General features: G+C 34.6%; 2 protein-coding genes and 1 long non-coding RNA gene across 3 annotated transcripts; 1 reads left to right on the top strand and 2 right to left on the bottom strand.

The window, feature by feature from the left end:
• Window positions 1-2,831: 2,831 nt before the first annotated feature.
• Window positions 2,832-10,102, bottom strand: LOC132034543 (uncharacterized). Its single transcript, XM_059424947.1, has 6 exons — window positions 9,674-10,102; window positions 8,729-8,943; window positions 5,548-5,761; window positions 4,498-4,583; window positions 4,273-4,364; window positions 2,832-3,685 (listed from the first exon to the last, which is right to left on the bottom strand). The coding sequence occupies exons 1-6, from the start codon at window positions 9,779-9,781 to the stop codon at window positions 3,426-3,428; spliced, it is 975 nt and encodes a 324-aa protein (XP_059280930.1). The 5' UTR covers window positions 9,782-10,102; the 3' UTR covers window positions 2,832-3,425.
• Window positions 10,103-29,853: 19,751 nt separating this feature from the next.
• Window positions 29,854-31,666, top strand: LOC132035425 (large ribosomal subunit protein P1-like). The gene is made up of 4 exons (XM_059425701.1): window positions 29,854-29,922; window positions 30,706-30,779; window positions 30,971-31,098; window positions 31,608-31,666. Exons 1-4 carry the CDS (start codon window positions 29,854-29,856, stop codon window positions 31,664-31,666), a joined length of 330 nt encoding a protein of 109 aa, XP_059281684.1.
• Window positions 31,667-54,678: 23,012 nt separating this feature from the next.
• Window positions 54,679-56,765, bottom strand: LOC132035120 (uncharacterized). Its single transcript, XR_009409170.1, has 2 exons — window positions 56,514-56,765; window positions 54,679-55,945 (listed from the first exon to the last, which is right to left on the bottom strand). It is a non-coding gene; the product is annotated as an uncharacterized LOC132035120 (long non-coding RNA).
• Between the last annotated feature and the right edge of the window lie 15,324 nt (window positions 56,766-72,089).

The raw sequence follows: 72,089 nt of genomic DNA, 5'->3' as shown, positions 1-72,089 counted from the left end.
TATGGACCTTGTAACTTCTTTGTTACTTTCTCTTAGTTGAAAATGTGAAAACCTTTGCTCATCTTCAACATTCTAGCAACTGTATTCCAAGGATTTTAAAGCTTTATATGTATACTTACCTCCTTCACAGCTTCAACGAGAATGAGTCCATACTATTTTCGAGTTTATGTTATTATCAGAGAGAATCCAAAACCTCAAACAGCTTTTATGAATGTATCGTTGAATATGGTTAAAGATAACATCAGTTCTCTTCCACATATTTTCTTGTTGGAGGTCTAATACAGTTTCCAACTTTATTAACATGATTTCTTGATAATCTGAAGTTTTTTGCATTTCCAGTCTGCTCTGATATACAAATCATTTATGCCCTTAAATGCATCACATTGTCGTTAATTTTTTTTTTTTTTTTTTTTTTTTTTTTGGTGATTTCGTAAACCAATATGACAGTTTTACTGCCCAGAGATGCAATTTTTGCTTTCCTTTTTTGATAATGGCCAGATTTGCAGTTCGTTCTCTATAAAGAACAGTGTATTCTATTTCTGGTCAAATGGGTCCTCTAATAACTATTTGACAAATGATTTGAGGTCACAACAGTTTGTATCGTCTTTGGCTTGAAGTGGAAATAGAGAAAATCTAAGTTGTTTCTAGTCATGAAAATAAACTATTAATAATACAAGGGTTCTTCATGTTAACTTGAAAGTAGGATAACTCATTGAGCCTGTAGTTTCACACTTTCATGTCTGTATAATAAAACATACATGATTTTTCTTTAAATAGATATGCTATCTTTCTATCAATTGCTAACTTTTTCCATACAGAAGTTGGAAAAGGACCATTGCTTAATTGAAATATAGAAAAACGAATAGAGTTATAAGCCTGAGAGATTTCGACTATAGCATCAATAACCTGTGAATTGATACGTAGTGGTTCCTCAAAAAGCAAGTTCGGTTTTTTTTTTTTTTTTTTTTTTTTTTTTTTTGCCTTTTTTTTTTTCTGATAAAGCAAGTTCCACTTCTTTGAAAATGTTCACAAACAACAATAGTGTGTGTAATCTCATGAAGTTGAGATCTGCAGAGGATAGGATGTACACATATCTTACCTTTACCATTGTGGGGTAGAGAGACTGTTTTCGATAGACCCTCCGCTCAAAAGAGAAGTTTATCGTATGACAACAAAATATCAAGATACAAAGCAAATGAAGCAACAAAAAGTAAGACATGTTGAAGAATAAGAAACTACGCGATTACTAAATACTACTACTAATAAGGAGTGGAGCGCTAGCCCCCTGACTCTCGCGAGGCACATAAAGTGTGACAACACTCAGCTCAAATGTTTAGATTAAGTCATGTTCTTTTTTGTGGTGATTGGAATGATGGTGCTCCTTAATTTTTTAGTTTTGATTGATGATAATACCAATTTATCTCCAAAACTTTCTTGGATTCACAACAACCGGCTCGGGGTAGATGAGAGATGGAAGGTGAAGTGGACTTGATGCTGGTTCGGTAGCTCAATATCTGAATTATAAGTTACAATTGATATTCAAGTAATGGATTGTGGAATTGAAGATTCCGATCATTATATACATAAAATTTATAATTTTTATAGTATAATAAACTTTTCATAAATAATTAAAGATACTTATACCTTTTTTATTAATTTAATTTTGTTGATGATACCACTCAATCCAAGCTCTTTAGATAGGGTAAAAAGTTTCCTTTCACTCTCGCCAACAGTAGTCGTAGGCAGTGGGAAAAAAGATTTCGTGAAGAAGTTGTTGAGAGCCAATGGAAGGAGATGGTTTTAGGAGAGATTGGAAAGCAGGGACCGGGGGGGGGGGGGGATGGGGAGGGGTTACAATTGATATTGTAAATTGTGAATTGAAGGAACTGAAGAGAAACATTTGTGCGACTTAAGCCTTTTGTATGTTTTGTGGAGACTTTTGGCCAACAGTTGTCAAAGAGTAGTTGTTGAGAGTATAGATTAGGAGAGAGGAAAACAGGGACCCGGGGGGGGGGGGTGCTGGCTGTAAATGGGGAACTGAAGAGATTATATGTATTTGTGGAGACTTTTGGCATAGGGCTTTGGTATAGTAATAAGAGCGCAACGCGTGATGTGTGGATTAGACGTACGTCACGACTTCAGACCTTGTTGTGGATAAAAGTTTGATATTTAAGTGGACAAGGGTAGAGGAGCGGACTCGTTATTCATCTGAGTTTCGAATGGTGCTCCACTCGAAAATTTTTCGATTATCATTATCAAATAAGAAAAATGAAGTATAAACAACTTAGACTTCATCTGTTGTGGTTTGAACGACAACATGATGAAAAATGTGGCAACTTGTTGAGAGGTGGCAATGATAGCAACCATGCAGTTAGTTAAGCAAAAGCCCGAGTTTAGAAATTGGTTGGTTGAATCAAGGCCCAAAGTTTTTATGCATGTTAAACGTTTTCTTTGCGCAGATTGTCCTTCATTTGGGGTGGTCTTTAATTTTTACTCTTCAAATTGGTGGTCTTTAAGTTTTGGCCTTCGCTTAATACCCCGAAGTTGTGGGTTCGAATCCCAACTTAGTTAAAAAAAAAAAAATCACAAGACAGAATTTTGTATCTGACCATGATAAGGCAGAATTTGAGCTTTAAGGCAGAATTTGGACCTTAAGCAAGAATTTGCATGACAGAATTCTGCCTAAAGGGCAAAAGTTAAAGACCACCCCCAGCGAAGGGCAATCCTGCAAATTGCCCCATGTTAAAAGATAAAGCAATTAAATAGCACCTAACAAACAGTGGATAGAGAGTTGCATGAGATGTTTACCAAGCACCGGAATTGTTTTAGTATATAAGGTTGGAATTCTCCCAAATGGAGGTGTGATTGGTAGGCAAACAAGTTCCGTAAAAATGAGAAAAATGATTTCCCAATGAAAATAGAGAAAACAAGTTTCACAAGTGACATTCCACATTGATTGCCCCTCTCACCCTCTAGCATACTCCACCCACTCCATCCTTATAGCCTCCGCCTCCATCCCCATCTCCTCCACCCTCCACACCCTACCCCCTATCCCAACTCCCATAGTGTTTGCCAAGATTAGATACAAATGCTTTTGAAACTATATTTTCTATTTACATATCAAACACAAGAAAATAAGTAAGATCACCGGTTATTTTCTAGAAAAATATTTTCCAAGAAAATATTTTCCAACAAAATATTTTCCTTCCTACCAGACACACCCATAAAGGAAAGTATAGTCTTGGACTAGCTAACAATTTCCTGCCATCAAAGGTATTTTCATATGAATAGAAAGAGGGTTCATCAATTTCAGTTTCCTGGAGAAAACCAGATAAATGAGCAAGAGGGTACCACAATACTTCAGTTTCTTGGAGAAAACCATCTAAAAAACATAACAATAATGATGTCCTAGGCTGTGACCAAGTTCACAATGAGAAACCAAGCTCCATGTTAGCATGTGAAGTGAAGAAATTGAAGTCATGGTGTTGAAAGGAAAGCTGTTTCAGCCATGAATCTGCAGCACTCTGAAGATCACTTAACTTTCCATAGTCTTCATATGTATCAATGTTTAGCCATACATCATTTTGCATCTTGTATGCAGCTAAACCGAAGGGACTAAGACGAATTTCCTTCTCACCCTTCTTTTCGTTACCAGTTTCATTATCAGAATTCTCTTCTGCAGCATCTGAAATCAAAAAGGCGAATCACTCAGTCAAGTAGATGGAACTAAAGATAGCTAGTTACATGTTTTCATAAGCCCATTCCTTATAAATTTGAATAAAAAAGATACTTTGGGAACTTTAGTTATAATCTTTGCTGCTAGGACTCTTAAAAAACGTTGTTGGGTGCGTGTTGGATCCTTCAAAAGTAGTGCATTTTTGGAGAATCCGACATGAGTGCTGTAGCATCTTTTTGAGAGCCCAAGCAACATAGATTATAATTACTACATTGTGATGAAGGTAAGATGATGAGTAAAAAAAGACTAGCATAGGGGCAACTATGGAAAAATCTCTGTAATAAATATTGAGTGGTAACCTAGAAAAAATGGTAAACAACCTGCTACTGTCGATTAAAGTAGAGTGATAATGAAAAAAGTCTTACATTATCAGTGTATATAACTTAAATTAAATATAAAGAGTTTAGGTTCTATGCACTGATAGTGTAAAAAATATTTACACAATGTCCGCATAAAAGGCAAACATATGTAAGAGTACTTATAATGAAAATTGATTGGTAAACTTAGAAAACAAGGTAAGCAATTAAAATACAAACCTTGGAAAGATGATGACAATGTATGGTAAGTGAGAAAGCTTGCCGAAACATTTTTAGTAATTCCTTTCATGGGAACATGGTAGATTGGATACCTAATAATGATGCAAAGAAAATAACTTAGACATGTAAATAAACTGACTAAACATGAGAAAGAAAGCATTTATGTATCATCTTTCACTAAAGCTATCAAATGAAAAACTTAAGGCTAAGAAGAGCACTATGTACCAAGCAACAGCCATCCAACTTGCAGCAGACAAATCAGTGCTTTTTAATGTCGCGAGTCCAGGATAGCTCTGAGCAAATTCAATGATCTATAGCAGCCCAAAGATATATTAGCTTCATAAAAAGTTGTAAAATGATATTTTTGACCAAAAGTTGTTTAATATAAGCGTTTAAATTATATGATGTTCAAGTTAGTTTGCGCACATTTTAACTGCTTCACTGAGTACTTGTTATCTTTTACCAGCATTGATCTTTGAATAACTCTATCCACTAAATCTTAAGTACATGAAAAGAAATAAACTAGCGTTTTTTGTATAAAAAGAGAAATCCCATATTAAGGTAGGCCATTTCTAAGTTCTGGAGAATTATTCTCCTTACAAGTTACTATGTACATAGTAACTTTAAGGGGAAAGGGTCAAGTTTTCCCTTCAACAATGCGAAAAGGACCAGTTTTATACTCTGTTATACTTTCCGCACAACACCCCCGCTGTTACTCAATTAGTGGCTCAATTATACCTCTCCTCTGATAGGAATGTAATTAACACCGGATCCCACTTATCACTGACATTTTGGTGAAATGAACACCATATTGCATCCCACATCACTGCTCGCAATCCATTTTATACCCTCCACTCCACTTCGTCCACCTCAAGTACCTCTATCCTTTTCTTGATAATGATGGTGGAGGGGGACTGTCTAAAGCTACCTTTTTCATTCATTAAATGTATAATCATTATGAAATAGAATAATTGCAGTAAAATTCTCGGCTAGTCACTTTTCAGTATTTGTAGTTGAAAAATAGCAATTGTCATAGAGTTTCAAATTCCACAGGTGGAACTCTATGCCATTGTCCTAAAATTTGACATATGAAATTTAAAACTTCATGACAGTGATTATTTTCTAAGACATAGTCAAAAGTGGACAATAAATGCTATGTTTACGAATTAATTGTGTAACCACAAAAAATATTCAAATGTATAATTAATCAGTACAATTGATGTGATATTGCAACAGTAATTAGAACATCAGTTAAATATTGTGGTGTGTGTTTACCTTATCTGCAAAGGGAATCCTCCAAAAAGGAGAGCATGTCTCAGAAAACTGAAAATAGAGATAGCCAAGACGATCTCTTGGAGTTTCGAGCTCAAAACATGAATCTACAGAAACAGAGTTGTTACTTAAAGACCTCGAGAGCTTGTCACTGTTGTCACTTGCATCACTCCAACATTCCATGTCAACATCCACATCATGATCTCCAGATGAGTTTCTACATCGATTTTTAAAATAAAATAAAATAATTGTTTAAGTCAGTAAACTCCATACTAAAGTGATAATGAAAATGTCAGTGTGTGTTACTCACATAAACATAAATAAATAAACTATTCTCCTTTCCACATTAGCCCTTTTTTCCCATTATCTGTTTATTCGGGTAGGTGGAGAATATCTAGGGGCGCAACACAACTCTATCCAAGGAACTTGGCAAAATAGCCTCCTAACCGGAGAAGAGGTGTCTTCGCACAGAGGCGGATTTAGGATTTGGAGGTTTCGGGTGCCACACCACTTTGACGTAAAAGTTCCTATCAAAATATTGTTAATATTCAATGGATGTTCTGTCGAAATTTTGGCTCGTTAGTAGGCATTTTCAGTGGAAAATTCGTCAAAAACGTTATCGACTAGCCAAATTTTGACGGATTCCATCGGAAATTAGCGACTTTCTGATAGTACGTATTGCTATTTATACTATCTAAATAAGGCAAACATTTTGTCGATTTGGTCAAGTTAGGATTTCAATTTGGTTATTCGTCTTTTCAATTTATATAAACAGTTGATCAAACGAAAAAAATATGATTATGAGGACAACTTGGTGCAAACAAGAGTTTAATCCAATTTGTGAGTCAGAGAGAAAGAACAAAATAGCTACCAACTGTCAATAGATACTTCCAATTTCATTGTCAAGCAGTTATGGCATCACGCCAAGCATCATCATTACGGAAAGAGATCAACGTTTAAGTTATAAAAAAAGAAAGAATCTTCAATTCTGTTTTATACTTTAAGTTTTAAACAAAGAAGAAACAAAAGGTCAGAAATCAATTACCAAAAAAAAAAAAAGGCAAACTACAAATAAGGAAAGAGTAGATGGATAAGAGGAAAAGGAAAAAAAAAACCCACAGAAAATAGAATACGTGTACACGTGAAATGGTGTATATTGTTTCAAGAAAAAAAAATTATCACCTACCGCCTGGGTGGAATTTGAACCCCATTGCCAGTGGCACCATTGCCTTATTTGCTACTTCGGCTGGCACTTGAGATATTATTATATATTTCTTCGATATATATACACAGCGTTTCAACCGAAGCTTGCAGATGCCATGACACCCCCTAGATCCCTAGTAGATCCGCCTCTGCCTCCTCACAAAGGGAGTTGCAGTGACTAGATCCGGGCGATTTCTTACCAAAATAGGTCGCCGCAAAATCATAGTACCATTTACTTACTACAAAGATTATGCGATTTGATTCTTTTTCTATTTCATGTTTATTCATTTCTCTCAATGAGAAAAACATGTGATCTGAATTTTTTTTAATTACACGCTTTCAATCCCTTATAACTGCCTTCCAATCCGCTGCCCGAACTATCAATCGTCAGGCTAGAGATTGTGTTTACAACTCTAAAAGGAACTCACTATTAGGACGAACCGACATATCCCATGCTTTTACCAGAGTCAACTAATGCCTCTGTATATCCATAATGATACTTCTCTATCGCAAGCGTGACGCCATGCTATTTGAGAAGTCAAACAATGTTTTAATTTAACTACAGTTGTTAGACATTTTAAATAAATTTTACATAACTAATGGTCTATGGTTGGTGTTTTTCTTGTATGTCTACATGTATAAATTTTACTTAAAATTTTATGAAATTAATAGAATAATGGACCTTGTATCTAATTCAACTCAGTTAAAAGTTAACTCACGACATATGACGATTGCCTAAAACTATATAAAGTGATAAATATCTATTCTTTCCGCCGATATGGACACTCTAACAGACTGAATAAAGGGTAGAATGGACCATGGCGACCATCCCGGGGAAGCAAGGCGTATACTATTCCTTTCATCCTAATTTATGTGATATAGTTTGAATAGGCAAGGAATTTAAAAAAAAAATGAAGACTTGTGAAACTTATAGTCTAGAAAAAGTCATAGATATTTGTGTAGCTGTAGATCATCTTATTAATGATAAAAGAGAAGTTTTAAGTTAAATCATTTATAAATATCAATTTTTAGGATAGACTAAAAAGGAAAGTGTCTCACATAAATTGAGAAAGAAGGAGTATCAAATTTGTGGGACAGAAGGAGTATCAAATTTGGAGGGGAAAAAAAAAAAAAAAAAAAAGTCAACCAGAAAGGAGTTAAAAAAAAAAAAAAAAAAAAAAAAGGGAGTGAGAAACGGAAATGGCGACCAGAAGGAAAAAGAATAGAGGAAAAGGAATACTTAATAGTTTGTTTGCAGGGAGGAAATTAAATGATTATTTCTTGTGACCAGTCAGTTATATTTTGAATAGAAAAACTAATTCTAAAAGATATTATATATTTTATGTATCGATTTGTCATTCAACTCTTATGGAAAGAATCATATAATAAAATTAACATTTGTATATGGCAATAAAACCAACTTTTTCATTTTTCCTTATTCATTTTTTGCATCCTTAATTAAGGTATTCTCTTACAACGTACATGTAAGATATTAGGTTGCAATTCACATTAGAGTCATTACTCGCAGATTTAAATTTGATGCTACAGGTTCAATAAAATCCAATGTATTTTGCTCAAACTTTATATAAGTAAGTGAAGAAAATAAAAGTAAATCTATATGTATAGAGAATAGAACCCACTAACTATAAGGTTTGCCGTCGTACAATTATAAGGGATAAAGTTGAAAAAAAAGTTAAATTTCTCTCAACTGTAGTACGGAGTTGCAATTAATTCTCATTTAAAAAATAATGACTTGAAAAACTGATGAGATTAGGGGCTAAAGTGCAAGAAAAAATAAAAGAATCAAAGAATCAGGTGTAAATTGCAAAAACATACGCTAAAGATGCAAAACACAAGAACTTGAAAGTTTTAAGAGCAACGTGTTACCATAAAAAATTCTAAGACTTTTTATGGATACAAGCCTTTGTATTTGCCTTACTAGAAGGAAAACAGGAAAAGAGAAATAAATTTATTTTCATACCTTATTAGTGAGGAAGGTGGTCTGACTGTGTAAATTTGGATTGCAGATAAGTAAGGAGCATAATATTGAGTAACAGTCTCATCATCATTTTTCAGACAAATAGGAGCACCAACACCATATGCACTCCATTCTTCATAGCAATCCCACAAATCTTTAAGTGTGAAATATTCATCGCTAATTGGATTCCATATGCTACTTTGATCATCCATGTTACTCTGCGATATTAAGTAGCATAAATCGAACAAAAATAAAAGTAACCAAAATGAGGGAAATAAGAGATACAACGAAGAAAATAAGAAAAAACACATCGTTGAAATTACAAGAACTTGAAATGATGTAAAAAAATGGGACAGAAACTTTCTATAATGATGACATTATTATATACCAATAGAAAGGGATGTAACACAATTTAATAACATTTGACATTATTATATACCAATTGAAATGTCACATGTCGATAAATGAAAGAAATAAAAAAATCATGGTTGGAATGTTTTTAAGAACTTTAAGAGCTGTAGCCGTAAAAGGAAAAGAATCTGAGACCATTCTGCAGATTTAGAAATAAAATAACGTTGATGTCTTGATAGGAAACAAGATGTTGACCAGAGATTGTGTAGCATCGAAAAAATCACCAGACAAGAGAAGGAAAAGAAACTAATAAAAAAAATCAAGATTCAACCTAAAATCTGGAACAGCTCCATATATACTCTTTTCCAAGAAAACAAGCAGAATTTTGATCTGTGGACAAATCATATGCCTCTATCATCAGTACAATAGAAACAAGTTAGAACAACTTTTTGATGTCAAAACAATTCTGGGAAACTACATAAACCTCTATGGATAAAATGGCTTCAAAAGACCCCCGTAAAAAAACAATTTAAGATTGAGAGACTTTCAAAACTAAAGCAAAAGGAATTTTTCACACCATAAAAAAAAGATAGTTACCTTTGGTAAAGGTTTTGAATGGACAATGGGTGTCACCGATTGAAGGAAACTCTGGAGATTTGATCTTTTTGTTGACAAGAAATCAAGTGAAAAAGGTGGCATTCCCATCTTTGTTGAACAAGAAAAATGCTTCTAGTCGATCTCTTTTGTTTTTCAACTTTCAATCAATAAACAACTAGTGATTAATTTTTTCTTGCTATAAATAATGCTAGTGTTTGAAGATTCATGTAATCTCAGAGACTTTTATTACAGAGTTTAGATAAGAATAAATTTAAGACCAAAGTTGACAATTGACAAAGAGACTCAAAATCTATTTTTTTACTACCGTTCACTAGTTATGTCACACTACAAAATTGTTAAGAGTTTGCTAGAAGTAAACTCTTGAAAGTACAAGAAAGAATGACGGCTAAGAAAAGTCACAAAATGTGATTGAAAAAAAAAAAAAAAAAAAGAGAGATATAGAGTTCCTAGCAAAATGGAAAATAATAATTAAAAAAAAAAAAAAAAAAGGAGAGAGAAATCACAAGATGGACCCTTAAATTGGACTTGAGAGGGGTAGACAATGGCAAGTTAGATTGAAGGAAAATGAGATAAAAAAGGATTAATTAGAAGGAAAAGGAGAAGGAAAATAAGTGGAAAGGTATTAACGAATGTCCACATATAACGGAGAAACATCAAACATTAATGATAACAATTAATAAACTCTTGTAACTCAATTTTTTTCTATCAATTATTAAATGCTAGCGTTAATTGATTACCCTTTAAAGGCCCTAATTTAATTTGAAAGCATACTTAATGTGTTTATGGGATATAGATCATATAGGCAATACCATCCTCTTTATGTTGTTTATATTCGCAACAAAGAAGAGAAAATAAGAATGTTGAAGAGGCAAAAACTTAAATACATGAACAAGTCTGAGACGACGAAAGAAGATGGTGACAAAAAGGGAAACAAAAAAACGAGGGTTATCTTTGGATTGGTAAGTGTTCCTCTATTTTTAATCAAAGGTTTTGGGCTCGAGCCTAAATATGTAGTCGCTTTTATTCGATAGCGATTTACCCCAATCACCAATGTGAATCTTTTGGCGCGAATATGAATTAAGTCAAGCCCCAATACGAGTATCAAATATCCCGTGAATTTAAAAATAAAAAAGACAAAAAGAAACAAAATTCTAAAAAGAAAACAAGGGGTGGAGAAGTCGAGTAGCCACATAAGTACTTATATACAAACAAGCCTAAAAAGTTGTCAAGATGACGTTAGAAATAGAGTGGTAGGAGTTAGGACAAGCAAAATCACCACTTGTATGACAAAAGAAATTGTTTGCTTGACCATGTGTGCGCACGAGTCCACAAGGTGGCCTTCGTAGGGAACCCATGATTTTTGTTTGAAAAAATACCATTAATGGTCCCTCAGTTATGATGTTACTCTGATTTTGATCCCTGCACTATTCAACTATGCATATGTATCTTTAATTAAAATAAATGTGCAGTTTGGTCCTTAAAACTATGAAAGCTAAATACTTAGCATATATAATCATTATTTTAGAAACAATTAAAAAGATGAATGATGAAAGGAGAAAGGAAAATGCATTGCACCTTGTGGGAATCACGGAGGATCCTCGTAGTAGTTGAATATGCTGTGTGTTTTGATCTCTGTGTTTGGATGATTCAAGCTTGTTAGAGGATCTAAACTCAAACCTAATGAAATTAAAAATATGGGAAGATCTAGAGATGAGTTGTCTCGCTGTTTAGTTTTCAAGTTTTTCTTTTGAAAAATATTATAACGAACATTTCTTTACCCTTTTCATATATACTAAACAGTAAATGAAACTGCAACTTTGGGTATGAAAGTGAAAGGCCAAATTGATCCAATTGGGTAATGGAGGTTGCACCAAAAGGCTCAAATTTTAAAGTTTGGGCTCTTACTCTATTTTTAATTTTGTTTTTCTCTAAATAATTTTGTAATGTACTTAACTTCTGTTAGTCTCAAGGACCAAAATTACACGTTTAGATTAATTAAAAATTAAATGCACTTTGCTAAATACCACTAGGACCAAAACTAAAATAGTGTCTTAATCCGGGACCAAATTGATATTTGCCCTTTTTGTATTTTGCACAATGTAAATATGTAATATTTGGTGGAGGAAATTGCTAGGAGAGAATAATCAAAGTGGTCCTAATGTATAGAGATTGGATTATATTGGTCCGTGATATATATCATTTAATAAATATAGTCCTTAATGTATGAAAAAAATTGATACTATTAGTCTTAAACCCTAAAATTAATTTTTACCCTCTCAAAAGCTATTGAACTTAGAAATCAAAAAAGAGAGTTGTATCAAACTAAATATTCTTTGGTTGATACTGAGTACGCATTTGGCCATGCGATTTGGAATCTTGATTTCATATTTTGATTTCAAATCAGTGTTTGTTTATGAAATTTGCACAAAATTTCAGTTTCAACTTCATATCATGATTTCAAATTTCAAATTCTCCATAAAAAATAAAAATAAAAATGGAATTCCAAATCATGATTTTAAATCCCAAATTCTCCAAAAAAATAGAATTTGGAATTCGAAAGCATGATTTCAATATTTTTTTAAATGTAAAACTTGACCAATAAGTTTATATTTTGTAAAAAAATTTGTAAAAAAAATTCATAAGTTAGTAGATATATTTTTAAATGTAAAACTTGACTCAAAGTAACAATGTTCGTTCGTCTTCTCGATCATTTAATCGGAAATGCATGCTTGACGTGAAGAGATTATCCTTACCATGTGGGAGGATTATATTAAAACGTACTTTTTAGAGTTGCACGACCTAAGTGCCTAACGTGATCAATACCTAATCTTTGCCTAAGGATAGAACATGTTGCTCTACCTGTTCTACGTACGTGTTTGCACTATAATAATGAACAAGAAAGTAAAGGACACAATGATTTTTACATGGAAACCATCAAGCTCACGAGGGCGATAAAAATAACAACCTACACCTCATTTACCCCAAACTCCACTACAAGGGTGAGGCTCTGCAAATTCGAGTTACATACTCAGCAACCTAGGAACTAACCTCTAATCCCTATCTTACTAATCATCCTCTGACTAGCAAGCAACCTTCAAGCTCTGAATAGCAAGCAACCTTCAAGTTGACCTCCAACTTGAAGTTGAATTGACAACGTTTTTGTACCTAATTGACTGCTTCTAATAAAGCGGATAAAGTATAACTCGATAGCCCAACCTAATACAAGTTTTTTAGACTCGAGAACTGTAAAACATAAACTTTATTCTACAGCTTCTTCAATCTTCTTCTCGTGCTAGGGACATACGTCTGGATTCTAAATATTCTTGATAAATCTTTTGATATTCTAAAATATCTCTTTATGGGTGCGAACTTTCTTCTTGGATATATATATATATATATATATATATATATATATATATATATATATATATATATATATATATATATATATAGTGCATAACAAATCGACAAACACAAAACCCTCTTGAGTAGGCCCATGAGATATAATAGATTTTGTGTTGAATTGGGATTCTTGCCTTTTGGATCGACTTCATTGTCCATGTAAGAGTCTGAAGAACCTTGTTTAATTATGGCAGGAATCCTATAATCTTGACCGCCAAGTCTTTACCATAAAACTGCAAATCCTAGTTGTTGTAGGACTTGTGCTAGAACATGTTCGCGAACCTGTTTCATCCACCTGGTTCATCCGCTTCGAATCTCTTTACCTTGTTCATGGAACACATGGACTAACCTGTTTCATCATCCCCTTCTCGTTCATTCCTCCGACTCTATCTTGACCCTGCTTTTGTCATAGATGATGGAACATGTTGACAGACTTGTTTCATAGCACCATGCTCTTTGCTATGTGTCTGTATTTCTTTACTTAGATTTATTCATTGTTGGAATAAACCATGTCTTCAGCCTAGTCGAGCTCTATGATTCTGATTCTGATCATGTTCTTGCTCTGTGTTGAGACATGTTTGCAAACCTGGTTCATATGTTTTGTCTGCAACTCTCTTTACTTTAACAAAATACTTCTGAGTCATCTTCACCTTTCTCTTCTCCTGATCCCTTATCTCCTAATTCATTCATCATCTTATTTGCTTTGCATCTGCCTTTGTGATAAATCATGTATGTAGCCTTGATTCATGTACTTTCTCTGCACTGTCTCTTTGCGATAGATCATGTCTTTGGACCAGTTCCATACACCCTGTGCATTCTTGCTCTTTCAGACATATCACTATGTTTACCATCTGTCTAGCTTTGTTCAAATGCTTTGTCTGAACCATATATCTAGACCTGGCTGATTCACCGTGTATGTTCACTCTGTTTACTTTGTTAATCATCCAAACCCAGACGTGCATTTAGACTTGCTAATGCCAACAATAGTTACACCGCAATTCATGTTCAATTTTCCTTCTAATTGAGCTAAAGTCCAATAAATAAATGTTGTATTTTTCGCAAAGGTCTTCTAGTAGCGTATTAATTTTGTTATGAACTATGGTTGCTCATTTGGTAAGATTGTATAAGAGTTGGGAAAGTTTTGATAGTTTTCCAAACTTATGGGGGTTTTAGGTTTATGAGAAAAAAAATACAACTTAAGAAATCCAAATTGCATATCCAACCAAAACTTCAACTTCAAATCAACCTGATTTCAAATTACTGATTTCAAGTCATGTCCAAACGGGGCTGAAGTCACTAACACTGAACTTCAAACTCAACTGCTCAACCATAAGAATTAAACAAATTACGTAACATAAGGATTTATAAAATTTATTGCAATTATTGTCTTAAAGGAAGAAGGGGTGTTAAGTTATAAGGGCCCGTTTGGTTGCTGCTTATGAGTTAGGTATTTATATAATAAAACTTACATAGTATTATAGTTAGTAGCATTCTTTTGCTATATATAAAATTTAACACATTTAATAGGGAACAAAGACTACAGATTAACATCAAAATTATGGGTAATTAAGTTCTCTGTTCAACTCTTTAAGGAGATATTCTCCGGAAGTCTCAGCGTGAATCTGTCGAATCAACTTGAGTTGCGCACCATTTTTATGAGCCAAAATTGATAGGATCATGTCCTCTTAACCGTACCAAATCCACCAAAATGATCATTCCATTTTTTAAAAAATAATCATGTCAGTAAGATGATCATAGACATTATTCACTTGTATTTAATTTGTTGAAGTTACTTTATAATACAAAATCAGTACTCCTTATTAAAATTTATTTTCCTTCTATATTATGATCATTTGACATTAATTAATGGTAGAATATTTACTTTTCTTTTAGTCTAGAAATATTCTAAATATTTATATTCCTTCTAACTCTAGAATCTACACTAAATTCAATAATATTTAGTTTTATTTTAGCTTAGTATCTATAAGGAAAACAACATATTTCATTTTATTATATTTTCTTTAGTTTTCTATAAATAGTGATGTAATCTTTTATTTTCCAATATAAGAAACAATGCAATGAGTTTTGTTCATTATCTCTTCGATTTTCTCCCCGCTTTTTCGATTCCATAACACTCCTTAGTATCAAAACGAAAACAAAGATACTATATAATATACTAAAAAATCAACGAAGAAAATAAATAAATATGCATGTATATATGTACCGTGTAATCCTTTGTTTAGGGGTGTCAATCGTTTTCAAAAAACCGACGTAACCGACCAAACCGTACCGTACCGAACCGATTTTAGGTTTCCTTTAATAAAACCGACGGTTTTTATAAAAATTTATAACTGTACCGAATAATTGGGTTGGTTTTAAATTTTATAAAAATAAACCGAAAAAATACCGAACCGTACCGAATACATTTATATGTGTAAAATATATTCTATATATTAGATTTAAATATAATAAATATTAAAATTTTCGTCTTGAGTTCGGGATGATGAAATAATTAACACCTAAAGTTCCAACTCTAAAACCTATTATACTACTCCTATTGAAATTAAATTAGCTCCAGCGTCTCAAATAGTAACTAGCTACTCTTATTGGATACTTAATCTTAGTAGTCTCAGTTCTTGAGTCCCATGTTGATTGATTTTTGCCCCCTCGTGCGATATAAATTATACTTTTTGTCTTTGCTTAATATTGTTTCACTACCGTAAAATAAGTGAAATCAATCTTTATTCTTGTTGTCTTTCATGTCTTTCATGTTTTCTTGATTCATCACCTTTTAAACAGTAAAAATGTTTAGAACTTTAGCCAAAGTCCTTTTGAAGTATGCATGATATCGGGTCTTTAACTTTTACTAGTGACTATGACATGATGTTGCTTTGTTTAAAAAAAAAACGAAAATTAACCGAACCGTACCGATACGGAAGAAAAAACCGAGATGATGGGACGGTTTCGAAAAGTCTAATTTTGGTTCTACAAAGTGAAATAACTAAAAAATTGATATGGTATAAATTTTATAAAATAACCGCCCGAACCGTACCATTGACACCCCTACTTTGTTTACAAGTTCAAGTGGGGTGGGGTGATTCTATTTTTGAAGGGAGGGGAGATTATCTCTTACTAAAATATCTCAAATGTATAACGAAAACAAATATGTTTGGCATATCAAATCAAAGAAGAAAAGAAAAATTAGTGTTGTTCTATTGCCAGTTCAGGTGCCACTGAGGTCTTTGTTCTTACAGGCATGGGGAATCTCTGTTTTGTGTTTTTATAGCCCACATTTTGATTTCTCAGTTAAGTTTAACAGATTATTTGAGAACAATATGGTAGGACCAAAAATGTTAACTTTTTGCATACATTAAGGATTATATCTATTGAGTGATATATATCAAGGTCCAAAATAGTCCAGCTCCGATACATTAACACTACTAAAAAACTAGCAAAAATTGACGGAAAAACCGACGGATTGCGTCAGTTTTTTGACAATTTTTCTAAATCTTTTTTTTTTTTATTTTAAGAAAACCGACAAACTTCGTCGGTTATTTTTCGCGCAAAAATGCGCAAATAATATAATTTTTTTTATATTATTTTCTAAAGTAAACCAACGGACTCCGTCGATTTTTTTATTAAAAAACCAACGGAGTTCGTCGGTTTTTGAGCGAAAAAATAGTATAAATTAAATCAATGTAAGTATTTGATCAAAGAATATGAGTGGTCTAATGGTAGAGCCCTTTAATGTCACGGGACATACCGGGTTCGATTCCAAGTTGCTACATTTCATTATTTTATTTTATTTAAAAAAAAAAAAAAAAACTGAGTCGGTCGGTTTTTTTAAACTTTTTTTCTACATAACCGACGGACCGTTTGCGTCGGTTTTGGCCGTCGGTTTTTGCTAGTAGTGTAAGGACCATTTTGATCATCATTTTCTCAAAATTGTTAGAAAGTGTTTTAAAATTATGTGCGACCATCTTATTTCTCATTACATATTTGATGAATTGCAAATTCAAAATATGCAAATAAAGTAATAAAAACAAAACATAAATTCAGGATCAGATTAGCTACATGATCTGAAGGGGTTTATGTAACAATTCAACCTCTTGACTTGGGCATTTAAACTTTGTTTCATGTTTTGAGAATTTTCATAAGTATATGATTTTTTGTGACTTGTTAAAATGTTTAGTTTGGGATTTAAAGGTCTTGGGGGTATTTCGACGCATTTGAAACAAATTTGAAAAAGTTGTAAATTGTTGTCACATGGTGCAGCATCATGATTGTGAGCACCAAGGTCGCGAACACAGAAGGAGGATACGTGACCACAAAGGGGAAATCTTGAGCATGGTTTGTGATCGCGGGAAGAGCATCGCGTTCGCGGTGACAAGCTGGTAGATATGAATAGTTCATATCACGATTCAGCTTCATTATTCCTCCATTTTTAGACTTGTACTCTACGGGACTTGGAGATTTTGACTAGGTTTGTCCATTTGATTGGGGTAGTTGGCAAAAACTCTAAACATAATTTAATTCACGATCAGGATCCCAATCTCTTTTCTTTTTTTTTTTTTTTTTAGCCCATGAAAATGCTAAATCTTGGGTTAGGAATACGCAGGGGCCTCTTTGTATGTCCTGAAAAGACGTAATTACCAAGAGCAATTTATAAGACGTCGCTTCACCACCTAAAGTGAATGCAACATAAACACATCTGTGTTGTTTAGTATAAATATTAAGTTAAAATCCACTACGAACCATGACACACTTTTGAAATCTGTTTTGAGAAAAGATGATCAGCAGCAACTTATAAATGTCGCTTCACCTAAAGGCAACAGCATGAGCACATCCAGGTTATTTAGCAAGACTGAGTTAAAATTTATTATAAATCACGCCACATCCAGATTGTTCAATATAGACTGAGTTAGAATCTATTATAAACTTGAACATTAAACATAAATCTGAAATGTTCATCTTCAACCTCAAACTCAAATCTAAAATATTACCCAAAATCGCTTTAAATATGCTCCAAGATTCCTCAAATATGAGATTAGCCTCCTCAAAAGGTCCCAAAGAAAACTCAATAGCACATACTCGAAACAAATCATTTCTTCGCAAAATTCATTTTTCAAGCTTGAAGCTCAAGCTTCAACAATAACTATTCTCAAACTCAAATCTAAAATTTTACCCAAAATAACCTTAAGTCTTCTCCAAACTCCCTTAAATTTGATATTTAGACTCCTCAAAAGTTATCAAACAAAATCCAATAACTCCCAGTTGAACCAAATCATCTTTCGTAAAATTCATGTTTTTAAGCTTAAAGCTCAAGCTTCAATAATCAATATTAATGACGTCATTTCAGATGTGGGAGGAAAAAAGTGTGGGATGAGTTGAAAAGGCGGAATATATACAGTCAAACCTCTCTATAACAACATCCTTGGGCTCGAAACTTTTCAGTTGTTATAGAGAACATTTTGTTATACACCTATAACAGCATTGACATTTAAATAATACTTTGCTGTTATAGGCAAAAAGGATACATAAAATCTAATTTTCATTTATTTAGTTGTCAAATTCTAAGCTTAATCACACTCTGTATAATGAAGGAAAACCGTTTAATGATGAAAACATATATATTCATATGATATTTTTTGTCATAAATAGTATATTAAATGATCAAATATTTGGTCAAAATCTCTACTTTTATTAGTGATAATCATATATATTCTATTTTTATAAAGATGGTTAATTATTAATTACCAAAAAAAGAAGATAACTGTTATATGGTGGGTAATTTTACAAATAGCGTCTTTGTAATAAAGTTGGTTGTTACTGTTATAGGTGAAATGTTATTATAGAAGTAAAATATAATATAAAAAACCGGTTTCGAAAAAACTTGGCCGTTATAGAGAGGTGTTGTTATATGCTAGTGCCGTTATAGAGAGGTCTGATTTTTTTTGTGTGTGTGTGTGTGTATATGCATAAATTGTGGGACAGTGCCCCGCCATACCATAATGTAAATATACATAAATATATACATACTCATGGACCCCTTACTATACCAACCTTTACGGTAACTCCGGAAAAAGTGGAGCGTGGCCGTTATTTTAAACTACAACATGCATTGCATATGGTTCTTCTTCTACTATATTTCCTTTTTTAGCTGTTGTACTCCTTCTCTACATAGTTAGTATATTATTCCGTACTGACATCTCTAGTTGGGACGCTGCGTTCGTGCCAGCAGGTCCAGATAGCGCGGCAGGAGGACCTTTATGGTAGGAGTTCCAGGTCAGCGTTAACGGCCACGCTCGCTCTGCTCTTTCCGGAGTTACTATAGAGGTTGGTATAGTAGGGAGTCCATGAGTATGTATATATTTACATATATTTACATTATGGGTACGGCGGGGCCTTGTCCTGACCAGTATGACGAGTACGAATGTTCTTAGAGGCTCATATACATGTGTCGTGGGTGTGGATGTCATGTGCGGCCTTGTCAGCCTTAGTATGAAGTTGGTACATTTGTACATTTCACACCGAGTTCTGTTAAGGGCGAGTACGTTATGATGATGATGTTACTTTTACTTGTGTATATATATGTATATTCATGATTTTAAACTACAACATGCATTGCATATAGTTCTTCTTCTACTATATTTCCTTTTTTTAGCTGTTGTACTCCTTCTCTACATAGTTAGTATATTATTCATCGACATCTCTCTAGTTGGGGCCATTTGCGTTCGTGCCTACAGGTCCAGATAGCGCGGCAGGAAGACCTTCATGCTAGGAGTTCCAGTTCAGCGATGACGGCCACGCTCGCTCCGCTCTTTCCGGAGTTACTCTAGAGGTTGGTATGGTAGGGAGTCCATGAGTATGTATATATTTATGTATATTTACATTATGGGTACGACGGGGGCCTGTCTCGACCAGTATGACGAGTATGAATGTTCTTAGAGGCTCATAGACATGTGTCGTGGGTATGGATGTCATGTGCGGCCTTATCGGCCTTAGTATGAAGTTGGTACGTTTATACGCTTTACACTGAATTTTGTTAAGGTCGGGTACGTTATGATGATGATGTTACTTTTACTTATGTCTATATATGATTATTCATGATTTTAAACTACAACATGCATTGCATATGGTTCTTCTTCTACTACATTTCCTTATTGACTTGTTGTACTCCTGCCTTACATACTCAATACATTATTCTGTATTGACGTCCCTAGTTGGGACGCTGCATTCGTGCCTGCAGGTCCAGATAGCGTGGCAGGAGGACCTTCATTCTAGGAGTTCCAGTTCAGCGTTGACGGCCACGCTCCGCTCTTTCCGAAGTTCTTGTAAAGGTTGGTATAGTAGGGAGTCCATGAGTATGTATGTATGTATGTGTGTGTGTGTGTCTATATATATTCACAAGGTAAGAAACATATTTTTATATTACTATTTTAACTTATTTTATTATTTATTACTTCAAAACAATTTGTATAATTTGAAAGCATAGATAATTAAATTTGAGTTAAGTAATAATAAATCTAGTAGGGGTTCATATACCTAAGGATTGAAAATTAGGGTTCAACTTCCCAATTGAGTCTTGGTCTTGGCCTTTTAATTAGAAGCCCCATGATTCTCAACTAAAGGTGTTAACGGGCCGGTTCAATTAAAATACAACCCAACCGGTCCTTGGTCTGGGTTGGTTACCGATTGTACTAACTGGTTTCAATTGGACTGGGTTTTATTAGAAAATCTTGTGACCCATGTGGGTTCGGGTTCTATCGGGCAGTCCCGGATTTCTTTAAAATAGCTTTTTTTAAAAAATTAATTAAACATTTTTTTTTAAAAAAAAATTATTCTTTTTTTGTTGTTAGTTGTAACTTGTGTCTTGTAACTTAAAATTTTAAAAGTTGAAGTCTTAAAAACAATTACTATAACTACATTAACGAGTCTAAGAAATTACATTTAATAAAAACACACAAACTCAAGCGGCTAACATTGCAAAATCAAATCAAACAAACAAACTTTAAGTAAAAACATGAACCAAACAAACTAACATGACAATATGAAAACATACAAACTTGAAACTTGAAAAATGAACAGCAAACATAAACGATAAATTTAATAAACTTCATAAATTTTGGACTTATGCATCCGAATCTGGGTGCGTATGCTTCAAGTGGTGATATATCAAACCGGTACCCCTACCTAGAATAGCTCATGGCCCAATGGTTAGAAGTCAGTCCTATTTAAAAAAAAGGGGTTAAACGTTTGAAAAAAAATAGTCATTGAATCGGGCAAGTCCGGTTAACCGGTTCAGTCACGATGTGACACACCGGTTCCAGACCACCAAGTAGCCCAAATTAACTTAGGTCTGGTTTAACCCCTAACCCAGTCCAGCCCTACCTCCTTCTACCCAGGTTGGTCTAGTCCGGATTCAAATCGATTCGATCCGATTCCGGGTCAACCCGGGCCGTTAGACAGGTTTATTCTAAATTTTGAAAGAGTTGTTTTTTTATGCTAAAGACACTTTGTTCTTCTTATATTCTTCCCTTCTTTAGAGCAACGACCGTTGATAAAAATATGAAGTAATATAGAGCTACACCATTAGGGGTGGCTCAACGGATCGTGGCCTAAGGCGAAATCATATTGAGAGACCCTTAAATTTATTTTATAAAATTTGTACACTTAAAAAAAAAAATCTTTCTAAAAAACAAATTAATCATTTAAGACAAAAGTAGTTAATTTAAAGAGAGAAAAAAACTAGGAAGAAGAGCAAAAAAGTTAAAGTGGTGAATTATCGGATGTTGAAGTCTTGAACTCAAAGCGAAAATTTTGATTTGGCTATCATCACAAAAGAAAAAGGAAAAAGGACACAAATGGCCGCTGGGTCCAAAATAAACCCACGCCCTGGCCCAAATTTTCCCAAACCCAAAAAAATAGCCTCTAAACAATTCCCATCCGGTAGCCAAAATCTGTAGCAAGCCTTTGGTGGCGACTTTTTAGATTTAAAAAGTTGCCACTAAAGGTTGGCCAGCCCAACAGCCCAAACTCTTTTTTTTTTTTTAAAGGACATTTTTAGTTGCCACTAAAGGCCTACTACAGAAAAATCAGGCTTTTTAGTGGCAACTAAAAAGGTCGCCACTAAAGGTTAAATATCCCAAAACATGTATATATATGTGTATATTTAGTAAGAAATATTCCAGAGAACTCTGAGGCGATTTTTGTATATAATATGTATCATTTGTGTATAAAAATATGTATCAGTACCTATCTGTATTGTATAGAAACTGTATAAAATATGAATCACTAAGGTATGCATCATTTTTGTATATAATATGTATCATTTGTATATATAATGTGTATTATAGAATAGAAAATTGTATTGTTTTTGTATATAACATGTATCATTTTTGTATAGGAAGTGTATATATAATTCCAGCATGTGTATATAAAATGTATCAGTCTTGTATAGAAAGTGTATCATAAGTATAAAAAATATATTATAGAAACCATATCATTGTGGTATATAATATGTATCACTATTGTATATGTAAAAAATAAATATCATATCATTATTGTAGAATATGTGCATAATAAATGTATAATTAACATATAATTTATGTATAATAAATGTATAATTAATTCAACATATGTATATAAACTGTATCATTCTTGTATATAAAGTGTATATGTGTATAAACTGTATCATTCTTGTATATAAAGTGTATATATAATTCTAGCATATGTATATAAACTATATCATTCTTGTATATAATGTGTACATATAATTCCAGCATATGTATATAAACTGTATCATTCTTGTATATACTACTAAATATATACATATTATACATGTTTTAGGATATTTAACCTTTAATGGTGACGTTTTTAATTGCCACTAAAAATACTGATTTTTCTGTAGCAGGCCTTTAGTGGCAACTTTTAGTCGCCACAAAAAGTTTAATTTTTGTTTTTTAAAAGCGCTTGGGCTGCTGGGCCGGCCGGCCATTTTTTGGCATTATTTTGGACCGAGCGGACTCCTGGGGATATTAGGCCCAAATATTGGCAGCATTACTTTGGGCCATTGAACACACAGTGTCCTTTTCCCAAAGAAAAAAGGAAAAAATGAACGTACATAACGTAGAACAATTTAAGTTTTGAGCATTGACAATGTCAAAATCTTTACACCTTCTGATCAATTTAAACGATGATTGTAGTTCATTCAATTAAGTAGCACTCATTAGTGAATATCAAAAATAAATTGTATCAAAAATAAATTGAAAACAACCTAGTATAATATTATGAATTACACTATAAGGAAGCCGGTGCATGAATGCTTTTGTGTTCATGCAGTTTCAGAGAAAATCATAAAAGAAATTCATTATGTTGTCGATGTATATAACTTAGTTCCTATATAAAAAGATAAAATTAATTTGAAGAGTGAAGCAAATGTACTAACTAATGAGTGAAGAAAATTATTATAATTTATGAACTTAGTGCTATAAAATAACCTCAAACAAATAACGAAAAAAATATATATTGTAACGCTTTTATTTATAACAATTATTTATACAAATTATATACTATATAACAATAGTATATAATATTAATAAGAGTTTAAAATAAATATGGGGCCTTCAAAATTCGGCGTGGGGCGGGGGGGCGCGGGGGGTCGCTAAGGTACGGCCAACTGGCTTAACCTTAGAGCCCTCCCGGTACACCATCAAGTATGACAGATTTGTTCTTCAGCTAGTGGCTTTTTTTAGAAAAAAAATGTTGTTGAAAATTTGAAATACTCCCTCCGTTAATTTTTACTTGTCTAGTATTCTAAAAATAGATTTTCAGGTTTACTTATCACTTTTAGCATATCAAGAGAAGATAATTTTTTTTTCTATTTTTACCCATAGTATTAAATACTTACTTCAAATCATTTTAAAAATCTAATAAAAATATGCACCAATTAATATGAGTACATTAGTAAATTATGCATTTCATTTATTACTAGTGTACTTGCCCACGCTTTGCGCGGTCGAAAAAGAATTTTTTTTACACATATAAGAATCATAGATTTAATGAAAGAAAAATAAAAGATACAAAAAGTTTGTCATAAATAAATTAAAATATAGATAATCTCCACATTTAGCTTAAAATATTTATTTCTTCCGAGGGAATAAATTTTTACAGATAAATGCACAAAAAGTGAACACATGCTAATAAGCATAACAATTGTAGATATACTGAAAAGTAAGAGAAATATATGGAGAAAAAAAGATGAAAAAGGGCAATAATAACATAACATGTTTGTCGGTCTTAAACCTCTCATAAGCCAAGAATCATATTTATCTCTTTTCTCTTTTTTTTTTTTTTGACTTTTCTCTATTTATTTTTTTGTATTTTCCCTTCTATTTTCGATGTATCTTTCTAATAATATTAAATGGCTCAATAATTAATACTCCACTTCTTCCTATTTTTTCTCCCAATTTTTTCAATTCTCAATTGCAGTATTTGGCTGTGCATTTAGTAATGCAATAAAGAGAGGTTTTGTCTGCAAAACAATACTCCCTCCATTCACTTTTACTTGTCAACTATGAACTTTGTACATCCTTTAAGAAATAATAAATAAAGTGCATATTTTACCATGATATCCATATTAATTGGTGTATAATTGTATTGGATTTGAAAAATGATTTGGAATGAGTAATTAATGCTAAGGGCAAAACAGGAAAAACAAATTATTTTTCTCTTGATATGCGAAAGTGGACAAGTAAAAGTGAAAATCTATTTTTAGAATAGTGGACAATTAAAAGTGAACGGAGGGAATAGTTGCGTACTATGTATTAGTAGTAACTCCTTTTTACGATTCAAAATTAAAACGGTTTTTGGTTTTTTTCCGAGTAACTGTATATTTATTAGCCATATATCATATTCAATAAGAATGTAGCAAAGTATACAAAATGAAAAGTTTTCTATGCAACAGTTAATTACCATAATTATAAGAAGTTATGAGCCAATTATTAGTACTTTTTTGCCTCCCCTATTCTGAGCCAATTATTAGTACTTTTTTGCCTCCCTATTCTTTCTTCTACAAATTATTAACTTCTCTTCCAGATTTCATGCACAGTACAAATTATAAATGTTATACAAGAACATTGACTTGACACAAATAAAAATATTAAAATTTCAAAAAATTACAAATCGAAAAGTACGAAGTAAATCAATTTAAGAAAGCTAATGATATTTACATGCCGATCAATAAAATATTAAGGAATAATTTTAAAGCCAGCCATTTTTTTCTTCTTTAATACACAAAGATATTGAATACATTGTCCATAAAAAAATTATGAACACACGTGCTTGTTAGCCGGGAGCCTATCTCTGATCACATCGACCTAAAATTAAAAAAAAAATACAAAAAGTTTATAGGAATGAATACCTCAATATCTGGAAATATTTTACAGTTATAAACTGTCGATTTTTTTTTTATGACGATTTCAAATTTAAAAAGCAAACTCGCATGTAATGGTACATGGGGAATAGATCGGTAGGAATAGAAATGACATGGGAGTTTTTAAGAATTGTGGTAGCTTTTGTTTGTCATTCTTTTTTTTTTCTTTAATCCCTTTTTGAATCTTTTATAACATTTATAATTTGTTGATTTGGTAGATCCTGTAACAATAGATATATAGATACCAATCTATAAATCTGTCAAAAAAAAAATTCAATCCGACCCTAATTACATGTCACCAAATAAAATAAAAATTCATCCTAGTTAGAGGTAAAACCAAAGAAAAGCAACAATTGGACAATCTAAGACCTTGAGTTAAAAGGGAAAAAAATATACTCCGTCCATCCCAAATTATGTGACTAATTTGGCTTTTATGTTGGATTAAATCAACTAAGTATTATAAAATTGAAATATGGATATCTTCTCATGTCAATATGGCAAAATCTAGTTTCAAATTAAAATATTGATCAAACTTTACATAATTTAACTCTTAAGAGGCAAAAAATATCATATAAATTGGGACAAAGGAACTATACCTTATCTAGCTTCTAAGAGTTTTGAGAACAATCATGTATTCGATGATGTAATGCTCTTCATACCAAATTATTCTAAAAGTTTCGTGAATCTTCTTCTGCAATCAAGACACAAAAGTAAAAATCTATTAGCTTACCCTAATCAAATAAGTCAGGTTGTACAATCAGAGAAAGCAATAGCTATTATAAATGAAGATGGGAAGAAGATGATGAATGACGAAGAAATACAAAAATTAAAACTGACGAAAATTATAAACCCAACCATACATATAACGTATGAGTTATGGAGGAAAAATTCTTATAATAAAGTATTATGTTTTCCACATATACACCTAAAGAAAAAAGATAGTGGAATAACACTTTACGGAAACAAAAACAGTAGGAATAGCTTTTAGAAAGAAAGAAAAAATGTGGACCTGCAAAATAAGAAATCAGCAATCCTTGAAATGGCCCATTCTTCTATTGCCAATAAAGAAATAGTAATGTGCTGGAAACTTTTAAGCTTCTGGTAACAGTTAAATCGTGGGTTCATATGCTGGAAACTTTCAAGCTTCCCCTCATTTAATAATGCAATTACCTTCTCAGTTAATTATGTAATTATTTAGCCACTTTTAAATATTTAAAAAACAGAAAAAATAGGAGAAAAGGGCAAAAAAACCACAAAAAAGATAAAGAGCAATCTTGCGAAAATAGAGAGTCTTAATACGCGCTACATGCATCGGTTTGAAACTTTATATTATATATATATTTCACAAACTCAAAAGTGGATAATTAAATAAAAGTGAAAGGAGGAAGTAACATCTATAGTGGTTGAGAAAGTATAAAGAGCTGACAAATCCGAAGAAATGGTAAGATATGGGTAAGAGTTCTCGCCGATATCCTATTACCGGGAAACCTACAGAAGTAAGAATGAAAAGAAGAAAACGAAATCCTACGGTTGAATTGCTCGTGTGTCCGGGAGACAAATCCTATTTGAAATGAATGGTGTAAGACACATGACAAAGGAATTGTAAACGTTGCTTTTGAGATTTGTGATTTATGATACATCATGTATGTGAATTTGAATAGCTAATTTTGGAAAACGTGAAGGTTTTTGATATATTCACCTGGATAAACTTTCAAAAAATTTCAAAACAAACTTTATAGCTTACATTTAATTTGTACATTAGTGTTGAAAACATAATTAAGTACTTAAGGTATAGAAGTTCATTAACTTTTGATGGAAATTTTGGTAATTCAACTATTAGAATAAGTGACTTTTCTCACTTTTGACGGTTGCCATTTTTCTTCTCTAATATCTCAACAAGTTAACTTGTTCACGCTTCGCTATATATATATATATATATATATATATATATATATATATATATATATATATATATATATATATATATATATAAAATAATTTTTTATAGATTTGGTTAAGATAAAACAGATGAAATTTTAATATGTAAATATGCATGTAAATTTAATTATGTGTGGATATATATAGTAATTAATTAGAAATTGAACTCTTAGTAGAATACCACTGACTGCAGAAGTTACTAACTTTTTTATAAAAATTAAGCTCCGTTACATAGAGATTAGTTTACAGTAAATTTAGAAATATCCTTACCGCTTATTTTTGCTAATAATGTTCATAATATAAAGGTACCTAAGGTTTTTATCTGTCGGTAAGCTTAGAAGACTTTTTGATGCAAACTGATCAAGTCTTGTATTTCTCATTGAGTGATAATTTTGTGATTTACATATGATTCAATAAAACAAACAGAAAGAGATTACAGTTGAAAAGTCTCTGACTTCTCTGACTTTTCTGCAGTTTTGTCCTTCCTAATGATATTATGATGATTCCTATATTCCAGCAGCAACGGCCTCATATTTAAGCCCATCAAGCCTCATCAATTTGCTCTGTCTGCAACTTAGACTCGAAAGCAATTGTTAATTCTTAACTTCATAGCAATGTTTTGACCGACACTTAAAATATTATTATCAATTTTTAATATACACAAAAGTTTAATCAAAATACTATCCAATTTTCTAACCTAAAAATATTTTTTCACCATCCAACCAAATACACACAAAAAAAAAAAAAAAAAAAAAACGAGTCAAAAATACTCTTCATTATATCAAATACACATTATTTTATCTAAAGACTACTAGGCAAAGATGGCCCGTGCAATGATTTGAAAATTGGAGATGCCTGATTTTTTTTTGTCAAAATAATGATAGAAGTATATGCACAATCAACTAATGTATCTATTTGTTGGTAGACTATATTCCAAACTCTTCATTTAGTTATGTGTGTGTAGCAAGTTGTTTCAGCTAGTATCAAGTTAGTCAGCTAACATGTAGACAACATTACTTGTTAGCTCCAGATATTATTTACACACATCTGGGATCAAAGTATCCATTCATGGGTATTGTTGGCTCACAAGTGTTACATTGTTTACGTCCATGGTTGTATTTTTACATCTAGGGGCGGATCTACCTTATTGTGACGGGTGTCACGTGAAACTGCTTCGTCGGAAATTTTTACTAAATATGTACACATAATTAAAGGCAGACACAAACATGAGGATATGTTGTTTTAAAGTGATACCACTTGACATAGTTGATCGTGTAGCTCAACGGTGAGGTCACGAGTTCGAATCTGAGCAACTTCAATTATTATTTTTATAAAAGCTTTGCTCCTCATCTATCTACAAAATGATAGACGTTCGGGTTCGAACCCCTAACCTTTTGAAGGTTAATAAAACTTGAGCCATCTGGTCCAAACTCACATTTGTCACTATTTCGACAATAATATATTTATGACAGAGAAACGTATGTTGTTGCTTCCCTATTTAGAGTTGTGTAGTTCTTTTTTTCTTTTTTCTTTTTTTAATTTCACCTTCTTTCTCGCCAATGAAATTGATTAAGAAAAATTTATGAAATCAAATTGATGTAATGAGGTTATTTCGAATACATTTCAAAAAGAAGAAAACTCATCAAGAAAAGTTATAGTATTTTTTTTTTTTTTTTTAAGTTATAGTCATATACGTTAATTATGTTTATTATATATTTTTTTCTTCATATGGTGTTACATTATTTTATTTATTGTTTCTTAGTTTAAAATAATTTGACACCACTGACAAAAAATCCTGTGCACGCCACTGAAACATCACATAGGGGAAATTATTTCCAGGCTACACTACCTACATATTGTTCACGATGGTGCGTTTTTTGTCCTGCATTTAGTCTTCTTTGTAGCCTTCTTGTTAACAGCTTTTGACAAAAATATACATGAACAATTTAGAAGTAATGAGAAATTGTTAGTGCTTATATCTCAAACAAAGGAGAAGAAAGACAATGTTGGGTGAAGAAATACAATCTCCCATTATCCCAAATTACAAAACCCTAGTAGTCAGCACTTTATGAGCCCATTTGGCTTAGCTTATAAGTTGTTGAAAACAGCTTGTAAGCTATTTTCAACTTTTTTGAGTGTTTGACTGACCAACTTATAAGTCATTTTGTGCTTCAAATAAGCCGAAAAAAATAAGTTGGGGTAGCCCAATTTGTTTTTTTGGGCTTATAAGCTGTTTTCGGTTTATAAGCTGCTTTTTTTAAGCTAAGCCAAATGGGCCCTGTCTTCCGAAGGTAAAAATGGCCAATTGCTAATTATTTTCATCAATTTTTTTCTTCATTTTCTAATTTTTTTGGTTAGTAAAAACAGGAACAACAACGTTAATAAAATGTCGCTGGGAGAAGTTGCTTGCACTTTCGCGTGTTTAATCCTCAATAATGAGGGCATTCCCATCACTGTATGTTTTCTCCTTCCCATATTTTTTTTTCCCACTTTTTCTATAGCTATACATAAATCAACTTATTTATGCTTCAATTTTAACTATAATTAATAGGCAGAGAAACATTTCAACTGTGGTGAGATCTGCAAATGCAATACTCATTCTGTCCCAAGTAACAACCTTTCGGTCCGTCTCATAAAGAATGCCAATTTTCTTTAATTAGAAACTAACTTAATTTTAAAATTTTCTTTTTACCCTTAATGAAATGAAAGGATTTATAGTCACAGAAATATCTAAGGATGTGCCAATTCAAATGGTACCACATAAATTGAGACAGAGGGAGCTTATTTTTACCATCCAGCCAAATACTGAAAAAATTCCAAAAAATATTCTCCGTCATATCAAACATACGTTATTTTACCTAAAAGACTGTTTGAGATTTAAAACTTCATAAAAAAGAAGATAAAAATGACAAAAGAAAGGTTTCTTAGTTTTTTTTTCCAAGGCAAATAAACCAATTATCAAAAAATATTCTCCATCATATCAAGCACACGTTATTTTATCTAAAGACTACTCCCTCTGCCCCAATTATGTGACATAGTTCGGATTTTGAGAGTTAAATTACTTTATTTTGACCCCAAATTTGGACAAAGTTTTTTTAAAAATAATATACATATTTAGAAACTACAGAATTTAAACTCTATTTTAGAAAGCATACAAATTAATTTCACTTTCCCATAATTTTTTCCCACTTTGTCTATAGCTATGTAAATCACAACTGATTTATGCTTCTATTAATAGGCAGAGAAAATTTCGACTTTGGTGAAAGTTGCAAATGTAACAGTGGAACCTTACTGGCCTTTGCTGTTTGCTAAACTTGTCGAGTGGCGGAGCCAAGATTTCCACCGAGATGATTCAAAATATAAAAAAGTAAACATACGAAGAAGCCTAAGGGGGTTCAATATCTACTATATATACATAAAAAATAATTTTAACCTTGTAAAAACAGTGTTTTTTTCCGCCAAGGGGGTTCGGATGAACACCCTCGGCTCTATGTGGCTCTGCCACTGGCTGAGAAGAGAAACCTTGGTGATCTTATCATGAATGATGGTGCTGGTGGCGGCGGTCTTTGCGATTCTTTGTTGCCACCCCTGCGGAGCAATTTCCTTGGTGGTCTTCTTGCGATGTTGAAGAAAAGAAGGTGAATGAGAAAGAAATTAAATTATGCTTAGTCTAAAGGGATAATAATAGCATTTTTGGTCCCTAAAATTCTTATTTTAGTCCTTGTGATATATGATGAAACACACCTCACCTTCAATTATTCCAAAATGTGTTTTTAGTCCTTTATGTAAAAATTTGTTCGTATTTGAACTACTTTTAGAAATTATATTGCCATCAAATATGAAGTAACAATACAAGCTTAATCTAACACATGGGTAATTATATTGAGTGATGGAACGACTTATAATTATGGTAAATTTGTGAATATTCACAAGCAAATGTATTGAAAGTGTACATTTTAATTAATTGAAGGTTAAATGTGCTTAGTTAAATAGCACAAGGATCAAAATTAGAATTAACCAATAATTGAAGGACCAAAAGTGTTATTAACCCTATTTTAGATGAAAGTTATTTTGAATACATGGTTGCAGTTTTCCCGACTTTGAAATGTGTTTGGAATAACATTTTCTTTTGGTAATGTGAACGGGAAGAACCTAAGGAAGAAAGTGATGATGACATGGGATTCAGTCTTTTCGATTAGGAGCTTGTATCAGTATGAAATTGGTCTTTTTTTATTTTTTAATTTATTTAAGAAAGTTGAGAAATGTTTATGATAGTATGCTGGTTCATGAGCAGTTTGTCCTGTTAGTTGTAATTGAGGTTCTGAACTTATTAAAATTTTTTAGTTGTAATTGAGGTCATGAACTTATTAAATTTTTTTTAGTTGTAATTGAGGTTATGAACTTATTAAATTTTTTTATGTTTTTATATCTGCTAATGCAAACTTCTTAAGTATCTGATTATTAGCATCTTGGAAAACCATTCTTCTTGAAGTATAGTATTTGATCAAACTACCCAAGTAATTTTGTCAACTATGTTGTCTGATGGAGCATCTTTAACTATCTTTAGTTACCACCTATTGAAGGGTTATATTAGGATGGTTTCTTTTGTTGAAATTTCTTGGTTGCTTGTATGCACTATTGCTATTAATTAGAAGATTTTCTTATACTCTGTGAATGGAGAATAGAATTTGGCTGAGAATATGTCTATTAATGGGTAGACGATCTATTTAATGTTTAAGACGAGAGTGTGATATTTGAACTTGTCCACTCACTCTTTTGTGTATACGCAACAAAGAAATGCTATAAACATATTCACGGGACACTAAACTTTAAAGAGAGATCAATCCACGCAAGTTATAACCTTTGCGATTTTGTTATTTCATCTATTGTTTGTTTGTCAGACCAATCTTTTGCCTTTCATTTTGTTTCTTTGGTTCTATGTTTAGGATTGCGTCTTTTTTTTCCATCTTTTCCTCTCAAGCTTTAAAATGGTTCCTCTGGGACACGGTAAGAGCAATCTAGCTGTTAGATCACAAGTGACATAGCATCAGGGTAAATATCTCAAAAGTGTTGGGTTTAATAGATAGGTTGAATGGGAAATGGAGGGAAAAGAAGTGGAAGGAAAATGAGTTGTCCCCTTTTGCTTTATGAAATAAGCATTTGTCCCTCATAGGTGGTGGAAAGAAAAGTTCTCCTACTTAAAAGTAGAAGCACTCCTTCTTGTTGCTAAAAGGGTCAAGAAGAGGGTCTCCCCTCGTGTCGTCGTCGCTCGGCTCGGCTTCGGATTTGGATTTGGTCAAATGATTGATTGATAATCTTTTTGGACCAAAATTCCTTTAATTTTAATTTAATTAATTATTTCCAGATCCTGACCCGTTACTGACCCGCGATCCGTTTCTTTCCCGGATTAATTTAAATTTCCCTCAGTTTTATTTTTAACACGAATATTTTCTGAAAGGTTGCAAACCTTTTTGAAAAGCTGCAAACCTCTTCCCAACCAGTGCATTAATGGCTATAAATTCCAGTTAATATTCAGATTATTACTTACGAATTTTCTGATATTTTTCTATTCTTCTACTCTCTTAAAAGTTTGCTTCTGTCTGATATACTGCCGTTAAGTGGTTCGCCTGACATCGGAGTTTTTGGTACCAACACACCAGTGAGTGAAATCCTTCTATCCTGGGAGGAAATATTCCACATTCAACCTCGGGTACTTGAGGGGAATAATTTCCTTAAGGACACACTGTGCATTCAGTGGGCTGGATTTCTGTTCCTTAAAAATATTTTTGTATACTCTTTCTGATTATTTTTTCAGATTCTATTTTACATTAGTTTATACTTTCTGATTTTGTAAAGTTACTGATTTCTGGAAATATTGCTAAGTTCTTGTTTCGTAATACTGATTGATAACAATCTTAAGGAAATTAGTGCTTATATATTTTAATCGTATATACTTGTTTTGGAGACTAAAACCTACGGTTTTCTCTCGTTGGAATTTTTCTAGTCCAACTTGAAGAACATAAAAACTTCGTTAGATTATTAAAGTTCATAACGATTGACGCGATTTGAAGAACATAAAAACTTCATCGTGAAACAAATTCTGGAAAAAGAAAAAAAACAATATATATATATATATATATATATATATATATATATATCTTCTCTGTTAAGCGTTGTTTCATTTGCCATTTATTAAACGGTTGTCAATTATTGACCGTGAAGAATGGAAACAGAAAGTGATGTTAATGCTCCTAATGGGACTGCAATTGTTGGTGCGACTGCTGGTACTACTGTTAGTACTACTGTTGGCGTGACTGTTGGGCCGACAAATTTTGCATCATCAAGCCGTCCAACTGCTGTACACGCGATGGCACCGGCAGAGAAACCAGGGAAGTTTTCGGTATCAACTTCAAAGGATGACGAGCGAAGAATGTTCTTACGGTGACTACTCTAGGCATGCGAAGTTCACAAATGAAAATCCTCCTCATCGAAGAAGGAATGCACGAAAACCGGCGCTTTATGATTCGAGGCTTGGAAGCATGCGATTTTTGTGCAAAGGATACATCCTTAGTGCACTAGATGATGATACGTACAATGTCTACGGTTACGCAAAACTTCAAAAGAATTATGGCTTGCACTCGAAAAGAAGTATAAAGCGAAGATGCGTGCTTGAAAAAATTCGTGGTTGCCAAGTTTCTTGACTACAAGATGACGGACGAAAAAGCTTGTTGGAACCCAAGTTCAAGAACTCCAAGTCCTTATCCATGACCTTATTCTTTGAAGGTATGGTGATCAACGAGGCATTTCAAGTGGCAACGTGATTGAGAAGTTGCCTCCTTCATGGAGAGACTTCAAGAACTATACGAAACATAAGCGTAAGGAAATGTATTTGGAAGATCTTGTGATTCGCTTGAAGATTGGGGAAGATAATAAAGTTCTTTGAAAAGAAGTCGCGTGGAAATTCAACGATTATGGGAGCGAACATCGTTGAAGAAAAATTTGCTCGAAAAAGAATAAGAAAAGGAAGAAACCTTTTGGAGAGAGTAAGGAGCAGAACAAGAAAAAATTCAAGGGCAATTGCTATAATTGTGGGAAAGCTGGCCACAAAGCCCCAGATTGTCATCTCTCAAAAAAGGACAAGGGAAAGGGACAAGCCAATATGGTGGAGAAGAATGATGACATGGATGATCTGTGTGCAATGCTATCGGAGTGCAATTTGGTTGGAAACCCAAAAGAGTGGTGGCTTGATTATGGTACCTCGACATGTTTCTTATTTGTAAAAGAAGCATTTGCAACCTATGCTCCATTTGGACTCGAAGAGGAACTGTTTATGGGAAATACTGCAACAGCCAAGGTTGAAGGATATGGGAAGATACTTCTGAAGATGACTTCCGGCAAGGTGCTAACTCTCAACAACGTTTTGCACGTTCCAACAATTAGGAAGAATTTAGTTTCAGCCGGACTACTCGTCAAAAATGGGTTTAAGTGCGTGCTGGTTAGTGAGAAAATTGTAATAAGTAAGAATAATATGTTCATAGGAAAGGGCTACCTCACCGAGGGCCTTTTCAAACTCAATGTAATGGTTGTTGACAGTATTAATAAGAATTCAGCTTCGTCTTACTTATTGGAGTCAAATGATTTATGGCATGTTCGTTTAGGACATGTCAACTACAAAACTTTGCGAAAATTGATTAATTTAGAAGTATTGCCTAAATTCGAGTGTAATAAATCAAAATGTGAAATCTGTGTTGAATCTAAGTTTGTTAAACATCCATATAATTCTATTGATAGGAGTTCAAATCCTTTAGACTTAATCCACACAGATATATGTGATATGAAGTCAATAGCATCACGCGGTGGGAAAAAGTATTTTATAACTTTTATTGACGATTGCACTCGATATTGTTATGTGTATTTGCTTAATAGTAAGGATGAAGAAATTGATGCATTTAAGCAATACAAGAACGAAATGGAAAATCAATTGAATAAAAAGATAAAAATGATTAGAAGTGATAGGGGTGGAGAATACGAATCTCCTTTTGCAGAGATATGTTTAGAATATGGAATTATTCATCAAACTACGCCCCTACACACCACAATCAAATGGAATTGCGGAAAGGAAAAACCGAACATTAAAGGAAATGATGAATGCTTTATTAATAAGTTCCGGTTTACCGCAGAACTTGTGGGGGGAAGCTATCCTTACAGCTAATCGAATACTCAACAGGGTGCCCCACAGCAAAACACAATCTATTCCATATGAACTATGGAAAGAAGAAAACCCAACTTGAAATATTTTAAAGTGTGGGGGTGTTTAGCAAAGGTCCAAGTTCCTTTGCCCAAAAGGGTAAAAATCGGACCAAAAACGATGGATTGTGTTTTTATTGGCTATGCTACAAACAGCAAAGCTTGTCGGTTTTTGATTCACAAATCGGACAATCCCGAAATTCATGTTAATACGGTAATTGAATCAGATAATGCTGAATTCTTTGAAAATATTTATCCGTATAAAGCGAATGTGAGTCGTCGGTGAATGATCTAAACGGCGCGAGAAGAACCAAAGGAAAGTAAACCAAGTGAAGAGGATCCAAGGCGTAGCAAACGTCAAAGGATATCTACTTCCTTTGGACCAGATTTTGTGACATTCTTGCTTAAAAAATGAGCCTCAAACATTTAAAGCAACAATGTCTTCTTCTGATTCAACATTTTGGAAAGAGGCAGTCAATAGTGAAATTGAATCAATTTTGAATAACCACACATGGGAATTGGTTGATCTTCCTCCTGGAAATAAACCTTTAGGATCAAAATGGATTTTTAAAAGGAAAATGAAAGCTGATGGCACTATTGACAAATATAAGGCAAGACTTGTGGTCAAAGGTTATAGACAAAAAGAAGGCCTTGATTACTTTGACACATATTCGCCGGTAACAAGGATAACATCTATTCGGGTGTTAGTGGCACTGACAGCCGTATATGGTCTTGAAATCCATCAAATGGATGTCAAGACAGCTTTCTTAAGTGGAGAATTGGAGGAAGAAATTTACATGGAATAACCTGAGGGTTTTGTGGTTCCTGGTAAAGAAAGGAAAGTGTGCAAACTTGTTAAGTCACTTTATGGACTTAAACAAGCACCCAAACAATGACATGCGAAATTTGACCAAACAATGTTGGCAAATGGATTTAAGATTAATGAGTGTGACAAATGTGTTTACATTAAAAATACTCCAAATCATGAAGTCATTGTTTGTTTATATGTTGATGACATGTTGATAATGAGTAGAGATATTGCCGATGTAAATGCTACGAAGCGTATGCTCGCTAGCAAATTTGACATGAAAGACTTAGGGGTTGCTGATTTGATCTTAGGAATTAGGATCCATAAAACTCCACAAGGTCTAGCATTATCACGGTCACATTATATTGAAAAGGTACTTGACAAGTTCGAGTATTTAAATTTCAATGTTGCAAAGACTCCAATTGATGTAAGTTTTGCACTTCAAAAGAATGAAGGTGAAAGTGACTCACAATTGGACTATGCACGAGTTTTGGGAAGTTTGATGTATATTATGAATTGTAAACGACCAGATATAGCATGTGCTATTAGCAAGCTGAGTCGATTCACGAATAATCCCAATCAAACTCATTGGATCGCAATGAAACGAGTCTTGGGGTATTTGAAACACACCCAAAACTATGCTTTGCATTATAATAAATATCCCGCAGTAATTGAGGGATATAGTGATGCAAACTGGATCACCGGATCATCTGAAGTTAAATCTACGAGTGGATATGTTTTCACCGTTGGTTGAGGAGCAGTGTCTTGGAAATCATCAAAACAGACATGCATCGCCCGCTCTACAATGAAATCTGAATTTATAGCTTTGGACAAGGCCGGTGAAGAAGCTGAATGGCTCCGAAATTTCTTGGAAGATATTCCATTTTGTCCCAAACCTTTGGCACATATATGTATACATTGTGATAGCCAAGCGGCAATAGGTAGGGCAGGGAGCGTTATGTATAACGAAAAATCGCGTCACATTCGACGGCGACACAATACCGTTAGACAACTACTCTCTAGTGGTGTTATCACTATTGACTACGTAAAGTCAAGAGATAACGTGTCGGATCCGCTAACAAAAGGCCTATCTAGAGAGGCTGTTGAAAGATCATCGAGGGGAATGAGGTTAAGGCCTAGGACAAGTCATCATGACGGTAACTCTACCTAGTAGACTGGAGATCCCAAGAACTAGGTTCAAAGAGATCAAATAAAGTTATGAATGACGGTTCAACATTGTCAAATAACTTAACCCATTCTCGTGATGATGACAATGTTCAGAAACAAGGATAAAACCTTAAGATTTTTTAATGAGTTAATAAAGCATTAAAGTTTTTTAATGATTATCTAAGTCTGGCAGAACATGACCAGATAGTGTGTCTATAGGACTACATGTTTAGAAATCACCTATGTGAGTGTGAAGTATAAGCCGCTTCAAGGGCAATGATGGTAGAGGCCCATTCTCTATGCATTCACGAAACCAGGCGGTGTTCATGGCTGAAATGAACACTACCGTGAGAACTATAGATGATTGAGGGTTAATTGTGTGACTTATGTTGTCTAGGTAAACAACAAAGTTCAACGGTTCAAAGATATCACATATACCGATTGATCGAGTATATCCGATATAAGTTCACTACGGAAAGTTTAAAGGGAAACCTAATTATCCAGATGCAATTAGTCTTCGCATGTATATCACATGATTGTCCGCGCATTCCTTTATATTATAGTCATTCCCCATTCATGTGGGGGATTGTTGGGTTTAATAGATAGGTTGAATGGGAAATGGAGGGAAAAGAAGTGGAGGGAAAATGAGTTGTCCCCTTTTGCTTTATGAAATAAGCATTTGTCCCTCATAGGTGGTGGAAAGAAAAGTTCTCCTACTTAAAAGTAGAAGCACTCCTTCTTGTTGCTAAAAGGGTCAAGAAGAGGGTCTCCCCTCGTGCCGTCATCGTCGCTGGGCTCTGCTTCGGCTTCGGATTTGGATTTGGTCAAATGATCTGATTGATTGATAATCTTTTTGGACCAAAATTCCTTTAATTTTAATTTAATTAATTATTAATTAATTAATTATTTCCAGATCCTGACCCGTTAGTGACCCGAATCAGCGTGTATGACCCGCGATCCGTTTCTTTCCCGGATTAATTGAAATTTCCCTTCGTTTTATTTTTAACACGAATATTTTACGAAAAGGCGCAAACCTTTTCGAAAAGCGCAAACCTCTTCCCAACCGGTGCATTAATGGCTATAAATTCCGGTTAATATTGATTATTACTTACGAATTTTCGATATTTTTCTATTCTTCTACTCTCTTAAAAGTTTGCTTAAATCGACATACTTTGCCGTTAAGTGGTTCGCGACATCGGAGTTTTTGGTACCAACACACCGGTGAGTGAAATCCTTCTATCATGGGAGGAAATATTCCACATTCAACCTCGGGTACTTGAGGGGAATAATTTCCTTAAGGACACACCTGTTGTGTGCATTCGGTAGATTTGGATCTGTTCCTTAAAAATATTTTTGTATACTCTTTCTGATTATTTTTTCAGATTCTGTTTTACATTGGTTTATACTTTCTGATTTTGTAAAGTTACTGATTTCTGAAAATATTGCTAAGTTACTGTTTCGTAATACAGATTGATAACAAAAAGGTCATTGAACTTTGAGAAATTATGTAGTAAAGTCATTGAACTTTGCTACATATCAATAAAATCACTCAACTTTGGCCTATTATCTCATAAAATCACTCAACTACATATGTCATCAAAAAAATTCTGACATGGCAAATTAATTAATTATTTTATGTCATGTAGATGTGGGCCCCACAATAAAATAAAATAAATCCATATCTTTATATCCACATCCACTCACTAACCCTTCATCCAAAACCCATTTTCCCCTTATCAAGGTAATATATATATGTAATATATATTTGTAACAAGTTCCACTCTAAGTTGAATCCTTGGTGATTATTATTCCACATATCTGGATAATATATATTTGTAAAACCCCGGCCATTTGCAGCTTCTTCAGTTGGAGTTGTAACGTCCAAATGATGGCTTGACGATGATTCTCAATTCAAAACCTCAGGCGTTGATCTTTTGGATTTGTTGGATTGATGTAATGTGAATATACATTCTTGAAAGTTTCAACTGTGTAGAATGTATCCACATAATCCTCCACTCTTTCAGAATTTCCGAGGATTCAACTTAGAATAATATTACAAATTTATATTACAAATATATATTACCCAGATAAGGGAAAAATGTGTTTTGGATGAAGGGTTGGTGAGTGGGTGTGGGTATAAAGATATGGATTTATTTTATTTTATTGTGGGGCCCACGTCTACATGGCATAAAATAATTAATTAATATTGCCATGTCAGATTTTTTTGATGACATATGTAGTTGAGTGATTTTATGAGATAATAGGCCAAAGTTGAGTGATTTTATTAATATGTAGCAAAGTTCAATGACTTTATTACATAATTTCTCAAAGTTCAATGACCTTTTGAGATATTTACCCTATAGCATCATAACACGTGCCTTCACGCTCCATACACCAAATGCGGATTCTCATCCTTTTTGTCTTTACCTATCAGAGAGAAAATTAATGTGACGGATATCCAGTTATGAAAATTCATATACAAGCATATGAAGATCGATACAACATTTGCTACACTAAAAGGAGGAATATGTTAAGTTAATGTTTTAATTAATTTTGAAACATTTCATCGATAAAAGTTTTCAAACTAAATGAATGTGAATTTGAAGATACATTCTTCATTTAGTATTTTACGTTTTAGGTTCTTGAAAGTTACATGAAAGTTGCATGTATTTTAAGAAAAATTCATGAACCTATTTTAAATCCTATTTAATGGAAACTTTTATGTTATGTAATTTTTATCCTATAAATAGTGTTTCATTCTTTTGGAAAAGGCAAGCACTTGAAGAAAACAATTTCCCCTTAAAACTTTAGAGAGACATTGATCAAAAGGTGAAATCACCAATTCAAGAATAGAAGAGCAACTTTCTTGAATGCTACTTGTTGTGGCTTAGTTGAATCCCGAAGATAGAGTTGTTATTTATTCTTCCGTTTGCTTGTGGGAGAGACTCCAACTATCTTCAAGAAACGTCTTAACGTGCCTCTAAGCCAAGCAAGTTTATTTTGGATTTCTTTTATTATTATCATTCTTATTCTAACAATTTGAAGATAGTTGTCTCTATGGCTACTACATCAACATTGAATGGTGTTCCATCTCTACCTAATCCTAATTTTGAAATATTTGATGGCAAAGACTTTCCTAGATGGCGTGGAAAGATGGAATTCTTTTTAAGACGATTGAAGTTGGCATATGTTCTTGAACAACCTTGTCCTAATGCTCTTGGTTCTGAGGTAGCAACTGACGAGGCTACTTTGATTAAAGAACAAATTGCCAAGTGGAAAGATGATGATTATTTATGTAAGAATTATATTCTTGGAGGAATGTCCAACAAATTTTATGATCAATATTATACCAAGTGCAAATTTGCTAAGGATATTTGGGACGCTCTCCAAAATATCTATTTGGCGGAAGAGGCGAGTTCAAAGAAATTTCTTGTTTCAAACTATATGGAGTTCAAACTGGTTGATGATAAGTCAATCACTGAACAAGTGCAAGAATTCCAACTTATAGCTAATAAAATTGCTATCTCTGGAATTGCTCTTGATGAAAATTTTCATGTTGGTGCTATTGTCTCGAAACTTCCTTCCTCTTGGAAAGAATACAGAAGCAAACTCTTACACAAGAAAGAAGATTTGACTCTTGAGCAATTGTTGCAGCATTTGCAAATTGAACAAGAGAATCGATATCGTGACAATAATATTTTGAAGGAACCTATCATGAAAGCTCATGTGGTTGAAGAAAAATCAACTAAGAAGGAATCTGTTAATAAGAAAATTCCGAAGGCAAAGAGAAGTACGAATTTCAAGTGTACTAGTACCAATTCTAAGTCGGTTGAATGTTACCACTGTCACAAATTTGGTCATTATGCACGTGATTGTAAAATTCTTAAAGCTGAAAAGAAGAAAGAAGAGGCAAATAATCATGGAAAAGATGAATTTGTAGCAATGGTTACCGAAGCATTTGTAGCAGGAAATCAAGTGGAATGGTGGATAGACACTGGCGCAACTCGTCATATATCAGGTGATCGAAATGCTTTCAAGACCTATGAATTAGTGGGGGACGATAAAGTTTTTTATATGGGAAACTCGTCCTCTGCTAAGGTTGTGGGAAAAGGAACTGTTGAATTGAAGTTTACTTCTGGAAAGATAGTCACGCTGATGGACGTATTGTATGTTCCTGAAATTCGGAAGAACTTGGTGTCAGGTACGCTTCTTTCAAAGCATGGTTTTAGAATGATTTTTGAGGCAGATAAATTTATACTGTCTAAAAATGACATAGTTGTTGGAAAAGGCTATGTTACGAATGGAATGTTCAAACTCAATATTGATAATGAAAATATTTCTGCTTATATTGTGGAGTCTCTAGATTTATGGCATGAACGTCTTGGTCATGTGAATTTTAGATCCATACAACTTATAGTGAAAGATGGATTAATTAAGGACTGTGGAAAAGATCATACTACCAAGTGTCTTACTTGTAGTAAATGCAAGATAACAAAGAAACCTTTTAAGACGGTTGAAAGGACATCCACACTTTTGGAATTAATTCACACCGATATTTGTGAGATGAATTGTTTGTCACGTCATGGTAAGAGATATTTTATCACTTTCATTGACGATTACTCAAGATATACATATGTCTTTCCATTAAGAACAAAAGATGAGGCATTTGAGTCTTTCAAAACATATAAAGCGAAGTTGAAAATAAATTAAGTTTGAAGATTAAATCAATTAGATCTGATAGAGGTGGAGAATATTTAAAATCAGATTTTATTGATTTTTGTGAAAAAGAAGGCATTAAAAAACAATTGACTACATCTTATACACCACAACAAAATGGCGTAGCAGAAAGGAAAAATAGGACTTTCATAGAAATGGTTAATTCTATGCTTTATGGATCTGGTATGTTCGGAAATTTGTGGACCGAAGCCTTATTTTCATTTTGTCATATTTTGAATCGAATACCTTCCAAGAAACTTGAGGCATCCCCTTATGAACTTTGGAAGAACCGAAAGCCAAATATAAATTATTTTAAAGTATGGGGTTGTTTGGCTCATGTTAGATTACCAGATCAACATTTGGCTAAGGTTGGCTATAGAGGAGTAGATTTTGTGTTTATTGGTTATTCTCAAACCAGTAGGGCTTATAGATTCTTAAATCTTGAGACTCCAAGTCCTCACACAATTATTGAATCCTTACATACTAACTTTTTTGAGCATATATTTCCTAAGAAAAAAGAATCTTTAGAACAAGATGCAAGTTCTTTTACATCTCCTCTTAAAAGGAAAACAGTTGAGTCCGTGGAAGTAAGCCATCCGAGGCGCGATAAGATCAGCCCAACCAAAGAACTTTGGATCTCGATTTTCAAGTCTATTTGGCTGAAAAAGATCCTGAAAGTTATGCTGAAGTAGTATCTTCCCATGATGCTCCTTTCTGGCATGAAGCTATTGATGATGAAATGCATTCTATCATGTCAAATGATACATGGATTTTATCGAGATCTTCCTCCGGGTGTAAACCTATTGGTTGTAGATGGATTTTTAGGAAGAAATTAAATTCGATGGTACTATAGATAAGTACAAAGCTCGCTTGGTAGCAAAAGGTTTTACTCAAATGAAAGATATTGATTATTTTGATACCTTTGCACCTGTAGCTCGGATGACATCTATTCGGCTCTTGATTGCTTTAGCAGCAATTCATAATATGATAATTCATCAAATGGATGTGAAGACTGCGTTTTTGAATGGAGATCTAGATGAAGAAGTTTACATGAAACAACCAGAGGGGTTTATCATTCCTGGTCAGGAACATAAAGTTTGTAAGCTTCGAAAATCTCTTTATGGATTAAAACAAGCTCCAAAGCAATGGCATGAGAAATTTAGAAAGGCCATGATTTCTAATGGCTACTCAATCAATGGTGGCGATATATGCATATTCAGTAAATTTCAAGAAAATTCTGGAGTTATAATTTGTCTCTATGTGGATGGCATGTTGATTTTGGAACTGATATTGAAAGAGTTAAAGAAACAAAATCATTTCTTGCTTCTCGGTTTGAAATGAAGGCTCTTGGAGAAGCCGATGTAATTTTGGGCATTAAAATTGTGAGATCGACTAATGGTTTGACTCTTGCTCGAAGCAAGTTATATTGAGAAAGTTCGAAGAGGTTTGGTCATTTTGATGACAAGCACGCTCCTACACCATTTGATCCTAGCATCAAACTAGTGCGAAACTCTAGTGACGTTCTTGATCAATTGACGTATTCTCGGATTGTTAGGGAGTCTTATGTATGCGATGCATTGTACCGAGCCTAGATATTGGTTATGCGGTAGGAACTTTAAGCAAGTTTACCAAGTAACCCGAGTTGAACATTGGAATGCCTTAATTCGTGTTTTAAGGTATCTAAAGGGCACGATTAATAATGGCCTACATTATTCTACCTTTCCAGCAATTATTGAAGGCTATAGTGATGCTATTTGAAATTCTGATCCAAATGACTCTAAATCTATTACTTCTTGGATTTTCACTTTGGCTATAAAAGAATCTCTTGGAAATCAAAGAAACGGACATGTATTACTCACTCAACCATGGAGTCGTAATTTATAGCTATGTCTTCTCTTGGAGAAGAATTTGAATCGGCTTCAAGTATGCTGATAGATATTCCTATGTGGAGTAAGACAATGCCACCTTTGACTATCTATTGTGATAATAAAGCTGCTATTTTTCGGGCTTCAAGTGATTGTTACAATGGCAAATCGAGGCAAGTTCGTCTCAAACACAATCATGTGAGAAGACTATTGGAGGATGGCATAATATCGCTTCAATATGTGAAGTCTAGATTTAACCTAGCAGATCCTTTGTCTAAAGGGTTAGCCAAAGAGTTAGTAATGGAAACTTGTAAAGGTATGGGATAAAGCCAGTTGTAAATTAATTGTACTTTATGGTAACCCTACCTAATGATGTAATCTTAGGTTCAAAGGGAAAAACAAGTAAAGTTACAATTGTGGAGCACATCAATAAAATTTCCATTTCTTCAAAGAGTGAGTAAATGTGCATAGGTTGAGATTCTATTCTCTTAATAAATCTATAAGACCGATCTCGGTTGGAGTTAGTATGACGACTCTTGATAGATTTACCAATATTCCTACTGTAGAGGAGGATGAGATTATATTCTCTTAATAAGTCTATAAACCGCTATCGGTTGGAGTGTAGGAACCCTCTTGATAGATTTACCGACACTTTGCTTTAAAAGAGGATGAGATTAAATTCTCTTAATGAATTCATAGACTGTTTGGTCGGAGTATGCAAAGTTACTCTTGATGAATTCACCGCGCTAAGTGAGAAGTGGAGGCCGCTTCAATAAGATTTTTAACAGGGAAATCTTAAAGCACTTATTTTAAAGGATTCAGGACACATGGCAGTAAGGTGTCAAAGGATTACGATTTTCACCGAAACATAGTAATGTGTGTGAAAATTTTTCTACTTCATTTAATGATCTACTCAGTTCAAGATTCGTTCACTAAGTAGTCAATGATTTAGAAAGTATTCACTAGCTAATGGTTCAAGTCCAAAAGCCACCATTATTGATGCATATTACTAGATTAATGTCTCAAAAAATATTTTCAAAATTTCTTGAAACAAGTGGGGGATTGTTAAGTTAATGTTTTAATTAATTTTGAAACATTTCATCTGATAAAAGTTTTTCAAACTAAATGAATGTGAATTTGAAGATACATTCTTCATTTAGTATTTTACGTTTTAGGTTCTAGAAAGTTACATGAAAGTTGCATGTATTTTAAGAAAAATTCATGAACCTATTTTAAATCCTATTTAATGAAAACTTTTATGTTATGTAATTTTTATCCTATAAATAGTGTTTCATTCTTTTGAAAAAGGGAAGCACTTGAAGAAAACAATTTCCCCTTAAAACTTTAGAGAGACATTGATCAAAAGGTGAAATCACCAATTCAAGAATACAAGAGCAACTTTCTTGAATGCTACTTGTTGTGGCTTAGTTGAATCCGAAGATAGAGTTGTTATTTATTCTTCCGTTTGCTCGTGGGAGAGACTCCAACTATCTTCAAGAAACGTCTTAACGTGCCTCTAAGCCAAGCAAGTTTATTTTGGATTTCTTTTATTATTATCATTCTTGTTCTAACAGAATATACATTCTCGAGTTCGAGAACTTCTAAATAATGGTCATCTACTGATCAAATGACATCTAATTTCCTTTAGATGTCATTGAATATGGAAAAAGAAGTTTCATATCAACATCAAAATAGATAGATGAAGTGTTAAATGTATACGCTGGCCAGAAGATTGCTTCATTTATTAAAAAAAACCCTTTCTTGAAGTGCACCAAGGCTGCATGCTTATGACTCTACTTACTAAAGTCATAAAACAATCGACACGAAAGGGGTTTTCGTAAACAAAGCAATTTTCTAGCCAACATATACATATGAGACTTCTATCTATTTTGGTGTTGAAATGAAAATTTTGTTTCCATATCTAATACCATCTAAAGGAAAGGTTGTTATCTATACAGAAAAATTGAAAAATCAATTGCTTTTCAGTCCATCAAAAGATAACCATTAGTTCTAAGTTCTCGAGAATGGATATTTCTCTTGGTGCAACAAGTATCATATTGATCTTCTTGTGCTTGAATATGAATTCCTAGCACCGAATATCCGTCACATTAATTTTCCTTTTCTGATTGGTAAAGATGAGATTTGGTCATATATATCATGGTTTTATCAATCAACCTATGGATAATTGTTGTGCGAACTTGTCTATGTTGCCATTGCGTGTTCCTAATCTAAAGGGAGCTATCTGACAGTATGTCATTGCTATTAGATCACATGTAAGTTGCAATACAGTCAAGGATTAACGGAATAGTTTACTTTTAGAGCAAAAGCACTATTAGCCATTAAAAGGACCATATCATGAGCAATATAATCCTAATTTTATGGGCTTATCAAAAGATGAGCTCCTAAACAAGATACGGGTATATGCAGAAATGAAAACAATTTTCATTTCCTTTTTCGTTTAAACCACTAACATGTTTGCTTTCTAAAGTGGATATGTTGCAGAGTAACTGTTTCTGTGTTCTCTCCTTATACTGATCACTTCCTTGATACTTTTTGGAGAAAATTGGGGTGGTTTGATCAAAATAGGTAAGAGGAGAAAAAGCATGCTGCACTATAGAGTGTATGGATATTCCGAGTTTGCGGGTATGCATGTCCTAGCTGAGAAGGTCAGATATTTCTTTTCTTCCAAATTGGTCTAACATATAGTAATAGTTAATACCTAGGTATTTTGATACGATCCTAATGAGTTGTATTCCTTTAATTTCCGTATTTTAGTTCAATTAGTTAGTTGATTAGCAGTTAATCACGTTAGTTAGCTGATTAGGATTGAGTTAGTTGGGCACGTGGCAAGCACGTGATCCCATTTTCTGTTAAACCAGCTATTTCCAGAAGTTAGTGTAGTTATCACTTAGGCTAATTAGGTGCCATTAAATACCAGCATCTTCAATTATTATAAGCATCTAGAAATTGTCAAGATCAATAAGAAATTCCTTTCACTCCTTCTATCCCATTCGAGTTCTACTTGAGCTCTTGAGTAACTGTTCAAGAACAGCCATTGATTTGTTCTTTAGGTTCTTAATTAGTATTCAATTTGATAAACTAACTGTAAGAAGCATATCAGTGGTATCAGAGCTTTGATTCTCTGACCAATGGGGGACCACAACATGAGAATGCAAGAACTACGCAAGGAGGTTAATGCACTCAAAGGATCAATGGAGAGTGTAGTGAATTCTGGTACTGAAATTCATGGTGCTGTGGATGGTAGAGTTGCACAGGCTATAGAAGAAATTAAGAGAATGATAGTGGGAAGTATGAATAATGCTGCAAACCCTAACAATAGAGACAATGTTGCGAATGGACTTGGTCCTCAAATGGTGGATTTAGAGAGGACTGCTGCTCCAGTTCATAAAGGTCACAAAAATGGAGAGTATCAGTTACATACTAGAGGTTATCAAGTTGAATTTCTAAAATTTGATGGAGATGCTTTAAAGGATTGGCTATACAAGGTCGAGCAATTCTTTGATGTTGATGAAACACCTGAAGAATCCAAGGTAAAGTTGGCTTCTTCCAAGTTAGAGGGCAAGGCACTGCAGTGGCATCAGTCATTTATGAAGCAAAGGATAACTAGGGATTGGCCTCGATGGGGGGAATATCTGAGATGCTTATACTCCAGATTTGGATCAGAATTGTTTGATGATCCAATGGGTGATTTTAAAGAGCTGAATAGTTAACTTTTGTTCAAGACTATGTAGATGTGTTTGATGAACTGCTTACTAGGTTGAGTTATCTGAAGAACATATTGTTAGTTGCTTTGTAAGGTGTTTGAAACCAGAAATTGGACTTACTGTTAAGATGTTAGGGCCCAGAACTTTAGTAAAAGCAATCAGCCTAGCTAGAATTCAAGAACAAACTTTGATAGTCCAAAAACAAGTCTTCTTAGAACCAACTGTTTTACCTAATGCAAGAACCAATAATAGATACTAGAACTTTTCATCTCAAATACCTACTAAACAAAACTTTTCATTCTCCCAACCCACTAGCCAAAACTCCAAACCTTCACCATCATATTCTAAAGCACCACCAAATTCTAACAACCAAAGACCTAACCTGAAAAATGTAAAGATGCTTACACCTGCTAAAATGGATGAGAGGAGAAAACAAGGATTGTGTTTTAATTGTGATGAAAAATATATATATGGACATATATGTAAGAAGAGAAGGCAACTATTCTTTATGGAGGTGGAAGAAGGAAAAGAGATCATTGAGAAGACTGAAGATATGGCACTAGATCCTGCTGCATTCTTGTTTATGATTGTGCAAGGATTTGAAACAGATGAGGAAGGATTTATTCTACCTCATGTTTCTGTGCATGCTATGAATGGAATTCATGACTTTAGGACCATGAGAGTGACAACTTCTGTGAAAGGAAAGGCTGTCCATGTTCTAATTGACACTGGTAGCACTCACAATTTCTTGGATTTAAATACAACCAAGTATTTAGGGTGTTTGATGACTTCTATATGTCCTTTTGGTGTAACTGTGGCTGATGGCAAGAAGATCAATAGCAACTATGTTTGCAAGAACTTGACCTGGAGGATGCAAGGTGTTATTTTTTATTCTAATATGTTAGTTCTACCTATTGAAGGGTGTAATATGGTCCTTAGAATTCAATGGTTGATTACACTTGGTGATAGCATGTGGAATTTCAGGAAGCTAAAAATGGAATTCAGTATCATGGGGCATAAAATCTCTCTAAGAGACATGGAACCACCCAAGTCTAAATTGATTCAGCAAAACAATATGAAGAAGTTACTAGCAAAACCGGCTGAGTTGTGTATAGACTCCGTGGGGGTATTAATGAATGAAAACACTGAGGGAGGAGCTAGCTTATTCTCTATGGAGGGATTAGGGAAGCAACAGGATGATGAGGAATTGCAGTTAATACTAGAAGACTACAAAGATCTATTTGAGGTTCCTACTGAACTGCCCCCATCTAGAGTGCATGATCATAATATTACCTTAAAGGAGGGTACTTCTCCAATCAACATCAAGCCCTATAGATATCCAGCTATTCAGAAAGATGAGATAGAAAATATGGTAAATGAAATGCTTACCAGTGGAGTTATAGGAAACAACAATAGTCCCTACTCTTCCCCTATTGTCATGGTAAAGAAAAAAGATGGATCATGGAGATTATGTGTGGACTACAGAGAGTTGAACCATAACACAGTTAAGGACAAATTTCCCATCCCTGTAATTGAAGAACTGCTAGATGAACTGCATAGAGCTAAGTACTTTTCTAAGTTGGATTTAAGATTAGGCTACCATCAAATTAGGATGTTTGAACCTGACATTCAAAAGACTGCATTTAAAACCCATCATGGTCACTATGAATTCTTCATGATGCCATTTGGGTTAACAAATGCTCCATCAACTTTTCAGAGTTTAATGAATTAGATCTTTCATAATCAACTTAGAAAGTTCATTTTGGTATTTTTTGATGACATTCTCATTTATAGTTCTAGTTGGTCTGACCACTTGATTCATCTCAAAACTACATTTGAGATTTTGAGAACTTATATTTTGTTTGTCAAGAAAAGCAAGTGTGCTTTTTGGGGTACAACAAATTGATTACCTTGGTCATGTGATCTCTAATCAAGGAGTCGCCATGGATGTGATCTCTAATCAAGGAGTCGCCATGGATCAGCAAAAGGAGGAGTCTGTTTTAAGCTGGCCTCACCCTGCTTCTATTAAAAGTCTAAGGGTCTTCCTAGGCTTAGCAGGTATTATAGGAGGTTCATCAAGGGGTATGGAGTCATTGCCAGACCATTACATGACTTGTTGAAGAAAAAAAGTTTTTGATGGACCAATGAAGCAACTACTGCTTTTGAGGAGCTAAAGTTGGCTATCACTTCTGCTCACGTACTTGCTCTTCCTAATTTTTCAAAAGAGTTTGCGGTGGAAGCTGATGCATCTGGAGGAGGAATTAGTGCAGTATTAACTCAAGTCAATAAATCTCTTGCTTTTTTCAGTCAAGGGTTGTGTGAAAAGAACAAAGCTTTGTCTGTGTATGAAAGGGAACTGTTAGCACTTGTTATTCTTTGTACAAAGATGGATACCATGTCTCCCAGGTAGACATTTTACTGTCAAAACTGATCATCACAGCTTAAAGTTCCTCTTGGAGCAAAGGATCACCACCCTAGCCAGTAGAAATGGTTGGTCAAGCTGCTTGGGTATGACTATACTATTGCATATAAGAAGGGGAAAGAGAACACTATTGCAGATGCTTTATCAAGGAAGGATGAGGGTATTCATTTATGTAGCATCTCCGGGCTGTAATTTTCTCTAATGGAGCAGATCAAAGACTCTTGGGTTCAGGACTATCATTTTCAGAAATTGATACGGACCATTCAATCCAAGGGCTCCCACAAACCTTACTTTAAGTATCAAACTGGTTTTCTCAGTAGGAAGGGCAAACTCATGGTTGGTCTTTTGTTCCTGATCTTAAGCAGGCATTGATGTCCTTTTATCATAGTAGTTCTGTGGGTGGTCATTCAGGAATCAAGGCTACATTGCAGAGGTTGAAACAAGACTTGTATTGGAAAAAAATAAATCACGATGTTTATTCCTTTGTTAGACAATGTGATGTGTGTCAGAAGTGTAATGGAGAAAATGTGGCATACCCTGGGCTACTGCAACCACTTCCAATTCCTGCTGGAGCATGGCAAGATGTCTCTATAGATTTCATTGAAGGTTTGCCTAAGGTTTCTAACAAATCTATCATCTTTGTAATTGTAGACAGATTGAGCAAAGCAGCACATTTCATGGCTCTTAAACACCCTTATACAACATTGGATGTGGGTCAGGTGTTCATGGATACTGTTTCAGACTTCATGGGTTGCCTAGAAGTATTGTTTGTGATAGAGATGTGGTTTTCACTAGCAGATTTTGGAAAGAATTATTCACTTTACAAAAAGTGGCACTCTTCACTTCCACATCTTACCATCCCCAAACTAATGGTTGGCTCTAGCTGAATGGTGGTACAACACGTCATTTCATTCTTCCATCAAGATGACACCTTATGAGGTTGTCTATGGTCAAAAACCCCCACCCCTACTACCTTACATGGCTTTTGACTCTCAGATAGATGCAGTGGATAAAAGTCTACTGTCTAGAGAAGCCACTTTGAAGGCTCTCAAACTCAATTTGACCAAAGCTCAAGCTAGGATGAAAGCATTAGCAGATAAAAGGAGGACAGACAGGTCCTACTCTATTGGTGATTGGGTGTATGTAAAGCTGCAACCTTATAGACAGAATTCCTTAAGGGATCATGCCTTTCATAAGCGCTCTGCAAAGTACTTTGGCCCTTTCAAAATCTTAGCTAAGGTGGGAACTGTTGCATATACATTAGATCTTCCTTCTGATTCCAAGATACATCCTACCTTTCATATCTCTCAACTGAAAAAGAAACTTGGTTCTCACACTACTTCTGTCACTCTACCTGTGGTTCACACTGATGCTGGTCATGTGCTTTTGGTTCCCGAGGCTGTACTAGATAGAAGACTGGTGCAAAGGCATGGCAAAGCTGTTTCTCAAGTCCTTATCAAGTGGTTTAATGCAGCTGAAGAGGACAGTACTTGGGAAGACTACAGTGCCATCAAGAATCAGTTCCCTACATTTGATCCTTGAGGTCAAGGATGTTTGACGGGAGGAGTAGTTGATACGATCCTAGTGAGTTGTATTCCTTTAATTTTCATTTCAGTTCAATTAGTTAGTTGATTAGCAGTTAATCACGTTAGTTAGCTGATTAGGACTGAGTTAGTTGGGCACGTGGCAAGCACGTGATCCCATTTTCTGTTATCACTTAGGCTGATTAGGTGCCATTAAATACCAACATCTCCAATTGTAATAAGCATCTAGAAATTTTCAAGATCAATAAGAAATTGCTTTCACTCCTTCTAGAAATTTTCAAGATCAATAAGAAATTCCTTTCGAGTTCTACTTGAGCTCTTGAGTAACTGTTCAAGAACAACTATTGATTTGTTCTTTAGGTTCTCAATTCGTATTCAATTTGATAAACTAACTGTAAGAAGCACATCATATTTATAAATTCCTTGCTTCAACAAAATGACTATATATTTTAATACTAATATATAAGCGGCTAAGGAGAGGAGCTTAAGATCGGGAGGGTATTTTCGAAATTTCGATGGTTATCTGCTTACTTGATAGCTTTATCAAAGTGTAGGTCCCACTCAATTTTCTAAGCCACGTGCTGACTTGCAAGCTTTTTGAACCTAGGGGTCGAGGGATAGAATGGGATGGGATTATTAGTAATATGGGATGGGATTATTAGTCATATGGGATTGGAATTATCCCATGTTTTGTTGGTGGGATAACTCCTTTGTTATCCCACCCAATCCTATCCATATTGGATAAAAGGTGGGATAAATAATCCCATATGGAAGATGGGATAAGTTATCCCATCTTATCCCACCCAATCCCATCTAAGGTGGGATAAGCTTTTAAAAACTTTTATTTCTCTCCCCCTCTCTCTCCTCTCCATGGCTTTTTGTTCATCGCATATGTGTAGTCAATTAAATAGATCTCCAGAAAAGGGAGATTAAGGATTCAATTATCTTTTTTAAATATCAGTTTGTCAATTAAATAGATCTCTAGAAGTTAGTATATATATTTAGTCAATTTCTATGCCTTCATACTTTCTTTTGTGCGAGAGTGTTCATATAGATACATAATTTAGATCTGGTCGATTGACCTAGCAAAACCAACTACGGAATACTAAGCCACAAAATTATTGCAGTTAATCAAAGTAAAAGGTTAGAGGCTCATTCCAAGCTGATAACACTGTTTACTGGTTATAGACGCCTTCTTAATTACTCCATAGACTTTTCTTGATGCACGAGACTTAAAATACTGAAAGCTTAACCAAAAATGTAATTATTTTTATTGATTTGTATTTGATCGGTTGTAAATTTTTTAACTTATCATTTCATTTTCATGTTGTTTGAATACAACAATTTTTTCATAGAGAAACAAAAGTTGTACTGTTTATCTCTAAGTAATACTAAGAGGTTCGTGTATGATAGAGTTATGCTCACACATGCACACATTCTGTCTTTTCTTCTTTTAATATGGTAATGTAAAATGCCATTCATCTACGTTCTACTTGCAATAAAAAAGTAGGTATTCATATTTGTGAGTTAATCAAATACATAAATTAATTATAGATATTCATATTTGTGAGTTAATCAAATACATAAAATTAATTATCATATGCATATACATGAAAAATTAATCTATTATCTTTTTAATAAATTTATGACTACCAATTAATATAAAGTTACTAATGTTGTTCGCGCGGATTCTACCACTAGTATCCTAATATGACTAAGAAAATTCATGTACCGTACAAGGAGTCTTTTCATTCAACACAAGGTTCATATTGTCAAGATTCCTTCACGTAGTTGAAAAATCCAAACGGTTCTATCTTCTCTAATTTGGATTTCAACATGCTTCTTCTGGGGTGCCAAATAAAAAAAGTTGTCTCTTAATTTTCTTTTTCTCCAACGTTCACCTGATTTTGTCTTTGAAGAGGTTCTTGATGCTAATGTTGTCTTTGCTTCTCGGAACTAAAATTTATTAATTTATTTAATAAGATAATATTAACCAAACTTATTCTCGCATTACCGTATCATATTAGAGTCGAGGAGTAATTTACCTCCTTTTTTTCAAACCGTTTGAAACTTGTGAATCATTTCAATGGAGGGTGATCAAATATCCTTCCCTCAGACATGGAGAATAGGCAACTGAGTTGCCAGGCTCGTACGATGACTCTAATTCGTGGTATTTGAGTATCCCAGGAAACATGGTTCAAAATTCTTGTGAATGTAGATACTTCTTGGGAAACCCCAACTCAATGGAATTGTTGAGATGAACTGTACTTTGACCTCGTATGGGTTAGTTGATTGTAGAAGACTGATAAACATTAATGTTAGTAAATGTATGTTAGTGCTAAAACTAATTTTATGAATAAGTAGTAAGTGTTTGGATATAATCACTCAAATTGATAAGCAGTCTCTGTGTTTGTAAAAACAATGCTGATAAGTTGTTATTTTGATAAAATGACTAGAATTGCCTTAATTTTTTACAAAAAAATAACAAGGTTTTACTAATTCCCTTAATTCTTTTACTAATTCCTGCTTTAATACCAATTGATAGAATTAACTCCTAAATGGACACAACGGGGGGAGGGGGGGCTGTTACACCTCAAAATGAAAGGAGACGTGGCACGGCACTCGATGCCTGCCAACTTGCACCGAGCGAACCGATTTAGTGTAGTGACTAACCAGTTTGTACCCATATACCATAATTCAATTAATTAACATCAATATTAAGTGAGTAATCCAAAGTGAACAATATTAATCAACAAGCTCATTAACCAAGTCATATAATAAAAATGTTATTTGCAAATCCGAACGGGAGCCTATAACCCAAAAGTAATACAAGTTTATCTATGGAGCTTCTATGAAACTATGAATGAAATAATACAATTGCGAGACTAGCTCTTACTATACAAAAATAAAATTAAAAATACAACAATGTGAATCCCACGATCTCAAATGTGGACTGACAAAAAGTATGAAGTTGCAGGAATCTTAGTTCGCACATTGACCACCCTGCACCTGACCTCCTGCTCGACCTAACACCATTTAAACAAATGATGTTTGAGTATTGGAATACTCAGAGATGTGTCATGGCCACCACCCATGATGGGGCAGTAGTTATACAGATATATAAGAAAATATTAAGTGCATGAGCGATGGATTACATACACAATTTTATTCATCAAAACATATGACGTGAACATGATTTATGAATACATGAGAGATAAATTTAATTTATCAAAGCACAGAAGAAGCAACAGTCACGTAAACCATGTTTAGGATCTTTCTAAATCTTCTCAAGTGTCATATTATTCCATGATTTCAATGTCCAGATCTCAAGACTCGTGTTCGTATGTGATGTATACACTCGGGATGCCATCCGCGAGCCCTGACGTACTCTCCCCACCAGATAGGCTATGGTACACTGGGGTACAAAACCCGCGGGCCGATCATCCTCTCGATCGGATGAGAAATGATACACCGGGGTGTAGAACCCACAGGCCCGGTCATCCCCTCGACCGGATGAGCAATGGTACACCGGGTATAGAACCCACGGGTTCCGTCATCCCCTCGACTGGATGAGCAAATCAATATCAAAATTTTGTTAAATCTTATTTACTTTCATTTTATCAAGTCATGGTCTTCGACCGAATCTCTTTCACAACATCAAGTTTACGGTTCCACTTATATGATGCAAATCAAGAGAGTGATTTCAACAATTCCATAAAAAAATACGCTACGAATTTGTAATCAACAAGTCACAAGAAATTAAGCGCATAACATAGTGTCTCACACAAAAACCCCAAAAATCATGTAGAAAGATTTAAAATAAGTTTATAACTTTCAAGCTTAGCCTTTTTGTAACTATTATCATTCGAGAAATTTGAAAGCACGCAAGTAGAAGGGCTCGACATTCCTCAATGTCGACTTTACATTACCGATCGTTAGCTCCAAATGTCAAAGAACGAGTCAAACGAACCAAACTATTTCAATCTACATAAACAAACTCATATTCATCAACTAAGTATCAAAATGATGCTAAAGTAATCAACCAAGTGTCTACCAGTTAAGCCTAATTATCAAATTTACCAAATTTGTCCAACTTAGGTGATATCATGTTCAATCACCTCAAATCATCCTAACGATGGAGTCACTATGTTCATTTGGGTCATAGAAGTTCACCAATAAAGACCCATGGTCACTATCCATTATCTTCTCAATTTAGAAAAAAACAAAAAAAACTATTCATGTCATAAGCTAGGGTTTCATAATCTGACCTTTCATTAATACGAGTTTCATAATCTGACCTTTCATTAATACAACTTGAAATAAATGATATAAATCTTCTCAAATACTCATAAATTACTAGTTCGAGTATTTGGAATTACCTCAAAATATTTGAATCTTGAAAATCCCTCTTTTGGAGTTTTGATGTTCTAGAAGGGATTTCTTGAAATCTAACAATTTTCCAAGTTGAATGATCTTAATATATGTGTTAACTACTTTTAATCAACACAAAATATATGCCAAACTTACCTTAGGTAGCATATGCCAAACTTACCTTAGGTAGTATGGTAGTTGGTCTTGACCGAGAGCCACCTGAAGAACCAAGAAAGTCTCTATGTTTTGCTCTGTTATGTCTATTTCTATTTTGATTTGGATAAATAAACAATGGGATATTTATGAGCCCAAACTTGGTAATTTCAAAGGAAATGGACCAGAATACTTGAGTCCATCTAGTCACCACTAAAAGAGCATATGTGCAGGGGCTAAAATTAGCTTTCAGCTGTGGATATTTGTTTCCACATTCTTCTCCCTTCTCTCTTCTTTTTTTGTTGGTAATTTCCATGTCTCTCTTTATAACATAATTGAATATTCATACTCCACCCATGTATTCCCGCCATGTTATATAAGTATTAACATGTCCGAAATATTTTTCTTAATCCGTCATCGTCGTTGGTACAATAACAAATATTTCCTATATTTGTTAGTGCGCTTAAAGTGTTAAAACTTAAATCGAAATTTTCAGGGACGCTACAGAGGTGGGGGGTGAATTGGGTCTCCAACAATTTTCGTCCAGCTTAAACTTTTATTAAGTTTTCTGATTTTACGAAACAATCGTAGACTTTGTTCCAAAAGTGTGTTCCCACTTAGTTTTTCAGACTTAAAAAGCAGCAAAGCAAACGAAATATTATGCAAAAGATTTTGTACATGGAAAACCATCCAGACTTGAATTTATGTAAAAACCACGGCCAACACTCCTGTAGGATTTCAACTAAACTTCACTAAAATACCGAGCTAGAATGCCTTGCAATCCAAAGGACCTACCCCTATGCCCTCTACAACAATCCTAAATATTGTTATCCTTAGCTTGAAAACAAAAACAACATACTTAGAAAGTGTTTTTCACCTCAACAAATGTTTCTGACAAAGCTGATAAGAGATTTTCACGAACCAAATTCACTAAGTCGTGCGGGCACTTACCATTTCCCACCTCGGTATGTGAACCCTTTTCCCAATTCATAAATTCAACCACAATAAGTAACTAGAGCAAGAAGTCTGAATCATAGATAATCATAAGTGCGGAATATAAGTACAACCCCCAAGGACCTGGTTTGACTCGTACAAGAGAAACTAAGTCGTAACGTTTAGAAAATACAAGTCTCAAATGCTAAACACATCTGTCTGAATAGAAGAAAATAAAGATAGGGAAAGACGAGTCTCGAGGCAGTGACTTGTCAGATGCTTACCCTAGATACTCGCAACCCAGGCCTCCGAAATCAGTCCCGGGAGTGGAAGTAGAACATGTCTCAAAACTCTACACCCCTAAAAAGAGTGTAGCAAGGTAGCATCAGTACAAACAACACGTATTGAGTTGGCATCATAGGCCGACAATAGTTAGTTAATAGTTATAAAATAAGAGACTGAAGAACAGACATGCTCACAATCAGGTATAAACACCACACAGTCCAAGAATAATAACTCAAGTATATAAGGATCAAATAACCGAATCATAGCCTATGGTGAAGCACCTAACCACAAGTCAGCCAATTTTCCCCGATTCCTCAGAAAAATCAGAAACACCGTACAACCAACAATAGCAATCCTAACCCAAGTATTAGCCTAGGAAAAGTCTCTACTCCTCGAGTCCATCAATTCCCAAGTATGTAATAATTAGACACACAACAATCTCAAATCAGTAACCAACTAGGAAGTCAATGTTCACGAGCATCGTACAATGTAATAGCTAACCACAACTAGGAATCAGATGTATGAATGAATGAAATATGAATGCAATGTAATGATACACACATGCTTTGGGCGGAGGATCTCCACGCCTCGACAGTCATGACCCAAGGGGAACTCGCGAAGTCAGTGTTGTGGTACGTGCAACCTGATCTAAGTAAGTGTTGCGGAATGTGCAACCCGGTCCAAATATATGAGTATGAATGCATGCATGATATCAATGCCAATAAGAGTATATAAATTACAACCGTGCCACGTATGGACACATATCCAATATTAAGATCAATATCAATTCTTTCCTCTTCACAAGTCAATAACCAATAACTGAGAGATATGGGTTCACAACCATGAATGAGTCACTAAGTATTCATAGCAGAGTATCATGAAAGATGAGATTGAGTACATTGTATAATATCAATGAACGATGACAACATATCAATCGTGCCACATATGGACAAATCTCTCGATGTCAATAACAAGTCAAGTTCTTTTATCTGTTCAAGATAATACCAATAAGTGAGGGATAGCCATATCTCAATCATGATAAGACGACTAAGCATCTAATCTAATATCACACATGTGGCAACAAGCCAATAAATCACAACAAGGCAACACACCAAAATCAAACAACAGTACCAACCTAGGAATCTATCCCAACTTCATACCCGAAGGCGTACATGATTTCTCCAACAATCACTAACTCTACATATGATTCACTAACCGAAGTCTAACCATAAGGTAAGTCGTAACCTACCTGGAGTGCCGAACAGGAGCCACGAACCGTCAAACCTTAGCCTTGCCCTTTCTTTGCGCCTCCAAATACTCAAAGTCTAATCATATTCGAGTTCTACATTAGAAATCAAGAAGAACAATACCCATATTGCTATACTTCTAATTTAGGTGCAATTCTAACTATGGAAAATGGGGGAACGGACCCACAAGGGTAAAATAGGCGATTCAAAAGAGGAAATGTCAATCATGCTCCAGATGATCAAAAGCCACTATTCAATTCCTAGATTAACTCAAGATTAAGCCAAATTCGTAATTAAAGTGAAACCCCCAATTTTGGATATGAACTCTACTTTTCAATCCTCAAATTAATCACTAATAATGGAAGGTTTAGGCCAATCAACAATGAATTCATCAACTTCTATGGTTATACTAGTCAATTTCATCATCAAATTCCATTTAGGAAGTCTAGAACTCATTTCAAGAAATTATCATAAAAACCCATCTTCCCTCTTTGATTCTAAAGATTTCTAGCATGGATTAAGGATTAAGGAAGGTAAATAATGAAGTCTAAGGTTAAGGATCTTACCACAATGAAGATTCAATTCCAAGCTATCCAAATAGCCTAATGTATGCTTAGAGCATGATGAGAGAAGTGATAAGGTTTAAGGGTTTTTAACTTAGAATAAATAGGAATTAAATAAAATACCATCCGCCCCCACAAATGTCCCCGGTGCCCGCTGCCGCCGGGCTCACTATAGTGCCACTCGGTCTGCTATGGCGACCACCACAAGAACTCGTTGGGGAAACTCGCCACAATTCCTTCGCACACTCTACAGTGGTCGGTCCCTTGCTACAGCGGGACCGCTACCGCGAGCCTGGTGCCGCTATAGCGGACACCAAACATTAGAAACTTTCTGGTCTTCCACAAGTTTCAACTCGAAATTCGATAATCACCCGAGGCCCCACAGATACAACGCAAACATGCATACACACATAAAACCGCGCTACGAACTCACCCATGGCCTTGGAATTTCCAACGGAGGTCTAATTGACCAAGTCAAGCCCTAATGGCCTAAGACCACTTTCCAACCAATATCCCAAAACACTCCCAAGTGCCTTGGGAACCGACCCGAACATCCCACCAAGTCACAAACGACCATCCGGACATCTCGGAATCGATGAAATACCGAAAAAGGTCCATTTACCTAAAAGTTAACTTTGGGCAAACTTTTTTCGCTTAGAGGCTCAAATTCTCAAAAGTCTCACTAAAACTCATCCGATGACCTCGGGAACCGTACCACCCATCCCCGCGGGTCAAAATCATACTATTAGGGCTCGGGGAAGGGTTAACGGGGGAAAAAGGGTCAAAAATACTATAATGACTAAACGGGTCATTACAAGATGATAATTCAAACCTATTACATTCACTAGAGTTGACACAAAAGAAATATGCTTGGACCTATGAAATAGACTTATGGATCAGATGTAGACACTTAGCCAATTCTATACTGTATTCCAGACTTCTTTCGCTTAGAACTCAGAGAGAAGTTGGCCACTGAAATATATGTGAATGCTTGAGTTTCTAGAATGTGAATGGACTTCTTTTATAGATGTATATGCTTCTATGATATTGTTAGAGTCCAAGTAGAAGAGGGATATCAAGTAGAAGTCAATCTGAACTCCTTTCCTTATCCGATTAGGATCTTGTTGACTTCTTGTTCAATTCTAACTCCTTTTTGCTATATCCCTGTAGCTGGAACTTAATAATAATAAAGGATAATTATTCATATTAATCACCTGGTAATTTAGCAATAAATTATATTTTGCCAGACAACAAATTATCGCTAAATTCCCTGTTCCTTATCTTTATTATTTCTTGACAACCTATGAATGAAACAAAACCTCAGGACAAGCCTATTTTATTTATCGTCATCAAAATCATACTCAACGATAACATATCAAACTAAATATTTTACACATTCAAAAGTCCTAAGCTTCAGAACTTTTTCTCCACTTGATTTCATATTCACTTGGAGGCTATCTTAGAAGTTAGAATGTCTTTTATATTATTGAATTTGTAAGCCTATAAAGCACTGGAAATAGAAGATTGAGTAAAAGGTTGAGAAGGAGGGGTAATACGGTTGACACCCAATTTTTTCTCTCCAAAAATTCAAATTAACTAATGAAGCTTCTTGAATCGCAAACAGAGTAAAATAATTATTCAGAAAATAAAAAATACTTTCTAAAACAGCTTTTGGTGATATTTTGCCATTTCATTAACAAAATACCCTAATATATATTATGTATATTTTAAGTACTAATTACGCCTATTTTATCAATTTGCATAAAACAAGGGTTTAGTTTAGATACACATTTTAATTGGCAGTTTAAAGTCATTCACGACTTATTACTATAATTAATCTCTTTTGCAATTAATTATTTCTCTTTGTTAAGTCAAGAAGCTTAATTAATTAAATTAAATTATTAATTCGTCTCTATTGTACCTCAAGTTAGTTTAATTTCAATGAGTGAATGAATTGGTTTTAAATTAGCAATAGCTTTAATGCTTGGATCACAATTGAAAGGAAAGGGTTAGGATTTAAATCCCAAATTTTAGCCAAACCAGGCCCCCATCTTCTTTATCATCGCAACCCACGTAACCCCAGCCGAAAACACCACAATACTCGGCCCACTTTATGCTTAAAACACCCCAGATCCTCTAATCCTCTTCATTATACCAATACACATCGAATTGAACAAAGAAAAATCCCTAATACCCTTCCACGATGCCTGAAGAACCCAGCAAAGCCTTAGCTAGCTATTGATATTTTCGGTCATCTTCTCAGCTCGCTTTAGTCGAGACTCAGTCATGGCCTGCTAGTTTTTGGCAAAGCTCTTGTGCTCTTCCTCCAACGAATTAAATTCTCCAAACAGTAACATGTTTTGTCTCCCTTTTTTTGTTTTGAATTCTTTTCCTTTTTGCATCTTTTCTTTCAGGATTCAAGTTGAAAAAACCTGAATTTTAAACTTCCGCTCAAAGTCGAAGCCCTAAGGTTTCTCTTCTATAAATACATGCGTTTGGAACTCTAGAAAAGGGGATTTTTTTTTTGGGGGGGGGGGGGCCGCCACTCAACACTGGTTTTGATTCAGAAGTGCTTGCTTATAAAAGCTTTTAGTTTGTCTTTAATCTTTTCTTGAACCTTCAAATAAGAAAACACTTTTGTTGGAGTTCGATATCTGTTGGTGAAAGGTTAAGATTCCGACAATTCGCAACTCTCGTCGCCCCCGTCGCTGCTCGGCAAAAAGGTAATTCTCCTTTCTCATCTTAGCTTTTATTTCTATTTTTTAGTTCTATGTATTTAAATTCTATAATCAGATTAGTTAGTTTGGATTGTTTGTGTATGCCTTAGTTATAGTAATATAGTCTTTCTTTAAGCTTTTCTTAGTATAGGAATAAAGCATGAAACTGCTGGTTTGTTTATAAGTTGTTCGAGGCATAAGAATGTGTTCTTGTGCACATTTTACGTATTTGTATGTTTCAGGATTCAGTTTAGTTATGAACTATTCATAATTTTTCAATGCCTTAAGTTTGGGTTAGGAAGTTAAGTGTTCAACAACGTCTCCATCATTTTCTCTTTGTTCTTGGTCAAGTAGTAGCCTTAAAATCCTCTTCTTTAGTTTCATCTCTTTTGTCTGAGTGTTTGATCTGTTTAAAAGTCGAATGGTGAAATATTATTGTGGTATATTAAGATTGTCATGAATATTATGTTGATTGTCTTGCCTTGTTAGAATTTTCATAAGAAGAGGACCTTCCAGCCCAAAACTGCTTGCATAGAGTAAAATGATTCCAGATATAAAGTAATTTGCATATAGGAAGTTATCAATACTATCGTGTCAATAGGTCATATATGTTTGGCCCTCAGTTATATGGAAGTGTTTAAGAATAAAATCTGAGTAAGCTGTGGTTGCGTATCATGCTAACTAGATATAAGAAATTAGTATAAACCTGTATTCATTACTTGCAATTTTGTTAGAGTAAGTTGATGTGTTCTGGAAGAAAATGTTTTGTGCCAAAATGGTTGAGTTGTGTATCTGTTCAAATTCCTTTCAAAAAAAATGAGTTTGCATTTAAACACATGGTTTCTTTTTTTTTAGTGTTTAACTCTTAAAAAATGAAATTAAAGTCTTTCAAAAGCTAGATTAGTCTTTGGTCCCCTTAGCTTAAGAGGTTCTGAACTTAGATAAGTCATCACAAACGTATATTTTTTTTTCAAATAGTCTCTTGCTCCCTCATTTTAAACCAGTCTAGCATCAAGTTATAGTTCACTTTAGCCATAGATTTGAACTTGTTTATTTAGTATCAGTAAAATAGCAAGAAATTTTTATCCAAATTTGTTTTTCCTTGTTTGAAGATTTTAACAACATTTTTCTGGTTTAATTGGATCAAATGATTTGTCAAAGAGGATAACAAGTTATGAATCTGGTTTGGTCACTGTTTGGTGGCAATAAATTGGGGACTGAATGCATTATCTTTAGACTTAGTTGGCAGATTATAAAACTGAATCATCACTGTCTCAAAATACAGATCACATTGGTACAATTTCATCTTTTGAATGTTTTAAATACTGATAGGATATTGACAAGTTGGAACTAGGAGTTATAATTTCTTTTGAGTCACTGGTTTTTGAAGAATCGATGTACATGCCTTTAGGATGCTTTTGTTTTTTTCAAGAGACAGTCTTTTAAAAAGATTGAGCATGTTAAAACATTCTCTTTGAGGGCACAATTTGAAGAGTGTTCTTACTTGATTCTTAAGTTGATGATTAAGATGCTAACTAAGTTGTTTTCCGAACCTCTAATTCTGTTAAGCAAGATGTTTTTTGATGACCAGTCTTTGAGTTCACTTTAGGGCACATTGTGTTTAGTGGGAATCCTTACTTTTTTTGGGGAAAACTTTGGTCATGCTATGGACTGCTTCTAATAGGTTCAGATTATGGAAGCTTGACTTTTCATCATCTTAATCTGTTTGTAAAAATTGAACCAAGTAATTATTTTCAAATAACAAAGCATCTTGTTCGATATTATCTTGTTAGAGCCCTTTTGTGTTTCCGGATACTCATTCTTTACCCTTCCTCTTCTTTGCATGGTCTGGGTGGTTGCCAAATACTAAATGACCTGGAGTCGTTTCAATGAAATACTGCACATCGATACGTGTTGTTGCTGTTTCTTTTAATAGTTGGCTATTGCTTTGATGACTGGATATTGCATTATGAGAGGGCCTGTAGCTGGAGCAAACAGATGTTGTCTTTTATGTCCTTTGTGTTGCAATTTGAGACTGTCAATTGCTGCATTTTGGCAAAAATATAGTTGCATTTTGAGGGAAAACTGTGCTGCATTTGAGCCAAGCTATTGTAGCCCTTGGAGCCGTTTTACTGTCGTGTTTTGGGGCCAAAACATTGTCATATCTACTGCGTCTTTAAGGCCTTCTGTTGCTGCTTTTAAAGGCAAATCGCTGTTGTATTTTAGGTAACTTTGAGGCCATAGCCGCTGTGTTTTTAAGACTATTGCTCTGCTGCATTTCTGGCCATTTGTTGCTGTATTTCGAGGCTAAAGGATGCTGTTTTTGTGGCCATTTGGTGTTGTATTCTAAGGACCAAAAACTGCTACATTTCTGGCTATTTGTTGTTGTATTTTCAAGTCATGGCTGCTGCTTTTTGAGCCATCTGCTGCTGAACTTTAAGGCAAACAAAGTTTTTGAGCCGAGTTGCTCCTGCACTTCAAGGCAAGCAGATTCACAATTTGAGCCAAAGTTCCGTCACACTATAAGATTAATAAGATGTTACATTTTGGGAGAATATTGTTGCCTTGATGTGCTGCACTTTTTAGCTCTATGTTGATGATAGCTGCTGTGTTTAGCTTTCTGTTTGGGGCATTTCTGAAACAGGCGTTACTGGTTTCATAAGAACAGATTGCTGCACTTGTGATAAAGCTGATTTGAACATGATACTACTTTTGGGCCGATGAGAAAATATAATTTGAGGCCATGCCTTATCCGAAAAGGTTATCCCTCGGTTTAGGCAATGATGATCTCATAGTATAGTAATAAAGTAGGATTCAACATGCATTTGGCAAGGCGACTAGAACGATTGATGAGTCACTAGTTCGCAGCCACGACATGTTTCGAAGTCCTTTTCCCTAGATTAAAAAAGAAACATGAGTCTGCGCCTCCGCAATCAAAGCTCTCAAAGTTTGATATGAGTTCAAGGGATATTATTATTTATGTTCATAAACGTCACCCTATGGCGTGGCGTATCATTTTGGCTAACTATTTTTCTTTCTATTTGTGCGAGGTACAAATAAAGTGAAGTATGTGGTGCGAAACTTAAAGAAGAAGTAAAGAATCGGATGCTTAAAGCCTTGGAGAGTTCGAGCTTTGGGTGAAGACCTAGAAGAGCATGGAAGACCTATTTCCTTCAGACGAGCGGACAAATAGAATAGGATTGCGGAATGATTTGGTCCCAAGGCCGAAAAAGCTAAACTTTCTTTCCCTTCCTTTTAGTATAGGTTTTACATTATTTTCTGTATGAAGATGTAAAAATGCACTTGTATGGATATTGAAACCCTTATAAGTTAGAACCTAGGATTTAGTTGTGGGCAGGGACCCGAACATGTTTCAAATTAGATCCAAAAGATAAGTGACTTGTATTCCATTTGTTAAAAGTAAATAAAAGTGAAAAAATGTTTTCTTATGCAAAAAATGGATTACCTTTGAATATATCTTTACAGTATGTTTCATAATTTGAAAAATTCGAGAAAGAAAAGTTAAAAAAATGAATTCAAATGAGTAGAATTTTCTTCAAAACTCGAGTTTGGGTAAATAGTTCTGAGGATACGGTTGACCAAAGAGACAAAATGTAGATAATGCATGAACTAATTAAAGGCTATACATATATATATTTTCTTATATACAAATACATGACATTAGTTTTAGATGGGATATACCCAGTAGACTATTCTCATAAGTAAAAGGACAATATTACTTTTACCCGGATATTTTCAATCCGAACTTAAACTACCCTTATTTCAAAGGAAATTCTTTAGTTCTTTCAAAAGCTAATATGACATGCCATGACAGTATTTTTATATGGGAAATTAAACAAGACATAAGCAGTTCATAGAAAATCACACGTTGAAACTCGAAGGTCAACCGTATACTTTGGATCCTTAACACTAGGGTGTCTAACACCTTCCCTAGGGGATCGCCAAAACCCTTACCTAAAATTTTAGATTAACGAAGGATTTTTTACGGTGTTTGAATAAATCCTTCACCACTGGTATTCCTGATTTTCTAAAAATTAGGTGGCGACTCTTTTTCAAAACAAGTTCGAAAGAGCACTAACAAGTTCGAAGTAGCTTTCCGAGCACTAACCCGCCCGCGAAATGTGAACCGTAACAGATGACGACTCCACTGAGGATTTTAGGTTCTAACCATAAGAGTTTCAACTTAAGTTGACAAAAAAAAAAATATGGCTTTATGAATTTTTTATCTTTTGCAAATAAAAATAAATTTCTTATCTAAATTATGACTCTATTTATTTATAATTCATTTTTATAAAAATTAAGCTTAAAATCTATTGTTATTTTTTTTTTTTTTATAATTTATTTCTTTTGAAGGAATGAACTTATATTTTATGATACTCTATCAGTATATAATATATATCATGTAAGTATCATAAAGGACTAGTGAGTTTTTGAAGATTAAAATAGTCCTTTATGTCATCCTATCAGTATATGATATCTACCATGTAGGTATCATAAAGGACGGAGGAGTACCTTTTAAGGAAAGAATCAGTCCTTTATGATACCATGTTAGTGTATAACATATACTATGTGGATACCATAGATGATTGGAAAGTGTTTTTTTCGTTTTAAAGGAATAAACCAGATTCTATGATACCTGGTCAATATATGATATCATGTGGGTATCATAGATGACTGAGCTCTTTTTTTAAAGATCCGTAACGACCCATTTGGTCGTATAGGCGTTTTTGACCCTTTTACCCCGTTGACCCTTTTACCCCGTTGACCCTTCCCCTAGCCACGTTAGAGTGATTTTGACACGCGGAGATGGGTGGCACAGTTCCCAAGGTAGTCGGGTGAGTCTTGATGGAATTTGAGGAAATTATACGCTTTTAAGTTGAATAAGTGAAAAGGTTTTGACCAATAGTTGACTTTTGGGTAAACGAGTCTTTTTGGATTTTTAGTCGGTTCCATTAGGATTGTTGTCTTTTGAAGGGTTGAATCAACCCGTTATGATACCATGTGAGTATCATAGAGTACTGATGATTGTTTTCTTTTGAAGGATTGAACCGATACCCTTTATGATACCATGTCAATAAATGATATATACCACGTCGACATAATAGAGGATTGCGTAGTATTTTTTTTTTTGTAGGAATAAATCTACCATCTATGATACCCTGACAGTATATGATATGTGCAGGTTGGTATTAGAGGATTAAGTGATTTTCTTGAAGGAATGAACTATCGGTCCATTATAATACACTGTCAGTATATGAGATATACCATGTAGGTATCATAGAGGACTGAGTAGTATATTTGAAAGGAATGAACCAATCTTCTATGATACTCTATCAATATATGATATATATCATGTGGAAATCATAATATATTGCAACATTATACTTCAACTGCTACTGATTTGGTATACTATATTTTAGAATAAATTGTTTTTTGAGATATAGAAAAAAAAAGATGTATTATATCAGTTATCTTTTTTATTGATATTAAAAAATTAAAAAATAGAAAATAAAAATACAAGAGCCTAAAGGTTTATGAAATTAGATTATGGAAAAAGAAAATAAAGAAAAATAATTTGAAAAAAGGAAATTAAAAAAGGAGATAAGTGAATGAATACCACTCGAAATTAAAAGATGAATAAAAAAAAGAGCAAAAAAAGTTAATGAAATTAGATTATGGAGAAAGAAAAAAGAAAAGGAGCAAAAACGTGAATGAAACTAGATTATGCAGAAAAAAATTAAAAAACAATTAAATGAAATTTGGAGAAACAAAACGAGATATAGAAAGTGAAAAGAGGAAAGAAAACAGAAAAATAAAAAAGCCGAAATGAAAGGAACCAAATTGAGTATGAAATTAAACTTAACGAGCTACACTATTATTGACACTTCAAATGCATTAAAAATTTCCCACAATGTTATTGAGATTTGAAATGCATTAGGAAGGAAATTGGAGCAGCGAAAATAAATGGAGGCACACGAATAAATATTTTTGGTGCCATCAAAGTAAACGGATATGAGTAGAGCCGTCAATAAGGGTTAGGCCCGTTAGGCCGGCCTAGCCCAAACCCGTGATTTGATATGGTTGGGCTAAAACGAGGCTTTTTAAGCCCTGGCAAGATCGACCCTGGCAGCTCGTGAGGCTTGAGCGAGACTGCGTTGGCTGGCCCGCGAGCCAATAAAAAATAAAATAAAAAGTAGAGTGTTGAAAATAACAAGAGGAGTCCAAACTCAAAGTCTACCTAAACCATCATATATTTATATAGGAAAATGGCATAGGGTACCTACTGAAGACTCTTTATTACAAAAAATATAGATAGTTTTCCTTATTTACAAAAACTTGTAACGATATTTTACGAAACATGACGGATTTTTATATATTTTTCGTTTTTTTATTTTTTTTCCAAAAAATAATAAGGTCGTTTGATTGTTGTACCATTTGGTTGAAGGAAGAAAAATGAAAGGAGAGTTCAAGTATGAGTTTGAGGCTATTTTTGAGCTATAAATTAACTTGAATTATAATTCTTTGCATGTTATGAATGTAATCTTGCTGTGGGTGGTAATAATGATGTTAAGGAAGTGTTGTATACAAATGTTTATGGGGTTGTGTTGAAATTATTATTATAAGTGGTTATGAAAAGGAGTTTTGGGGATTGAATGGAGCCTAATTTGAATGAAGTCTCTTAATTGTGGTATTGTTGATAATTTCATTGTTGATTGGGGGTTGTGTTGGAATTTGGTTGAAGTAGATGAAATAGGGGAAATGCTACCCAATTTTCGCTAGCTCGCTAATTATACTAGTTTGGACTTAAGAGTGTCTTTGAGACCTAACCTTGGTATGAACCCTCTTGAATGTAGATTTCTCGGGCTTTGAAGGGGAAAGTTAAGTAGTTGAGAAGACATAAAGGTATGTAAGGCTAACACTTCTTTCTTAAGACATGATTCCACTGTTGTGTACCTATACGTGAAATTCCTAATGTCTTACATGGCGACTCCATTCTAAAAGGGCTAAAGATCATAGTTCTTGATACTCTAATGATATCATTGATCATCTAATGATAGTTGATCCTCTAAGGAAAGATATAGTGATAATGATGATGATGTTGCTTTTACTTATGTAATCCTATATGTATATATATAAAGCTATGTTGTGACACTGAGCCTATATGGCCGGGTATGATATCAATTGCGCGCACACCACTGATCAGTTAGGCACGAATAAAATCGAGTCCTATTATGGCCGGGTACGTTACACACCGAGTCCTGAAAAGGACGGGTACGTTATGATGATGATGCTATTTATATATGTATGTATATGTATATGTATGAAAGGTCTTCTTTAGAGAAAGGGGCAAGTAAGTGTGATGTAGCATCTTAAGAGGTATAGGTGGCTCTTCTATCTTCTGTCACCCTTCATGTTTTTAACGTGTTATTACTTATGCCTTACATACTCAGTACATTATTAAATGCGCGTCACATTATTTGTGGACGGCTTTGCGTTCATGCTGAGGTGGACGAGAGAGACATGCTCGGCCCTTAAGTGCTTCGAGAGATTGTTTAGAGGGCTCGTTTGATTCGGAGCTACAGCCGTTGGTACTATTCTTTTGTGTATTTATATGGGCATGGCGGGGCCTTGTCCCGTCTTTATGATGTTACATACTCTTACTAGAGGCTCATAGACAGTTGTGTAGAGCTAGATGTCACTCAGCCTTGTCGGCTCATATTTTATATATCATTTTGATAGCCTTGTCGGCTTATATATATAGATGGGCATAGATGATAAAGTTGATATAAATGTGCCTTAGCCGGATGAAATTTGTATTGTTGATGCATAGGAATTGCGAGTTAGCCATTGGCTCACCTAGATATGATTGTGAAGGTATAATGAGGGGTGCTCGGTGAGTTAGTTTCGGGTGCCTGTCCTAGCCCTCCGGTTGGGTCGCGACAAAAGTGGTATCAGAGCAGTTTGTCTTAGGGTGTGTCTACGAGCCGTGTCTAGTAGAGTCTTGTTTATGGGTGTGTTGCGTGCCACGCTTATAAACAGGAGGCTGCGGGCATTTAGGAATAAATGACCTTCTTTTCCTCATATATCGTGCGATAAAGCCATGATATAAGAATTTCTCTGTTTCTTAACCGTGTGTTTTGTTTTTAGCGATGCACAGCAAGAAGAAAAGCTAAAGCGACCCAAAAGAGAGCAAAGGCGGTGGTCGAGATATAGAGGAGGGTGAGTCTAGAAAGAGGTTCCATCTCGGTCCTGGGTGTGTTCGAGAGGAGCGTAGAGGGAGCCTCGGCCCCGGCTTCTCGAGACCCCCGGTTCTTAAGATGCCTCGGCAAGAAATGAAAGAGGCTATTCATTTGCTGACTCAGTTAGTCGCCGCTCAGGACTAGCGACAAGGTACCGATCATGGTGATAGAGCAGTCAGTGCTAGAGCCCGTGATTTTATTAGTTTGAACCCTCCATAATTATTTGGGTCAAAACCGGATGAGGACCCTCAAAGCTTTATTGATGGAATGTTGAGAGCACTTCTGTTAATGCATAAGTCGGATGTCGAATCGGTAGAGTTGGCCTTCTATAGATTACGGGATGTTGCGGTTCATTGGTACACGGATTGGATGTCTTCTAAAGGAGTCAATGCACCTTCATCGGTATGGCAGGAGTTTGTAGATGCTTTCCTCCGACACTACTTGCCACCCGAGATTTGACGGGCTAGAGCCGATAAGTTCCTGAATCATAGACAAGGAAACATCAGTGCTCTAGAGTATGGCTTCCGCTTCAATATTTTGGCTAGGTATGCTCCGACCATGGTAGCTGATATGGGAGACCGTGTTCATCGGTTTGTGAGTGGCTTAGGATAACACTTGATGGATAAGTGCTTGACTGCCGCACTTCAATACGGTATGGATATTTCTCGCATTCAGGCCCATGCCCAGAATTTGGAGGAACGGAAACAATAGCAAAGAAGTGAGCGTGAGCATGATAGAGGTTATTGTAAGAGGGCTAGATCTTCGGGTCCGACTAGTGAGTTTAGAGGAGGGCAAAGGCAGCATTATTCTAGGCATTCAGGCCATTCCATGACTAGTGCGCCTCCACAGTTTGCGGGATGAGATTTGATAGACCTATTGTCACGACCCAACCCGTAGGCCGTGACTAGTGCCGGGTTGGGACGCATTCATCGAACCGAATCGCACCGACCGGCTTATGCGATATGAATATCAAACGCTACTTCAACGCATCCCAAACTCAAACACACGTATATACATATATCGGCCCAACACGTATAATATACGAACCCGTACTGTACGGGATAGGCACGCAACCCACATATACGTCTGCGGCCTCAAACAAACGCGAGAATCATATGACGGAGACGGGGCCCCGCGCCGAACACACACACGCGTATATGCGACGAACGAGTATATACCAAGATATCGCTCGGGATAAAGGAGCACTCGGGATAGGTCTCCTAAAGCGGCGGGCAAGCGGTCGTCTGTACACGGGCATGAAACGCGACCCCGAAGAAAGGGGTCGTGCGAGATATGTGCGGTATGCAAAGCGAGAAAATACGATAAGTAAATCGGAGTCACGCTCGAAACGAGATGCGAAAGTAAGTACATTTCCAAAATGCCAAATGTTTATTTTCAAATAGAAAGCATGCAAAAAAAGGGCACGAGAAAATATGGTCGCCCGTTGTCGATGGCGCCATAACACGCATAACACCGCGAAGGTTTCAAATCTCCGTACAACCCCGAACGCAACACATTATCACAAGCGTCATAAGCCATATCACGGCATAACTCCACAAATGGAACCGGCCACATGGCGAGGTCTCGGGAACCGTAAC

This window comes from Lycium ferocissimum, chromosome 10, assembly GCF_029784015.1.
Source record: "Lycium ferocissimum isolate CSIRO_LF1 chromosome 10, AGI_CSIRO_Lferr_CH_V1, whole genome shotgun sequence".
Taxonomy (NCBI): Eukaryota; Viridiplantae; Streptophyta; class Magnoliopsida; order Solanales; family Solanaceae; genus Lycium; species Lycium ferocissimum.
The sequence above is the reverse complement of the archived record's forward strand: the minus strand, read 5'-3'. Positions and strand labels throughout refer to the sequence as shown.

What these genes read in the sequence shown, in the direction of transcription:
- LOC132034543 (XM_059424947.1), bottom strand. Translation starts at nt 9,781, where the DNA reads ATGGGAATGCCACCTTTTTCACTTGATTTCTTGTCAACAAAAAGATCA. An exon ending in AGTTGGATGGCTGTTGCTTG is followed by an intron (nt 4,365 to 4,497) that starts GTACATAGTGCT and finishes CATCATTATTAG; the next exon opens with GTATCCAATCTACCATGTTC. An exon ending in ATTGTCATCATCTTTCCAAG is followed by an intron (nt 3,686 to 4,272) that starts GTTTGTATTTTA and finishes TTTTGATTTCAG; the next exon opens with ATGCTGCAGAAGAGAATTCT.
- LOC132035425 (XM_059425701.1), top strand. Translation starts at nt 29,854, where the DNA reads ATGTCGCTGGGAGAAGTTGCTTGCACTTTCGCGTGTTTAATCCTCAAT. An exon ending in ATGAGGGCATTCCCATCACT is followed by an intron (nt 29,923 to 30,705) that starts GTATGTTTTCTC and finishes TTCTATTAATAG; the next exon opens with GCAGAGAAAATTTCGACTTT. An exon ending in TGGCCTTTGCTGTTTGCTAA is followed by an intron (nt 30,780 to 30,970) that starts ACTTGTCGAGTG and finishes TGTGGCTCTGCC; the next exon opens with ACTGGCTGAGAAGAGAAACC.